Raw genomic sequence first — 72,089 nt, 5'->3', positions numbered from 1 at the left:
TGTTCTCAACTAAGGTGCTTGGTGCTTGGTTAGTTGATGAAGTTCACATTACACATGAAATCTCAATCTACATCTGAGATATTCTGGGAAAAAAAAGTCAAAATAAAATGACAAAAAAATGTAATATTGGAAAGAAAGAGGGAAAACTGAAGACAGATTTGAACTAAAACTGTGGTAAAATCCAGAAGTTCAGCACCTGATGATAGAACTTAACGGGTTGCCCAGGAAAGCACAGCAAGGTCTGCAGTGAATGTCTTTGCTTCAGAAACAGAAAGGAGGCTGCCCAGAGAAATTCAGTTAGGGTCCAATGACCAACTATTGCCGAAATACACATTGTAAAGGGGGAGGTTATCACTTAATTAAATGAAACAACAGTGCCATCGTTTTGCAATCTGACTATCTCCTGACAAGAGAAAATGGTCTAAAACATGGCAACGTAGTCCTGTGAGAGCTGACTGGAGTAAACTGATTGACTTCTGTCTGAAGCACAGGACACAATGTGACTGCAGCAAAGGGTAAAGCAGCAGAAAAATCACACATACTGACATTAGTTTAGGTTTTTAAAATGATGGTCAATGACCAAACAACACAAAGATTTTGGTTCAGTGGCCATTTTTCTGTGGGCAAATAAAGAGAAGGAAGCTATCCTGCTGAGAAGATTTTGAATGAATTACCTTAAAAATGATGGAGTGGAGTTGAGAAAGTGGAGCAGGGTTGTCCACAGCAATATGGTGGTGGAGGGAAGAAGAGAGATTATGGGTATAAACTGAAACAAGAAAAGTGCAGACTAGATAGAAAGAAAAACATTCAACAGCAAAAACAGGTTGCCTGGTTATGAGTCAGGTATGCTGTCTGCATCCTTTTTTTCAAGACCATGATAAAGCCAAGAGCAGCCTGGTCTGCCCTCATAGATGATGGGAGCAGGAAGTTGAACTAGATAATTCCAGAAGTTTATTTTAATCAGAATTTGGGGTGAGTCAAAGATTATATTATACTATGAAAGTAAATAACTAAAAAAATATTTAAAATCATAGAAATCCACATGAAAAGAAAATACTTTAAAAATCGATTAGCAGAAGAAGAATTATATGTTATGATGAAAAAAACTAAAAGAACACAGTAAAATTCAGTTATATAGAGATTATACAAGCATTCAAATACCTCTGTTGATGTATAAGGATCACATAAGAATTGAAATAGCTCAGCTGATGGGTAATGATTGTGAATAACAATGTTAGTTTAAATGTTAATGGTCAGGATGCATAGAACATTAAGTTAAAAAAATCCCCAAAACGGGAATATGCTAAATAATCTGCAATGCCAACCGAATTTGACAATCATTAAGCAAGTCACAAAATACATGTCAAATTGGTGGCCAGCAAGGAGGGCAAACAAATGACTACCGCATAGAATGAAAATGAGATTTCTTGGGAGAGTTTTGTATGAAAGGGCAGCTAGGCAGAGAAATTTTAATCCCAGTCTAGGGAACCCCTCTCACAGAATAGCTGTGTGGAATGAAAGAATGCATAATGGTCAAAAAGAGCCCCAGATTATAAAAGTTTAATGAAGTCACAGGAAAGAACAGAAAGAACTGAAAGAAATTGTGGTCAACTTGAAAGTAACGAATGAGATTTGCTGACTCCAAAACCAGGATAATAAGACTACTTAATTTCATATATTTGCATAGCACTTGAAAAAAGAAAATAGTATGCAATAAACACTCTCATTAAAAATAATAATCAGGGATATAAATCAAGCCAGTATTTCACCCCGGGTTTTCCTCCAAAATGTTGATAATTTTGAGATGCACTCTAGGGGGTCTATATTTTTGTGAGTAGTCCTGCTCTGGGTGTTGTACTAATAAATGCTATGGGAACATGCAGCTCTAGGCTGAATACAACAGATGATGATGCAAAAGGAAAAAGAAAAAGCACAGATGTGAAGATGCTCTTTTTACCTGAGGTTGTGAATATTTTAAAAGGTTTGCATTAACATACTAGTACTGACACATTTTATTGCATTTAATACCCAGCTCATCAGTTTTAATAATAATAATTTCCAGCTTGTCCATCTCCACTTAACTTTCCCATCTTTTGTCTTTGATATTGTTTCATATATTTGGGCTTCTTTTGGTTTGTGGGTTTTTCTCCATTTTTCCCCATCATTCCTCTCTCATCATTTTTAAGGCAACATTTATTACTTTTTAAGCATCACAAATAAAAATAAAATTTTGAAAGCTGATTTTTTATTTTTTTAATGAGAGTCTAGAAAATAAAATTTTTTAAAAACAAAACATTCCAAGGGCTAAGTCTATGTTTCTGAAGCTATCTATGTTGCCTGGGCTCTTTATTGGGTGGGTGATTGAACAATGAGCTCCCAGGGACTCTGAGCTTCCCAGTCCTTTCTCATGCTGCATTGCAGTGTCTCGGAAGGACTGAGCTCTTGGTACTCAGGAGCCAGCACGTACCTGAAGAGCCAGCTGATGAAAACTCTGGGATCCTGATATCTAGATCAGCTGCCAAGGTATAAAACCCACTTTTTGAAAAAGCCAAACAAGTGCCTAGAGATATCAACATTCCCCAGGATATTTCCATTTTCAGCAGATTAGTTTTATCCAACAGAAAAACTTCACACCAGAAAATATCCAGCTGTCATTCTCACCTTGTTTTCATTTCTGCACAATGGAGACAAATATACAAAATACAACATTTTATCATGGTTCCTGATTTCAGCTTCAGAGATCATACGTTGGTGTCTTCCGAACATCCAATCTGTTTTTGGGTTTTGTGCTAATATGAGTTTCTCCTTATCATAAGATTGTAAAGCAGATATTCAGTAATCTCACTGACATCTTGGTCTTCCCAAGAAATTCTTTGGGCAGAGCATCAACTGTTCATATTATATATCATAGCAAATAGTATCATGCCCAATGATGTTTGGTGGCAGCTTTGCATTAGATAACATGAAAGACAAATAAAAAGCCAACAACATCTATTCTCCTCCCCCCGCCAAGAAAAAAATATCAGCTTAAGAACTAGAGAAGAGCTGTTCAATTTTCTTGTATGACTACAGCATGTTTGTTCCTCAGCAGTAGAATAAAGAGTCTACTCCTGGGACAGAGAAGTTATGGTTTCATATTAAAAAACTGTGGTTTTCCTCTTGGTTTAGCAAAAAAGCTAAAGATCTTTACTGATGTCAAAGTTTCAGGATGGTATTGTGCCTGATTGATAAAGAAACTATAACATATCAAACCGTTAAACCCCAAAACAGACAAGATGAAGAGGTTATAATTGAAGTTGATAGGGAACGAAGAAGCTGAATGCGAAAATGGGACATGGGCAAGTTCTGGGAAGACTGGATGATTCTTTATGAGTGGTTATCTGCTGTTAGAAATATGCATAATGTGAAAAGATAATTGCTTCTGATTTTCATATTTTTACACTCCAATCTGACATTTGCATATAGGACGTCTGATTATGAAATAGCTGTTGATACATTTATTGTCTTCTGTTTGATTAGCAGTGTCTGGAAGAATGTTCTCAGTGGCTTCAATCCCATTCCCCTTTTACGACACAGGAATTTATACTGCTTGACTTGACTCAAATCTGTTCTAACACTGGAGTCCTGCCTTGAAATAATACTTCATTATACGGTTTCAGACATTTTACAGTGTGTTTTTGGTTGGTTGGTTGTTTTTTTTTTTAATTAATGCTCCCATGCAAGTGAAAGGGTAGCTGTAGGAAAATAACATCTCATAATTCTTTTTTATTTGATTAAATGATCCTGTATTGTTTTTATCACTCTAATAAAAGCTCAGTCTTAAAGAAAAGTGTTATCACTTAATTTGTTCAGAGTTTTCCTTATAGCCTCTATTCCTTGGGGCCCTGGAGAGAGAGAATAAAAACACACTCATTTCATTATTCTGTTGATAACATTAAAAATATGCCATAGTCAGTTCAGAGTTTCAGTATTTACATCTAGAAAATAGAGAGCATCTGTACTTGCCTTTATAAAATATTTGAACATCTAAGCTAATCAAATTTCAACAACCTGAAGTGTAGAACGGCCCCCCAGGGATTTTTTTTCATTATAAAATCATGCTCCAGTTACATTTTTCATGTTTTTTAGTTGTCTACATCTTGCTTTACTTAGTTTTATTCAATTCCATTATTCTAAGCTGAACTAAAATTTGCGCTTTTAACTTTAAGTGAATTGAAAACTGTTGGACCCCAAAATTATACTCATAATTTGGATTTTCCCATTAAAAATCTGGACATCTGCACAAACTATATTTTTCTTTAGAGTGTAATATGGATTCCCCCCAACCAATATTTGACATCATATTTTGATGGCAATATCTAGACAAGCATTAATAACACTAGATGTCACTAAACAATCATTTCCTCTTCAAAGATTCTACTTAATAGTTTTCCATTTGGTAAGACATTCATATTTTATTAGCTTACTTTTCATCTCCAGATATGACTTTGTCTCCTATGATTGCTTTCCTTATCACCTACATTGTGTACAAATGATTGTGCTGTATGCTTCAGTGTGGGGGAGCTTTTCTGGTCATTGTGTATAACTGTGTGTGGGGTCAGATAAAGCCGTCTTGTGTGCTTGTTTTTATAAAGCGCTCTGTTTTCACATACTCCAAGTAACACATGAACCCCAGTTTGTCGCACCTTAATGTGCTTTTTTGAACTAAAATACTAAAAAAAGTTTTCTCCCTGTTGTGAATATGTAAAAGGACTATTCACGCCTGGCTTTCTGGGAAACTTGCTTTGGGTTTTATATGTACCAAACTACATACTTTCCTGAAACTTTTTAGAGGAAGCAGAAAATGAATATGCAAGAGCAGAAAGGCAGCCATTCCTATGGTTATTATAGTCTAGTTTTCAACAAAAGCCACCTTGGCTCCTAAAGCGTACTTTGAAGGCGGCATAGGAGCTTACGGTTGTCTCTACCCATCAGCATAAGAGGGACAGAGGGCTATGTATTTCAGAAAGCCTCTGTGTTGAGAAACAACTCAGGGAAGGTAAAGAACTATTCTGCCCCTGTTGAAACAGTACAAGAATTCCAACTCTGCCACTGTGCAAACATCTGGCGGGCTGTTCAGGAGGAAGGCTCACACTGAACAATTCAAGAGGGGTTCCAGCATTGCCGCTTACTTGACCATTCCTGACTCCTGGACTTCCACTTATCTTGTTCTATGTTGTCAATACCCAAATATCTCACTTTCATGCCATGCTTGACCATCACCACATCACTACAGATTATTTAGAAACAATAATCTGGTTTTATGTCTTGATTTCTGACACTGAAAGCACATTTGTTCTGAACGTAGTATCTGAGCTTGCCCAGTGTAATCATTTTAATGCATTTCCTCTGCCTGAAGAACCTTGCCACCAGCCTCTGATTTGTTATCTATGTACTGTGGAGCATGCATTCTTTCCTTGATAGGATTTTAATATAGCTGTGACTCTTAAGAGTTCCCAGAGATTACATTTGCCGTGTTTCTTTTTGATCTGTGTTCTTCCTGTCTGTCGGTGGCATATATATACCTTTTTCAATGAAAGCAAAACTTTCAAACTAATTATCTTTTACCGAGCATTAGCATTTTCCCTTCCTGTTTAAGCTCTTAGTTACACCTTGGTTACGGAAACTTGGTAACTCTTTAAACTTCACCAAAACTTCAATCAATTCCTCTTCTGTTTTCAAGGTCCAAACCATTTCTGTCAGACACGTAAATTAGGCTGGTTCATACAGCACTGGGAACATCTGTAGATCTTGGAAATTAAGCTTTCCCTCATGAACCTCCATGGGCATAAATATATTTCTTTTAAACCTGACCTTACTAGTGAGAGAGTTACTAAGATTGAGACCCTAAAAGTCCAGCTAGTGTTTAGGTAAAGAATAGGACCAAACAATCTGAACTTCTGAGGGCATTATTTTAAGAACCTATATCCAGAACCGAATGAAGAGGTTGACAGTACTTCTTAATCAAACATTAGTGACTGTTTAAAAAAAAAAATCACTGTGCTCCAAAAAAGCATTTTTTAAAAATGAAAATGCAAGAGATCCAGAGAATTCACATTCAAGCATCAAGTTCTCAAGAAACTCGTTAAAGAAGAGGTATTCGTGCATATACAGAAGCACTCTGGAGGAGGGGTTTTGGTGCCAATTTCCCATTTGATCAAGCAGTTATTTGGAAGGGTTTCCAAGTATTTCAGTTCTCTAATGAGATTAATTCTGAGCACAGATACACATCTATATTAGGTAATACATATACTATAGAGAACTTATAAAAAACCCCAGTCAAGTTCACTTAGATACCTGGATGGTGGTCACAGCTGTAGAGAAATATTTAAAAATCTGTGCATTATTGTCTATAAAACATCCCTGAAGAGAAGTCCACTTTCTTTAATAGCTTCCAGATGTATTAATGAAGCTTCCAGGGTATCAATGAAGGTGGTCTATCTAACTTGCAGCTTGAATATTTTCTTCTTCATGTTCCTAGAATCAGAGAATGGGTCAGGTTGGAAGGGACCACAGTCAGTCATCTGGTCCAACCTCCCTGCGCAAACAGGGTCATTCCAGAGCAAACTGGACAGAATTGTGTCCAGATGTTCTTGAATATCTCCAGTGGGAGAGACTCCACAGCTTCTCTGGTCAACCAGTTCCTGTGCGTGGTCACCCACACAGTAGAGAAATTCTTCCTCATGTTCAGGTGGTACTTCCTGTGCATCGGTCTCTGCCCATTATCTCTTGTCTTATTGCTTGGCACCACTGAGAAGAGCCTGACTCTGTCCTCTTGACACGTTCTCTTCAGATACTTAGAGACATTTTATGGGGTCCCCTCTCAGTTTTATGTTGCTGGGGAACTACACAGTGAGGCAATGCTATAAAAGACTATGCATACTTAATTTCACAAGCTACTCGCAGAAAATGAGAGACCTATGAAAATAATGCTTTATAAGAAAAAAATACGGGAGCTGTTGCACTTCCAAAAATGCAGTGCTGACCTTGGCAGGAGTTTTTCCTTTGGTGAATTACTGCTTAGAGGTCCTCTTATCCAAAAACTTAATGAAGATTTTTTGCTTATGCCAAGTGGCAGATGCACGGTTTTCAGAGCAGAAGCACTCATCTTTTCTCCCTCAGAAGTTCCACATGGGCTCAGCATATTTTACAGCAGTGAAGGAAAAGGAATACATTTTTACACATTTGTTCTGAATAGTGAACTCACAGCAAGCAAGATCCCTTTACATCAGCAAAGTCTTCATCACTGCTTTTTCTGCAAAGTTTTATCCAATTTATTGCTGATTTCCCCTTTTCTTTTAAAAGCACTTAGGAAATATCAAAAAAGTTTCTTTATTGTCCTTTATAAAAAAAAATAAAATGTTAGAAGAATAGTTAATCTTTTAAAAGCTATTCCTAAAACAACAACAGATCATTCAGGATTAGGAATATTTTATTGTACTTTTGATGGAGAAAACAAAACATAAAAGGACAGTGTTTACACTAGTAAAGCAGTGTACTTATGCCTCAAATTACATTCCTCTGGGGAATCTATGTGTATCTGTATTTTGTCTTTGCTCTGGTCCATCTCCATAGCAACGTTTGTTCCGATGGAGAATCTGGGTGAATAATTTCAAATTGAGCCTGAAAGTTTTAAAGCAAGGTTTCTCTTCTCTATAAAATAATTATGGACAAAAGCAGTTTTAAAAAACTAATAAAATAAACATAATTTTGCTGTTGTTTCTTTTACCCTACTCTAGGCATGATTAGCTCTGAACAATCCTTTGATCTCTCTTTCCCATGATGTTCAGATTGGAAGCAGGCTTATCCACATGACTTCAGCAGCTGTTATAAAATCTGGGGGGGAATTTTTCATTTCAATTTCAATGGCTTACTGTATTCACTAATTATGTTGTTATTTACACATATTCTGAGTTTTTACTCAGAAACTGGGATCTGCACTTAAAAATCCCCAAATAAGCAAAAAATCTCATGAGGAAAGGGGGAAGAGAACAGGGCAAGACAACTTTAAAATTACTGTCAGAATATTAAAGTTAATTTTAGAGGATCTCTTTAACTATAGCCAGTACCACTTCCTGTTCATATTTGTAACTGTTCACTCCTTCATCTCAGGGAAAGATTCTATGGCTGAAAATAATTTATTGCTAAAAGATAACAGTGTTAAAAATAGGGATTTTAAAAAAAGATAATTGTTGTTTAGCATTAATGCTAATGAAACAATTGTTTCTTCATTTCTTTAAATGTATGCACTCAGAGAAATAAAAAAAAAAAAAAGGAGGGTATTTCCATGATTCTGGAAAATAACTAAATTAAAAAAAAAAAAAAAAAAAAAAGCTAAGAAAAAAAATATCCCTAATAACATACTCTGGTTTTTTTATCATAAATTTCCATAGATCAGTAAGTCTTTTAAGCCCAGTAGTAAAATGACCCAGGTAGTTTTTCAGTCAAATAATTTCATGAATTCTCTTGGAATTGCCTAATTTGTCTGACCAAGGTTAGCTTTCCTGCATTGCACAATACAGCAAGATTGAAAATCCTGTATGTAAACTGGCATAAAAGGAAGGACCCTTGTTTTGTTTTATTACTCAGATGGTGTCAGCCTACTGAACGCAGCTCAGATAACGCCATTCATTCAGCTTAGCAGAATTATTGCTGCAAAGCTTGTTCCATTTTGCAATATTTTAAGGCAGACCCAGCATCTGCATCATCTGGAGATAATGAGGCTTTCATTCTCTATGCGAGCTATTCAAGCCTTATATCTGATACTCAGAAAGTTTTTGCAGATGGTCCATTCCAACCTGCTCTTTTTCTGCTTCCCCTCGGTTTGTACTTTTTTAGGCATTTCCCATCTGTCTGTTTTAAAATCTTTAAATAGGTGGAATTTCTGGTGAAAGGAATGAATACTTTTAATCTGCTTCCCAGTCATGCCACATGCACATTAGAGTTGGCATGCCCATACTTTGAAAAGCATAAGGTTAAGAAGCAAAATATGGACCAGTTTTATTTAATAGTGATTCACTGCTGCATTTCAGTCACAGACTATAGACAGTGAAAGAGAAATGAAGTGTCAATTATTTAATTGGCAATAATAGACTGTACAGAGACAGCATTATCTCTTTTCAACTGCAAAACCATGTTTATTTACAGGATGGGTGCCCTACATCACCTAAGTAAATGGGACATACAATTATGGAAGAGGTTCCTGAATATCACGCAGAACAATATGCTTGAATCATACAAAAATAACTGAGAAATAGCTACTGAGTAAGGAAAGATGGTATAATTAATTTTTAATATAAATACTGAAAGAACTAAAGTCATATTCCACATGCTAAGAAAAAAAGAAATTAATAAATATCTGCAAAAATTCATTTTTAATAATTTAAGACAACCTTTCCTAGTTCAGCTATGTAAAAAAGGGTACACATGAAAGGATGGCAGTTTTGTTTGGAACTAAGATTGGCTTTCCATAAGGCATATGTGACTTTTATTATCTCAGTGTGTGTGCAACCATCTTCAGATTTCAGGTTGCAATCCACTGGATTTCAGTGGAAACTGGAAGGAAAATCAGCTCCTGCCTAAGTTGAATATCAAAAATTATGGTACTCAGTTCCAAGGTACTTTGAATCCTGGGCTATTTTTGAAAATCTGGGTTCAGTATATCGCAGTCCACTCACATTTGTAATTCAGTACTTTTGTTGGAAAACTGTAAGAACACCTGCAGAAAGAAAGAGGAGCACGTTCATCGGAATTGAAGGTACTGAAAACGAATTATTACTCAGGTTTGTGTAGTTTTAGGGTCTGTCCTAAAATTCAAACTGGTAAATATATCCTGTAGTGTAACAACCGTGTACCATGCCAGAGGGAAAACCATTCACCAGTTCTGTGGAATACAAATTTAAAAAGTAAGGCAGTGAAGTACTGAAAAATGTTTTTATGTCACATAAAGACAGAAGAATTAACAAGCATGTCAGGAATAAAACACTGAAACGTGAGAAGAAAAAACATCAGATTCATTTCAATAAATTATAGTGATTAGCAAGTATCACATTTAGCTTTTTAAAAGCTGGTGGATAGATATTTCAATGAGATGCTATTAAAAGGCTAAAAGCCTTTCCCTACTAAAGTAATACTTGGAGACTCCCCATCTAACAGCAAACAGTCATGGATAAATAAGTCCTTCTTTCCAAATCCATGAACTGTCTCTAAATGTGTGGAGACATCCTAGAAAGCCCCTGGGAATACTGTGTGTGCTTTGGATCACATAATAACTAAATGACTTTTAACTGTGGTTGTACTGGAATCTATCTCATACTGGAGGCTGTATGAGGATACATAAGTTAAAAGTTAAACACTTGAAAGTTAAAAGTTAAACAGTAAAAAGTTAAAAGTTAATGAACTGAACAAAATAAACCAGATTACTATTTATCAGTTTTGGGGACTGCATATATTTTGTATAGCCTCATCTCATTCTAAAATAAACACTACAGTGTCCTCATGAAGGACACAGTGGTATGTCATGTTGGAGCAGGTTCTTTTCAGAAAAGTCTGCCTATAAATCTGCTAAAGAAAGACAAGCCAAGGAAATGTGCTTTGCACTTTGAAGATAATATGGAAATATCTAAAGTGTTTGAAAACTTGTAGAAGTCACTTCCACTCATCTTTTGCATATATAAGTTTTACTTCAAAATAATAAGAATTTTGTAAAGCCAGAATAAGGGCACAATACACCATACTATTTGTGTAAGAGACAGATTGACATTCCCACTCACCAAAATAGTAAGCTAAAAGTTAGGGTGCTTTTCCAGAATTTGAAATTTATTAATCCAGGGAGTGCCTTAACTAGTACATTAGCTTTTCCACCTTGGGTTGGAGAACTTTTCTCCAGTATGATCTATCCAAGCCTATGCATTGCCAGAAAATATAATGGTTTCAGAAGAGGAAAAAAAATTATAGTTAACTTCTTGATGGCTCTATGGATAATGAATTAAGAGCGTGTTATTGCCTGCTAGAATATGACCTAGTTTACTGGGGATAATATTAAAAAGCAAGAAATACTGCTTTCTATGGAGCACCCATAAGGAATTGAAGACAACTGAGACACTACAGTATCAATCAGCCAAATGTAAATTGGCATCAATTAGCCAAAAAGATGAACCCTTTCGACGCCTTCTTTTTAACACTCTTTCAACTCTTCTTCGTCGGCTTTAGCACAGTCTTCTTCCAGGAAATATTCTTATCCAAGATTCAAAATCATCTTGTTGACAGCATGGTCTTAAGTGATGAACATTACTTACAACATTTACATTTCAGACTAAACATAGATATACTCATTCACATAAAATAAAATCCTTTATATGCATGGATTTTATGTGACAAATATATAACAAGACAGAACAAAATTTGCCATCATAATAACAAAATTATCTAATTAAAATTTATGCCCCCGTCAACATTCCCTAAAGCCTACCCATTGCACTGAGTAGGCCATGGATCATGCCTTTCTCCATAATGGTTCTTCCTAAGCAGTTGTTCCTGAAAAGGCTTACCTAGAAATATAGACATAATTTCTGTTTTTTCTATTTCATCACCTCCTCTGTAGCTCTGGCTCTCTGTGGTGTTTTGTTTAGAAAGTAAGAACACTTCTGCTTTAGTGTTTCCCTCTATTTAATACTGTTGTATAGCAGGCTGTGCGTGTTGCCTTATTTGAAAGCCTTGGCCACTTAAAACGTAGCTGTCAGCAGCAGTTGCTAAGAAACTACAACCTAACCGCTTTCAAATACGGTTTTGCTAAAGTGCAATTACCCACACCTGCTATTATTATTTATATGAGCTAATGTGTAATTCCTTCTTCACCATACTGGACACGTCCTCTCCTACCTTCCATTTCACTAAGCCCCTCTTTCTGGCAACTTGTGAGATCATTTCTCATCTCATCCAAACAAACATTTCAAACCACCCCCATATCCTGAGTATTCCCTGGGCAGGGAAATGTGCCACAAAATTTCTTAGTGTAGCTTAGAATAAGACAGGACATGAATGCCCAGCTGATCACTGTTCCTTAGAAAACCCTTATTATGAGACAGAGCCTCCAAACAAATTTTCCTCCAAGAGAGACTGCATGTCGGAAGAGGAGTGGATGGGCATTTTTTACTCAAAGGAAATGTTTATGCAGTAATAAATTATTTAGCTAAAAAGTGGACCACTTAGCAAATCTGCCTCTAGTAAGTCAACCTCCAATGTTTTGTTATACGAGCAAACAAAATGCCAGTAATAAGGAATATACACTCAAGATGAGTGGGTGCCTTATGGGTAGAAAACTTTTATCCTTATGTTTTTTATCATGTAAACATCTATTGGTGCCTCTTGAATAACAAGGGCATCTTTTAGAGTATTTTGGCTGTATTCCACATCAGCTCAGACCATTCTGTTTACTAATTAATTTTAACCATGTGAATTAGATGCTTTCTTCTTTCCTTTCTGAATGTGAATGCAAAAGTCTTACAGCCAGTCAAGCAGGGACCTGAAAGAGAGGAAGTTTGGGACAGATAATGGGAGTGAACAATTAAAATGCAAAGAATTTGTAAAGCTTGATGAGGTGAACTAGTGTGCAGCAATGCATGCGTATAAGGCGGTAATAGCCTTAATAAGAAAAGTATGGCACCTCTCCACAGGTGGGAAAAGACAGGCTTGCTTACCTCTTTCCTTCCACTCTGCTTCCACTGAGAGCTAACTAGACACAAACAAGAGAACAGGCTCAGCATGGAGGCAAATGTATTAGCCCCAGTCCAGCTGTGTTTTATAACAGCTGTACATCTTCTGAAGAGATGCTTGAGGATGAAGATTCAGAAATACGGGAAATGGGCCTTACATGTGTCTCCATTCATTCACCTGGGCTCACACAAGAGAGAGAATACGAAAAAAAAAAGGCAATATAAAGGGAAGACAAAAATAATCTTGTTAACTAATATCCACATACTCAGGCAGACCTTACTTGTTCACAAACTGCTTAAAAGAAAGTAACATATTCTAATGCAAATCTTGTTAGTCACTGAACCACTAGTCATTAGCATTAAACTACTTGATTTTTAACATCTGGTTTGTAATCAGAGTACAATTTCTTGTCTCAATGCTATATTTGGATATTTGTTCTGCATATATACAGGTTTTTGGCATTGCAATGTCAAACACTTGGGCCTATCTGTGAGGTGATGAGGCGATGCACACTGCATTAAACTGCAGAGGTAAACAACATCATTTGTAGCTGCATGTAATTGTTAATTATGCAAAGAAAAAAAACAACTTTGGTAACAGTACAATTAACAAATGAGGCTATTTGTAAATCTCTCATTTTCTAGTTTTAACTCCCAAACCACAAATGTAGTCATGTTTTCTTGCATGAAAATGACAGCAAATTGAAAAAAAGTAAGCTCTGTATTGAAAGACATTGTGCAATTATTTGTAACAACAAAGATTCATTTTTTCCCTAAGAGAGTCCCTCAAGACTACAGTTTCTTTCAAAGAGTTTTATTTTCATTAACAAACATTTTGATACCTCTAGATAACTTAATTGCACATTGTTAGAACATATTTCAACACATCTAACTGCAGTAAAGTAAACTCAGGATTTGAACAAGTCCATTTTGTGAAAAAAACAACAACCCACCATTTTCACAAAACTGTGCTTTAGAGTGGAATGGCAATAATAAGCCAGAACTATAATTCCAGCAGGTATCATTTGAATGAACACCTTTGGAAACACAGTCTCACATGGCATGCCCCAGATTGCTCAGGAAGGTTGCAGAGGCATTACTATGTGGGAGAGGCAAGGGGACCAGCAGCCTCCACTGTTCATCTATGACAGGCCATGGGGCACAGGAGATACGTCAAGAGACCACCAAGGGTTTCCAATCTCCAACCAGATCTAGACACACATTATCATTCATGTTCTGAGCGCAACACGAAGGCACTATATTGAATAGCGGTTTATAATAAATTTATCGACAGGAGTAAGACATTAGGCTTCAGGGTGTGCTTTTAGCAGTTCTTTGAAGGAGTTTGGTGGAAGGGCAACAGACCATAGAGGGAACTCCCAGGTGCATTCCTGTACATCTAGATACATCCAGCTTCATCTATATGAATTTTTATTGTTTTACTTTTGGATGGATTAGAAATTCATTCCTCATCATATCCTTCTTGCCACCTGAGGCAGAGACCATAAACCACACTACTAATAAATCTAGGGATTCAAACTGCAGCCCTTGGCTGCCACCTAAAGGTTTCATATACTCCTTTAGAGGATACTATCAGACTCCATTCTCATGTTTGGAATGGAAAATGCTTGCCTGGTATAATTACAGGCAACCTCTGTGGTTGCTATTGCTAAAAGAGATTAAGGGGAAAAAAAAAATTGCTCTAAAAAAACCCAAAACACCAAAACAAAACAAAGGAAGTTAAAAAAACCATGCTAGTTCAACAGTGCTAAAGAAAGAATGATTTCTTCTCTCTGCATATACTTTCAACTTGAAAGTCAATCTAAAAATAAAATAAGAAAAAAAGGGTCACATTGCTTGGTTTTAGTAAAAGAAGACAGCCAGAACAAAGAAACATATAAAAGAAAGCATAAACTGCTGAGCAATGGATCAAGAGCAAAAAGAGGTGGTGTGCCCAGCCACCATTTAGGTAAAGCTGATGGAAAAAAAAACCCTGGCCATGACTCCATTTGGCACCAATAGGCAGAATTCTTCCTCAACCCTCCATCTAGCTGCAACTATCTATAATTCTCATCAATTAACTCAAAATTGTTGTTTTATCCACCCTGTCTGTACTAGACGGGCAATATTAACTTCTTTCACACATTTTTTAAATCTATTATAAAATTTTTAATTTCAATGAACTATCAATTTTACATAACAAAATCACTTGTTGGGAAATCTTTTTCTAATATATCTAGAATTTCTAATATTATATGGTAAATGTTACCTTTTGCTCCTTGTATAACTGGATCTCCTCCAGTTTTTTTGGCTGTAGAATATAGAGTATGGATCTGAATCAGAATGAGGGCTCTGAAGTGATATGGCCACATAGTATTAGTGTCATATTACCAGAGAATCAAACTATAGTTTGAAATGGATTTGTAGTCAACTTTTTAGTGTTAAAGTATTACTAATGAACAATCTCCTTATCATTTCTGTGATATGTTCATCATATATGTATTACATCCTGGAGCACAAACAGCAAACAAAAGAGCATACTAAGTAGGAGGTATTTCAAGAGGGAAAACATCCTTACACCATCGCAGACTCAAAGAATTTCTGGACAACGAAAAACTGTATTTCTTATGGTTTGGGTTTTGAAATTTAATCCTGATTTACATATCCAACTTCATTTTGATTCTCCACAGGATCTGATCTGTTTTATTTTCAGTTCATCCTCTCCTCCTACAGGAATGACACCTCTCATGTTCTCATAGGGAAGTGGACTGAACAACTGACTGTTGGTCAGTTTGTGATGCACTAAAAAATAAAACAAGAATCTACAGAGTGGTTTCCACCCACACATGGGAAGAAGTTTAGTGACAACACCATTTTGGCCCCCACTGTAAAAATGAAAACCCACAAGCCATCAGTAAGTTCATAACTGTGCATTTTCAAGCTGTGATCACTGTTATTTGCAGTACTCCTGGGGAGACAGTTAATGCCTAAGGGCAAAAGATCTAGTCATTCTCTTCTGTCCTTTTGAGTGGTCCAGGTGCCTATGTCTTCTGTGGCACACATAGTTATATTCAAATTTATTACCTGGATTATATCTCTTGAGATCATAACATTCCATGGCAGTTATTATTAGGATAGTTTGTGCATAAGTAAGGTACATGTCACTGGTATCCATACTGCCTGTGCTGTTGGCTCTTCTCTCTTTTACTTCAATTTTGCACCTGTATTATTCTGTTGAGCATGGTGAAATTTTAGCTTAATTTGATGTAATGTAATCCTTACTTCTTTCAGAGTCAGCCAGGACACATTTCCTGCAAACTGACATCTTGTGTTCCATTTTCTCTTCCAAGTCCAAGTTATACAAGTTTGTTAATTGCCTGTAGAAGTGTGACATTAATAAAACTGATATAATTTAAATCAAGAAAGAATTATAATGGTCATCTTTTCTAACATCCTGTGTTGTATAGGCTATACAAATTCACCTAGCAATTTAACATGAACACATCTGTTTGATCTATAGTCTCTCACTTATATAACCATCGAGTCTTGAATTCGAGACCACCCATCATGGAAAATGGTGCCAAATAAGAAGTTTTATCAGAAATATTTTTCTTCAAACACAGTTAGGCTTACTAAATTACTTTGAAATCTCTATTTCCCCTCATTCTTCCAGTGTTCATTAATGTGTCATGTCACATGAGGATTATTTACCGGTACAGTATGACATTAACTAAATTCTAATGGAACAAATTACTAGCTTGTCTGTAACTTAATTAAGTAAAATATTTTCCATTTGAGATAAAAAGATAAGGTCTGGCAAATCCTAAGGTAGCTGTGTACTCTATTCAAGTACATGCTAAGAGTATGACCTTAATTTTGGTCCTTAGTTTATACTGACTCTTCATATATTGCTGAACAATTCAATTATTTCTAGACTGTCTCAACTCAGGCTGGAAGTATTTGTCCTCAAAAACGTGATGTCTGTTCCCTTGCAACACATGAATCCCACAGTCCCTCTCATGCCTTACCTTGACTCCCATCACAGTTGGGACCAGTTGCTACAGCAAAGGTGGAAATCATTTTAAAAGGAACACATCACTGTGGGGCCACAGGGGAAATTTCTCTGCAGCCACTGATAGTGGTTCTTGTTCTGAAGCACAAAAGGTTACCTTTGTCATGAACTTTTATCCCGGATAGTGTAAAAACACATAAAATTCATATAAATATCTCATCTATTTTTAAATCCTGCAAATTTCTTACCTGGAGCAAATGAATTCCACAACTTAATTATACTTTATTTTTAAAAGAATGTTAGCTTTATTATAGCATAAAGGAAGAACAGTAAAACTAATAACTACAGCTCTACTGGAGCCTGGAATTAGACAAGCAAAGATTTACTGATATGAATTAAAAATACAGAAGTAGGGATGTTTTTCAGAAGTAGGGATGAACTTGTGTGAGGTGCTGCCCAAACATACATGCTTCTACACCAAAATGAAAACAATCTAAGGATAAGCAGAATGTGGGAGGTGAGAAGATGTATATGTAGAAACGTATTTGAAACAATTAGAAAAATCAGTAAGTAATTTTTTTTTATTATTTCTAAATGTCCCCATCTGCCTTCATTCTTTCCTGATTTTCCCACTAAATGCTTCTTGATTCATTTTGGCTGCCATTTTAACGGTGAGTCTTGAGCAGCAATCTGGTGAGAGAGGGGAGGGGATATGCAGATAAATACCCCACAGAGAGCATCCAGGTTTTAATGTGCACACCCTGCCTGAAGATTGAGAACAAGTTCAGATGAAATCCTGTCAGGGAGGTTCAGAACCTTTGGTAATTCTGGAAAAACACACACTCCCTGTCCATGTCCACACACATACACACACTTGCCCCCTCTGTCACATGCACACAGAGTATGCCCATGGGATTTTTTCACTCATCAGCCACAGCTCAATGCACCAGTTTAGCTATGGGAAGGAGAAATGATTTGCACTCATCAATCACCCCATTACAAACTCCTGCATTGCAACTGTAGGATACTTTTGAGCTTGATTTATAGAGGTGATACTGAGCTATAAATGAACTTTAATTTCTGTAAACAATACCAGTGCTGTTTCTAAACCACAACTTACCTTTACCTTTCAACCTTTAACACCTAATTTCCTCAACAGGAACTGTAGTCTTTCAGAAGTCCCGAGAAATATTTCCTATTAATTATCTACTATAGTCTACATTCTTTCTACCAGTTCCTTGTAAAACATTACAGAGGAAACCTCTGGGAAATAACAAGTGAGCTCATGGTGACAGGGGCAAATATGGGAATTTTCTCTGAAAACTTTCCAAAATTTTGTCAGGCCTGCTGTATAATTATGGAATATTTCATCTCCACCCTTGGTAACACAAGATCTTGGGGACAGAGAAGGCGTGAAATCACCATGGAAAGAGGATGAGGAAGAAGATGCAATGCTGCAGCAGCAGCAGTCATGACCTTAGAACTCCATTAGGGAAGTGAGACATAGGGAGGGGGTAGATTGGGAAAGCAAGAGGCCTGTAAAGTATCTGAGGATTCATCCAAACTGACTGTGGGAGAGTGGAGATGAGAAAAAAAAAAAAAGGAGAGAAGTAAAAACTAAATTTTGAGGAAGAAGGAAATGAAAACACCCGAGGTGTAACACCGTCATTTGATTGGCACCTAAGCTGGTTCTCAGCAGTAAGTGGAGATAACATACCTTTTACAAGTACCAGAGAGAAAGGCAGGAGACAGGCAACAAGAACAGAAGGAAATGGGTGGAGGTAAAGAAAGAAAAACACATAGAGTGCCAGTGTTCTGTGGACAGTTTGAGCTTGTAATAATAACAAAATAATTCTGATAACAGTGTGTGACTGTTGCTAAACTGCACAGTGGCTGTTGCTCCTCTGTAGAAATAAAAGTGTTGTTTATGTCAGAAACCGTTCTTTGAAATGTGTATTTTCAGAGTTCAGCAGCTTCAGTGTCTGTGGATCTACACTTACATCTATCGAGATGAAACCTGGCCTTCACCATCTTCCATTGAGCTGGAAAACAATATAGCATCAAAATTGTTATGACTGTTTTTGGGTGGGCTGCAGTCCTTTGCGAATACAAAACTAAGTAAAACTAAATGCTCTTCTTTCTCTGTTAGTCACTGAAGGAAAACAGGAAAATGGCACACAGATCAGTAACACAGATCTGGTCTTTGGTCCTTCAGGCAAAAGTCCCACTGAAATAAGGTTAATGAAGTAACTCATTTGGCCTATTGTTCTTGTATCTATTCCTTTCAGAAATCAAGCCATGGTGCCTGTAAATATGTGATGTAATATCTGGAAAATATTAATGACAGTATATAGAAGAATCCCAGGTAAATTTTATTCTTTAAAATTTACTTAGGGCAGTTCAACTCTCTGAAGTCAGAAAGACTCTCAAAACAAACTACAGTAGTATTTGTCAAAAGGAAGAAAACACTTCTATCTAAAATACCAGTTCCATCACATAAAAATGCATAGTGGAAGTACCAAAATATCTTAGTGTAACAGTGTTCTTTAAAACTCCTCATGTGACAACAATTAAAATGTTCTTCTTCCAGAATACATCTGTTCAACTGAATATACTGCTGGGGTTTTTCAGTAATTACTTCCAGAAAGAGGTTTTTAGAGCATTTCAATAAACAATCTAAGTTTTGACCACTTGTTACATGCATATTTTTATGCTTTTAAGAATCCTAGTGGAATTTTATAGATAATTTTTTATGCTTTCTTGTCTCTAGAAAAATCATTCTACTTAAACAGAGGAGAGGGACACCTTCACTGAGACCCCTCAATGCTAATTTACAGATCAGCTGTTTGCACTACAGATGTCCTAGGAAATGAGTGTCTGTATAGAGCTTAAAGCATTGGGTTTGACCTGGTAAACCCTAAACAGAATGATAACTTCTCACCTGAGAAGCCACTGCTGTCTCTGTCTGAACTGCTTGCTGATCATTTCTGTTGAAAAACTATCTTCACTGCCTTTTTTTTTTTCTTGCAATGGTCTGAAATATCTTAGGTTTTTTGTCTTATAACACAGACTTCAGCGGGCTTGTCACAAGCACTAAAGTACAAAAGATCAAGATCTGGGACTTCTAGAGGATTACATACTCTATTTTTAATATAAAAATTTTAGAATTCAATTGTTTATATAAGCAAGGAAGAGAAGTGTACCACCAGGGTTTTGCAAGTAATTTTCTAAAGAAAAGCAGAAGGGAGGCATTGCTGCCATATAGATTGCCATAAGCAATTGTATCTGACAGACAAGCATATGATCCATTTAGCTAGTTATATAGCAAAGAAATACAATTTGCATGTCCGTGGGATCAAGTAAAGCCACCAAATCCAAAACAATTACTATACTCTAGCAGGATTTTATATTATTAAAATAGGGAAGTTGGGGGAAAGTACAAATAATTTAAGTACACCATAATGCATTTTACGGGGATTTTAATAGTGTCTAAGATGCCATTTCTAATGTAAGAAATCACAGGACCTCCTGATGAACACACAGTGCATTTTTTATTTTAAAAAAGTTGTGATATCAGAAGTTGTAAAACACCATCAATCTTCCCTTTGCAGCCTTGGTTTGGACTCTCCCCCATGAAATGGCACATTAAAGATGGTTGGAAATATTCAACCAAAAAAGGAACGTGGGTTTTGTAAGAAATGTTTTGGGGTTTTTGACCAGCTCTAGTTAGCATTCATTGCAGATGCAATATTTTCAAAACTGTTTCCTGAAAAGAGAGGCTGTTCACCAACACTGTGATAGACAATTGTATTTTGTTTTCAATAAAACAAATGTAAATACTGAAAAGAAGTCGCAGTTATAACACTTCAAGAAATTTGTTATACATGTAATAAAAGAGAACTACACACTTTCCACCATAGAAATTCATAGAACAGCACAGGTTGGAAAAAGCCTCTTGAGGCACAATGAGCCCTCTGCTCAAAACAGATCTAATTAGTTCAGGCTGCCTGGGGACCTGTTCAGCTGAGTTTCAAATATCTTGAAGGACAGAGATTCCACAACCACATTACTTCAAGGATTAATGGTCCTGTGGATAGGACAATGGATTGAGACTTAAATCCATTTCCAGTTGTCTTAAACTCCTTGATTTGTGTCTCTTATGTGACCTTGGATGACTCAGTTTCTCCACTTGCAAAACTAGAATTATTATTCAAAACTCCTGCATAATTATATTATTGCATTATAAACGCTGCCTGAACAACAATTTATTCAAAGATGCTATCACTGTAAAGTAAATGTTTTTAAGTCTTTGGATCCCACCATGGGAGGAATGAAGCTAAAGAAATAGGAAAAAGCTGCACTTTACATAAACCAGCAGAATACTTTACACAGTTACAGTGGCCTGCACACACAGAGGCCTAAACTATTGGCACCTTTAGCTCTTGGCTTGTTACTGCTGATCCTGGTAACTTTAACTATTCAGGGTGCATAGTTCACACCCAATACTGACATCCTTTTCATTATGTTCTCAGTGTTTAAATTAATGACTAGCCAGTTTTCATTCTGGTTACCGTATTCTCCGATTTTATATAAAAAATATCTGAATTTTTTTCTTCCCCCTTAAACCGTAGGTATTGTCTTTTTGCCTAGAACGCCAAATCCTTGGATGTCGTTCTCATCAGGAGTAGGGCATGTAATGACTCTGATTCCTATCTGTATGATGAACAGCCTTTGCTTAGAAACCTGCAAGATAATTCATGCTGTTGAGGGCAGAGCCATTTTGCTTATGACGCTTATGATAATTTACCTTCTGATCTGATAAAAAGATTCATACAGAATATATCCGTATGGAATATTAGCTGTATACTTCCGTCAGCACTATTTAGACTATGCAAGTGAAAAATCCCAAAGTAGAGAGATCTCAGTTTTGGTGACTTTTGCTTCTGTTGGCATTTTGTTTAAAGATATTTCCTTGAATTTGTTTTTGTGTCATCCTGAATCCCTTTTTTCCAGATACATTTGAATCACCATAAATTCCCAACACCATGACCCAGGAGTTAAACATTACAGTGTCCAACAGGAGTAAATTGAGTTTAGTTCATGTGTCGCAAGTATATCTTATTTCAAATAGCACCTAACTGAACTCTCATGGGACATGTAGCTCACTACTTACAGTATTTGAGACTGTGACCTCTGAAATCATAAAGCTTTTAGGTCAGGAATGCCACAATAATTGAAGTCCTGTAGACGCTACATTTTTTATGTGACCATCACTGCATGTGACTTTCTCACATCCCATATCCCCATCTGGGCTGTGGCCACTCGAGAAATGACAGTCAGATGTCTGAAACGGGATTTTTCCAAGGTGAAGCAAAGGAGATGATACAGTGTTTAAAAACTCCCAAGAGTGCAAGTATAGGACTATTCCATTGCCAACTCCTCCTTAGCACCCTTGAACAAACCCAGTGTAGGTTCAGTTTCTGATCTTTGACATGCAGATGATAAATAATCCATAAGTCCATGAGGCTTAGCACAGGGTCTAAAGAGGCTTTCACAGACTTTCATAAGGACAGTGAAACAGCACACTATTTACACTGCTTGCATTTGCAGGATTTATTAACGTTGTACCGTGCACAGTCAGACTTGGGTGGTGCATCGACATGCTATTTTGGGATCCTGCGTGCACTGACATCTGTTCTGTCATTAGGATCAGAAATGAAGGGATGACACCGGGCTGGCCATAGCTGGCTCTGTGCTCGGCCCAGGGCCCCGAGGCCGGCACAGCTCCCCGGTAACCCAGGGAGACGGCGGCCCGGCCACCGGCGTGTGACAGGGAGAGGTGCCCAGGTGCGTTTCACCTGCCGGGAAAACGCCTCCACGCACTGCGTGCCCGGGGAGCGGAGCCCTCGAGAGGAGCACAGTGACACGACCGTCAGGAGGGCCGGGGAGCGGAGCCGGGCCGGAGCTCGCACCTTGGCCCGGCGGGGCTTTCCTGGCCCGCACGTCGCGGTACTTTCCGGGCACGGTAACCTTTGCTTTACTCCTACTGCGCCCGGAGGGGTGGAAACTCCGGGCAGAAATCACTCGGGGAAGGCGGTAAAGAAGGGGAGGTGTGTTTAGGTGACATTAAGTGATCGGGGGCGGTTTGCCGGCCCGCACCCTGGTCCAGCGTGCTGCACCCAGCGCGGCGCTCCGGCGGCGCTCCGGCGGCGCTTGTGGGGCCGGGGGGCAGCGCCGCGGGGTGAGGAGGAGGCGGTGGGGGTGAGGGTCGCACGAGCGAGAGGCGGCGGCGTCACACGAAGCGAGGGCCGGCCCCGCCGAGGGGCGGAGGGGCTGCCACGGGGCCAGGGCGGAGGGCGAGGTGCGGCAGCGGGAGGCGCAGCGCTGCGTCCCCGGCCTTCACCCTCCTCCCCGAACAAAGCGGCGCGGGCGGACGCAGTGACTTCACCGCCGGGCCCGCCCCCGCCCGCGGAACCTGCCCCGCTGCCGTCTCCTGGCAACCGAGGAGAACCGGGGGGACCCGCGGGCCCGGCTCGCACCCGCCGCGGTGGGGCCGGGCCGCTCCGTGCAGCGCCGCCGGCCACCCTCCCGGGCCCCCCAACCCGCGCCAAACCCCGGCCCTGCGGCGCGGAGGAACAGCCCCGGCAGCAGCTCGGGACGGGGCCGGCAGCGCCCACCTGGCCCCGGCGGGGGCGGGCGGGGGGCGGCTGCCCGGCGGGGGCGGGGACGGCCGCCGGCCGCCTGTTTCCCCGAGGGAAGTGCGGAGCCGCCGCCGCCGCTATTCGCGCGGTGCCAAGAGCCTCTCCGCGCCCCCCGGGCAGGGCGGGCGGTGGGGCGCCCCTGGCGCGCCGGTCTGGAGGCGGATGGAGGGAGCTGCGCTCTGCGCTCGGCCGGGGCCTCACGGCCGCCGCTGCCGGGGGGGGGCCGGCCCTGGCGGGGCGCAGGGGCGCGGCGGGCGCTGCCCCCGAGATGCAGCGGCCCGCGCCCGCCCCGCCGAGCGCCCTACCTGTGCCGGGCCCGCCGCCGCCCCTCCCCTGGCCCCGCCGCCGCCGCCGCCCCCGCGGGGGCCGGGACTGAGCGCGCCGCGGCGCCGAGACACGGCCCCGAGGAGAGGGAGCGGGAGCGGTGCCGGCAGCGGCGCATGATGTGGGTGCCGCTGCTGGCTTGCCTCACCGCGGGGATCGTCTCCGTGCCCAGGTGCCAGCGCGGCCCCGGAGCCCTCCTGGGGGTGGTCCGGTTGCTGGCGGCCGTGCCGGGACTCTGCCAGCGCCGTAAGTGTCCGAGCGCCTGGGGCTGCTCGCCGTGCCCCCGCTGGCTGGGGTTGCCGCCGGGTTTGGTTCGGGCGCGGGGGCCGTGCGTGGGCAGGGGGCACGACCGGTCTCGGCGGCTGCTCCGGGGCACAGCCCTGACAGCCGGGGCCGCCCGCCGCCGTGGGCACACGCCGGCTGGGCCGGGCCGGGCCGGCGGGCGGCGCGTACCTGCAGGGAGAGCCGGGCTGGAGCCGCCGGCCCTTGCACAAACTTCACGCCGGCCCGTAGTTTAACTGTCCATCCTGGGGCGTCCACCCTTTAGGGAGCCGTGGCAGCTCCCGGGGAGCCTGCGGGAATATCGCACTCCAGGGTGCTGCGGGTCCTGAAAGTGCACCCTCCGCAAGTCTCCGTGAAGCGGCACACAGAACCGCCTGGGGATTCACAAGCTACAGATGGACAATGCTTAGGGATGGTAGCACTCCGTTTTACGTCGTTTATATGGCATGTAGTGGCAGGGTGAAATAGGGATACAGCTATGGGAAGATTGTCTTCTTTTTACCTTGGGGTAACCTGTATACTGACGGTTCCCCGGGAGCCACGGTACTGGTGATGAAAAAGGTAAATGTGGGTAACCTCTCACATTGTGGAATTGCTTCCCAAACCCCCGGGCATCAGTTTTGATGCATGCGGGCTGAGAGCAGTTTGTGCAAATGTACCTTAGGTAGCAACAGCTGATCAGACAGAGCAATCAGGTTAGTCAAGTATTTCATAAAGAATCTTATTTAACTAGCAGTTGTCAGAAAAGCAGTTCAAGTTGTCAGTCATCTTTCCGTGTTTTTTTGAGCTTGTGGAATAATTGCATTTCCAACTCTAAGCCTGGAGTTGATTTAAAATGTTAACATGTAACCTCTAAAAATAAGATTTACAATGGAAACGATGTATTAGCCTTAAGTTCTTTATTGCATATGTGACAAATTCGTGCCTAATTCAGTAGGACTTGCCCAGTGCTATTAAAAACAATGGAATAATTTGTTAACTTTCATAGGATAATTTATTTTGCTTTTTTGGCTTCGTATTTTGAATTCAAAACCAAACTAAATGTCAATAGGAAAAATAAAATATATTATCAAATTTCTTATGAAACATGACATCTTGTATGTAGTATCCCAGATTCTTTTTTATGCAGTGCAATTGAGTTGAAAGGCTAATTGAAACTTTATGGAGAGGATGGTTCTGTGCCTGAATGCAGTGTTGTGCTTGCTCATGAGTGTAGCTCCTAGGAACGCACTAGGGCAAATAATGCATCAGAACAGAATGCCACAGGGGGAGGTTGTGCATGGGGCTTTTGTGCCAAAGGATACTTGCTGTCTTTGTTGTGCTTGATAGTGAAAATATACATGGGTGACACGTCATGGGTTATGTGTTTATTGTGCCAACAGCTCTCAGATTGGGCAGACTGTAACTCAGATAGACCTTGTTTTTTCCTTTTCATTTGAAACCTCTGCTAATTCATGAAAGCTGAAAGTCACACTGAATTCCTTCCTTCATACATAATCACTTTGCAGGCTAGAGCCACAGTTAAAGTAAGAAGAGTGTTTTGTTTTTCTCTGAATGAACATGTGAAATTTTTTGTTATTATTGTTGCTGTTTGATTTTTACATTTGGTTGTGATAGCCAGTGCAGCACCACCTGGATTCTTTGAACGTCTGCAGGCTGCTCCAAGAGAGAGTCTGGGCAGCAAGTCCATGTACAGATATTTGGCAACACAGCTCTGTTGAAGCAGCCACTCCTCTTTGCTTCTGTACTGACAGTGCTGGGCATGAAGAACAGCATTGAGCTGTTCCCGTGCCATCAGCAAGTTCAGTTTATTTATGTGCAGAGTTGGCAGAACCTGCGTATCTGTGTTGAATCTCCAGTTTTAAAAGCGACTGGAATTAGTATGAAATGTACATGGAACTCATAGTCTGTTCATTCTTGTTGGAGCTTTTGTGGCTCTTCTAGTTGAAAAATGAAGAGCTTAATGCTACCTGAGGTATTAGTTCCACAAACTGCAGTTTGAGATGTGAGTTACTGCGTGGGGATAAGTAAAGGTAGAATTTGGCCCAAGGTTACAAGGAGCGCAAAAGGAAATCTCACAGTGCTGTAAATTTGGAAGTCCCAAATTAAAGGTTCTGTAAGCTCAGATAAAAAGGGTAGTGTTGCCGCCTTCTACAAAGGGTCTCTTGTTCAGTAAGTCTCACCAAAAGGAAATTTGCAGTTCAGTAAGCCAACTGTAACAAATACCTGACATAAGAATGGAGCAAGTTCCATAGGGGTTTCTACAGGTCCCACATTTCTCTTTGAACATTAAAACCTAAAGATGTAAACCAGTGAACTGAATAAAAGCTGGATTCCACAGCGAGAGCATGTGTATGCATTGTGCTAACCAGTTGAGTAAGTGCTCACTTCAGTGAAGGCAGTCAGTGCCCTTGCCTTCTTCAAAAACTAATCTGTTGAAACTCTTAGTTTTTACCTGTTGTATAAGCACATGGAATATGTGGAGCTTAAAAACTGAAGAATGACTGATTGGTCAAGGTTAACAGAGAACATTGGTTCCAATCTCAGCAGTGTCTCAAAACCAGTTATAATTAATATTAAAATCTGAAAACTAAGGTACTGGATGCTTTCTGAAATATCTAGGTAGTCATTCGTGTATGAAGCTCAAGTAAACAGAGTTTACTTGTGATGTGCAAACAGGGATTGGATAGCATGAAAATCTTTATCCCTGATTTTAGAGTTGGAGAGTAGTCACACAACAATTCTGTTACATAGTCGTGGTTGACAAGTCTCTAATTTAAATACCAACCATAAAAGTTGGCATTTTCAGTCTTCCTGAGAGTGTCATTGGGAAAGACCAATTAGGGGCTTGGGGAAAGTGGAGGATCTGTGATCATGGCAGGGTCACTTATTAATTGATCTGTCACATCAGATTCCCATGTGTGTTCCCTCTAGTTAGAAAGTTTCATAAATCATTACTGGGTTACTTCTCAAAGGAACAAGAAAAGCTATTCAAACCACTCATGGAAGAACAGTTTTTGAAGAGTGGTGCTCGGGAAATGTCCCTGAACACACAAAAAAAGTCCAAAATAAATGATACATCATGTTAGCTTTAACTGGTGTTTGTCTGTTAATTTCTTTCTGGCCCATTTTCTTTTGAGGCTCAATGGAAGAAGCTGAGTTGTATGGGGTACTCAATGCTGCGACAGTTCTGCTTTTCTTAAGGCTTAAAACAATCCAAGAAGAAAAGGAAAAAAAAAAACATTTTTAATTTCCTGAGTCTGCGTGGGTGATCTGCTCCCTAGGGGTACTGGACCATCTTTGGGAAAGCCAACCTTTTGGGAACCAGCCTTTGGGAAAAACAACCTGGGTGTTTGGGAAGGCTGTAGGTTGCAGCTCTGAGGAATAGTGAGGGGGAGGTTTGTTTATCTGCACATTGCCCAAGGAGATTATGCCAGTGGTATGCATAAATTTGCTTTGCAAATTGTACACTTCTCATAATCTGTTGCAATTTCATGTCTGTTCAGGGATTTTATGTGGTAAGTTTTTTTTTTTATTTTATGGTTTTTACAAGTTGAATGCAACTGGTGTGGTTGCCTGTGTGGTATTTACAATGCTTTCCTGCCACAGATGTTTGAGATGGGATAAGACTGGGAAAAAAGAGGAGATGGGCGGCTTACCAACTAGAAGAGTGATAACCATGTTCTTGATGTTCTGGGAGGGTTGTCTTTTGTCATTTCAGATATGCTTTTGCTAAGGGGAGTTGTCAAGGCAGCCTGAAGATTGCATGCAGAAGGAATACTCTGTGTAGTTGGAAGAGCCAGTTGCTTTTTTTCTGGCTGTTATGCTTTCAAGGAATGGAACTGCAACAACTGAGAAAGAAAGAATTACACCCCATTAGTCAAGAGGCCTGAATTAACAAATTTGATTTTCCATTAAAGTACAATCTAATTTACCTCCTCAGAGCATCAGAAAGATGTCAAAATATGATTTTCTGGAAGCTAAAGAAAATCTTCACCACGTGACCCACATCTGGTTGTATGTTCAACAAGAGGACATTACAACATCAGATTATATTCTCCCTTATACTTTACAGCGGGCATAAATGCTGATAAATTTTTCAGGTGCCTATGAAGAACTTGTGATGACTTGTATATGTTTTGTCTTGAATTTGGGACAATTTGTGTTACTTACTAATCTACAGTGGGAGATGTGAGAAAAGATACATAAGGTATTTTATTTCCAAATTGTGTAAGTTGACATAGGCTGCTGATATTTATCAAGACTTCTTCAGAAAGTCATCATCATCATTTCTTGGTTGGAAACTAGGAATATCAGTTCTTTCTGGGTCTCTTCTTCGAAGTAACAAGCAATAGAATGAGAGGAAATAGCCTCAAGTTGTACCAGGGAAGATTTAGATTGGATATCAGGAAAAATTTCTTCACTGAAAGGGTTGTCAAGCCTTGGAACAGGCTTCCCACAGAAGTGGTGGAATCACCATCCCCAGAGGGATTTAAAAGACGTGCTGCTTAGGGACACGGTTTCATAGTGGATTTGTGCTGTGTTAACAGTTGGACTCAAGGATCTTGAGGATCTTTTCCAGCCTAAATGATTCTATGATTCAAGGAAGTACTCCTGACACAGTCTGAGCCTCCGCATGTCTTTTTTAGCCTCACCTCTCTGAAAAGTTCCATGAAGGTTGCACATCATTCAAGATGAAAACTTGGAGAACAGAATCATCAAAAAGGTGCATAGCAACTCAAGTTTTTCGTGTATGTGTATCAATTTAGAGGATTAGTGGTAGACTTGACAGTACTGGATTAATGGCTGGACTACATGATCTTAGAGGTCCTTTCCAACCTAGATGATGTTATAATTCTGTTCTATGATTTTAGGAACAGGTCTGAGGTAAGAAGCATTAACCTTATTGTACAAATCAAATTTACGTGACTTACGTGATTTTTTTTTTCACCAATGTACTTTTTAAAAACTGCATATAGAAAAACAATAATTTTTTAGATCAAGAGAGGTGTGTCTCAGGCAGTGGTTGGGATTTAATGAGTTCTGTCTAGGTAAGAAGGACAAGTGGAATAGCTTGGTGTCCTGAGCTTTAAAGTTTGCTCAGTGTTCTTAAAATACATTAATGACACTAAAATAGTACGTTATATTTTCAAGACTTATGTATGTGAACTATCCTTTGCTTTTACTGTAACTGTAATCCAGATGTCTTGGTAGAAATTTGGCTTCTCATGATGAAGGTACTGAAAACAAAAAACTGGAGAAGAATATCAGTTCCTTTGTGTTAATAAACTTTTTGTAGTTTGTTGAGGGCTTTTTTTATATATCAAATTCTTAAAGCCTCAGAGTTTCTTGTTCTGTTTGCACCCTCCTTTCCAGCAAAATCTTGTCTTCAAAGCTCCTGTATGTCCTACTAGTTGCTGACTTCTGTCTAACCAGTGGAAAGATGTAATAATTCTTTCTCATCTGCTTAAATAGGCGTGATTTATGATGGACAAAGTAGGATATGGTCTCTTATTCCTTTCTAACCACTTGAACTTTATTAAAATGTTTTTTTTTTCTTTTGGCAGTTTACAGAAATGGACTTGAGCTATTTAGTTTAACTTTTGGGAAGGAAGTGGGGCTCTAATGAATTAGTTCACTATCCACTGTAATGGAACCTTTCTTCAAGAAGAAAAGTAAGCTGCTTGCCAGCCATTCAGGATTCCCCCTTGTTCTGGTGGCAGAACAAGAATAACCCCCTGAGCAAAATGTAAGTGTTTCAAGATTATTGGAATTTACAGCATTAGAAAGCTACCAAAAAACCAACTTCTAGTTGAGGCTAAATTGGCCTAAATTGAAAACTTTGCAAAGCTCATAATTGACTTTTTTCTTTATATGTTTCTCTGCTTCCCATGACTTCATTGTCATATGCCTGTGGTGACTTCTTCTGCTATTACCCGGGGTGACAATAATGAGTCTGAAGTATTTATGATCATCAAAAGATACTGAGACAAAGATTTTAACTATGATTATTGGAGGAGGAAACTTCTGTAGCATCAGGCAGGTGGAATGATCTTCCTGGATGCTCGATTTTTGTTTTTCTTCAGGCTTCTTCTCTGCTCACTGACTAGGAAATTAAGTTGTTAGCAGCAGTATTTCACTGGATTCAGATCTTGAAGACTTAAGTGTTTTTGGTATTTTGCTGTTGTTGTAGCTGTGTTGTGAATACAGCTGCATGATGTATGGTGGCATCACAAAAGTGGTTCAAGTCTGCCCTTTCCAAAATAAATTCTGTTCCTTCTCAATGTTCAGTGGAATTAGGCTAAGTGAATTCTGTTTGTTCTACTGTACTTGAGAATACAATTTATTTACCTGTTATCTCTGCAGGGTGACAAGGGTTAGTCCTGTGCTGAGGACAACTTGCTTCTCTCAGACGGGAGCTGCTTGCTGGAAACTGAATCAAGTTCCCATCTTTTTGCTGAAACAAGAGTACCAGGAAATTAGAAAACTTGTGACAACTTACCCTCTGGTACAAATGGCACAAAGTTACCTAGATAAAACTAATTACATAAGCAAGCATGCTCTTCCAATCTAACAAAAGCTGTTGGAGTGCATTTTGCTGTCAAAAATGTTTTGATATTACTTCAAAACATTAAATAAACCACTACCTGTTTAAAACCTTGAATTTCTGGGTTTGAAGTCTGTCCCTTAGAGAGCATTTAAGCTGCACCTGCAGACCATACACATATGTGAATACTTCCTTGAAGGAGCACAAGCAGATTATTGCATTCAAACAGACTGTATGCACCAGTAGTTATAGTTAGTATGTGAGTGTGCATATTTTATAGCCTCACTCATGTTTTGTGTAATCTTCACCCCCAAATTATAAAAATTTAACAGGCTAAACCTAAAAGGAAGATTGACCAGTGTCTTTTCCTAGACAGGTATGGTTGGGGTTTGAGTCTTTTAATTTAGAAGAAAATCCCAGAAAGTTTTTACCAAATTCCATTTTTCTCAGGGCAAATAACTATGTTTGGAGATTGAAAACCGTATTGAAAAGCAAATTACTGAAACAATAAATACCAAACACTTGGTATTCTAGAGGTCAGTAATATTTTTTTAGATGGCCCTCCTGAATAAATGCTCCTCCCAAACTTGTGCACTACATAGAAGTCCTTAAGGAGTGGTGGTTATCCTCTCTGGTACTAGTCTTAGCTTTTATTTAATATTGTCGATGTTTTCTCATAGTGAGTATAAACTGTGCTTTACGTATTTAGTGTTTTGTTTAAACCCTGACATGCCTCCCTAATATACACATGTGCACAACGTTTGGTTTGGGGCTTTTGGTTTGTTTCAGGAAAATCTTCAGTAGAAGCCCAGTTCAGTTTATCATTTTGTGTACAGAACTGAGGGACTTGTTCAGTTAGGTTTTCAGCTTTGAGAATTAGGGTCTGAAATGCAGAGTTAAGTTTGTTTCAAATCACAGTGTATGCAGATAAAAGAGAATGAAGTGAGCTGTTTGCATTGCTATGGAAAAAGAACCTGTGGATCAAGTGGTCTATGGTGACACTACATGGGAAGAAATAGCTCTAAACTATTCTTAGCTGTTGCCCATCCTGTGCACTGCTTCTAGCTTGTGAATGAAGACACAGTGTCAGAGTGAGTAGTGCTCTTATGGGGCAGAAAGCAACAATTTGGTGATATTAGATATACAATAAAAAGATAGATTAGGGAGGCAATTGGGGGTTGAGGGCCTGGTTTGAGGAGATGGAGCTGTAGAAGATGGTGGGGGAAACACCTTGAGCTTGTCTTTTATTCAAGGTTGAACTACTTAAGCTGGCAAAAGTTAGTCATTTGTGTCTAGCTTTTTATCCATCATGACCTCCTAATTAGGTAAAGGCTTTATAGAATACAGAGGACCATACTGACCATTCAGGGTTGTTGACATGCAACTTGCTACCAGTGCTTACTAATATACAAGAAATTAAATTAGTAATGCTACATGGCAGTAACCATTCCAGGCTTTTTTCAAGCAGAATGACTGTATCCAAGATGGCCAACTCCATGGGAGGTTCTAGCAGCTGGAAATGACTGGAATACAATGATTTCTGTGCCCGTGTTCCATCCTAGAAAACAAGAGTATTAACACAGCACCACATATCTTGAAGTTTCCTTGGAATCAAGGGATTTAATAAAAAAAGGTTTAGGGTCTCTGGTTCCATATGCTTTGCATTTTTATTGGTGCAAAGCTGTGCAATCGGGACCATCAAACCTGTACCATAAAAGCAAAGGACTGTGGGAAATGAGTCTCTTCTAATGATATAGTCGTAGTAAATTGTCCTGTATGTTTTTGTTTATAAGAGAACGGGATAGGTTGGTTTCAGAAGTCAAGTAGTCTTTGACTCATTGTTTGCAGGCATGTATCGCATCAACAAAATTTAACCATCTCCCGGAAAAGCAGGAAGTTTCATAGAAAGGAGAGGCTACAAGAAAAGTTGGCCAAGAAACAAAAATTGTATTGTGAAAAATTTCAAGGTTACATTGCTTGTTTTCATTTGGTGTTGTGGCTTGGGAACAAAGTCAATCTGAAGTAGTCAATAGCTCTGTCTCTCACAGTCAAGGCCATGTTCGAGGCTGTGGTTTGAATGTTGTGTTAGTGAGTCCAAACTGCTGTACCAGTAGCTTCTTTGGGTTGTAGGGCCTTTTCCAAAATGCTGTTAATATACATCTTTCTGACAAAATAATAATAATAATAAAAAAAATCCTGTGTATTGATATATATATATATATATATGAAAAACTTGAGTTGCTATGCATTTATCTGAGGCTTCTGTTCTCCAAGTCTTGCACATCTTGAATGATGTGCAACCTTCATATAAGTGATGGAAATTTTCAGAGAGGTGAGGCTAAAAAAGACATGTGGAGGCTCAGAGTGAGTCAGGAGTACTTCCTTGAATCATAGAATCATTTAGGCTGGAAAAGACCCTCAAGATCCTTTAGTCCAACTGTTAATACAGCACAAATCCACTATGAAACCGTGTCCCTAAGCAGCACATGTCTTTTAAATCCCTCCGGGGATGGTGATTCCACCACTTCTGTGGGAAGCCTGTTCCAAGGCTTGACAACCCTTTCAGTGAAGAAATTTTTCCTAATATCTGATCTAAACCGCCCCTGGTACAACTTGAGGCCATTTCCTTTTGTCTTATTGCTTGTTACCTGGGAGAAGAGGCCAACCTCCACCTGGGTGCAGCCTTCTATGAGGTTGTAGAGAGCAGCGAGTTTCCCCCTGAGCCTCCTTTTCTCTGGGCTAAGCAACCCCAGCTCCCTCATCCGCTCCTCATAAGACTTGTGTTCCAAAGCCTTCCCCAGCTTTGTTGTACTTCTCTGGACATGCTCCAGCACCTCAGTTTTTTTTTCTTGTAGTGAGGGGCCCAAAACTGAACACAGGATTCAGGGTGTGGCCTCACCAGTGCGGAGTACAAGGGGATGGTCACTGCCCTCATCCTGCTGGCCACACTATTTCTGATACAAGCCAAGATGCCATTGGCCTTCTTGGCCACCTGGACACACTGCTGGATCGTGTTCAGTCGACTGTCGACCAGCACCCCTTGGTTATTTTCCTCCGAGCAGCTTTCCAAACACTGCCCCAAGCCTGTAGTGCTGCATGGGGTTGCTGTGACAGAAGTGCTGGACCCAGCACTTCGGCTTGTTGAACCTCGTGTAATTGGCCTCAAAGCCTAGTGTCTGTATCATTCTCTAATTACAGAAGTGTCCATACACTTCTTGGGACCTCCATCTCCACGTGCCGTTACAGAGCAGACTTATGATACATTTTCTTTCTCCAGCATCAGCTACAACTGTAATTTTCTGCCAGGGCTGTCCTAATGCTGTATTGACAGAGGTCTCCCACTTTTCCTCCTCCCCATTTGTCTTTGTGTTATTCAGCTGAAATCCAGTGTCAGTTCTCTCCACTGGTGTCACTCAGAGCTTGCACAATGTGCAAAAAAAGGGAGACCTCGGGGTTTTTTGCTGCATATTTTGCAAAGATGTAAACTGTCATGTGGCGCAGATTCTTGCATTATTTTTCATTTTGATGGCTTTCTAAATCATTTTTGTAGCTCTCAGTGATGACCCTCATTTTCACAAGACACTGTGTTCATAAAGTAATGCAGGTTAATTGGGGAACCCCAAAACTATTGGGGCGGGTATTGGCAGAGTTAGGAATGAGAAGCCTCTTCAGTCATCAGGACTTGTTCACTAGTGATTCTTTTCTCTGCATTTATCTAGATGTGCACATATACTTCTTATTTATATGTCACTTCTATCTCTTACCTTCTCTGTAACCACATTATGGTTTATCTCTTCCAGTATATTCCATTTTTCTTTTTAGGAACACTGTAACTGTTTATTTTTTTGTTTGGCTTAATTGGGTTTTTTTGTGTTGGTTTTTTTTTTGCTTGTTTGTTTTAATGGAAAGGTACTTCTACTCACTTGCCAGGTTTACAGAAGTATTTTCTCAGTGCTCAGAATTTGACAGTGCCAGTCATGTTTTACACCTCTTTTTTAGGCATCTTCATTTGCTTAGCAAAACTGTGTCTCTTCCATGCAGAGTTTTAGTTACTGCTGCTTCTCTTGCTGGTAAAAGACATTTTCAAATCAGTGTTCAGCTTAGGTTCTATCTGAATAGTGAAACTTAAATGCACAACCATTAATAGAGAAGTGAAACTAATTAACAAAACCCATATGTAATAAAAAAAAAAGGGGGGAAGAAAAGTTGTTTGGTATTTTTGCTCAAGTAATCTTAGGATTTTATTATAAAGCACAATAACTGTACAGTGTTCAAGCTGAAATCTCCTTTCCTGGGCAAGGCTGAGTACCCCTTAAAGCTGATTTTGAGACGTACCTTGTAATCTTCTTGGCAAATCTGGTGGTGACATAGTGTGCTTTTAAAGGATGGCACAAAGGGTTAGAGAGAATTATTGCTTGTTTGGAAAAAAAAAAAAAGGGAGAAAAATCCCTAATTTCAGGATTAGGTTTTAGGATTGGCAGCTAAGCACAGGCACTCATTTTTTCCTTGTAATCTGAACAAGTAACTGTCAGACACAAAAATCATGGAAAAATAATCCCTCTTCTGTAGCACTTTTATAATGCTTTTCATTGCACCTGCACATCCAGCCGAAGTGAATTGGGAAGCTGTGTGTTAGCTGGGACAGTCACTATCTGTCCCCTCTGCAGGAGTCATGTTGCTTTGCTCCTTGAAGACAGAAAGGTAACTGCAGTATACTGCATAAAAGCTGCAGCTTTTCTCATGGATGATGCTACACATGAGCTACTGAAGGCCTCATTATCTGTGGTGAAGGACAGCCTGGCTTCTTGCTGCCCTAGAACAAGATTGGATGCAGAATTTAAGGAGAAACAGCTCTGTAGAGGCTAGATAATTTCATATTTTCTTGCTTTAACAAACGTTCAGCAGTCTGAGGACCAGGATCAAGGAGTATAAGCTGCTAGTTATATTTTGGCTCTTTTTTAAGAAAGCAAATGGTACACCCTCCAAAACCAGCACAAACGTGTACCAGCAGTGCAGTTGATATAAATCCAAATTCTTGACTGTACTTGAACAAAGTACTGACTGTTTGAAAACCTGTTTAACATCCCCTCTCAAATGGCAGTGTGCATTATTGTTATTCCATCTCTGAGATAAATACCCTGATTGTGATGAAGTTACTTTCATAATAAGGAGTCAGGATGTGATTATAACATAAATGATGTTTGTCTTGCCTTGATCCCTCTTGTTCCAGATAGTTTAGACTTGCCACACCTGTAATCACTGTAAATAGTTGCAGTCGTTGGAGCACGGTTGTATTTTTCTGGAGGAGGCTGGAAAAGTGTATTATAACCTGATGTACTCACTTCTTTTTATATGCATATGCCTGTGCAATTCCCAGCACAGAATTTGGCCCTTGTCGAAAATACCTTTTGGCATACATCAGTTATAACTAAGCCAGTAGAAACTTGCCCTTAGCTTTGACTGAACAGTAACTCAGTCTTGTCTGGACTCTGTTTTTGGTGAAGTGGCAGGAAAAATCTCAGTTCTTTTTTGAGCCAACTCATAAAAAAATGTTTCTTGCTTTAGCATGGTTTTTTAAAGGAAGCTGAGAAGTTTATACTAGATCAGTTATGGTTTTAGAGTAAGCTTACAAGTAAATAATAAATATTTGGTGAATGAAAGCATGTCCATAAATGTTACTATAAGGGTCTACGTACTTGGGAACCACAGTAGTGATGTAGCCAGAATAATAAAAAAGAAATTAATAAAACTTTTTCAAGTTTCTCTTTACTAAAAAAAAAAATCCAACTTTTTGAGTCAATGGTACCAAGCTTGTCAATTGCCAATCCATGACTTCATGATGTGAAAATGGAGCTCTTGAGACTGGATAGTTATCAGCAAAGACATTTGCATCCAGCAGTACTGTATATCTCATTTGTTAAAGCATTTCATCTGCCATGATCACACTGAAAACCCAAACTGGATTTTAAGATCTTTTCTTCCACTTAGCAGTTTACAAAGGCACACGGAACCCCTATATTTTGCCAGACAGGCTGTATTAGTAAACTAAATCAAGTTTCAATAGATTCAATAAACTAACCATACAGAAAAAAAAATAGGACCGTTATTTTTCAGTCAGTTTCCCAATGCATTTGTAAATATGGCACAAAGATACATAGTGCATGTTACGTGGTAATGTTTTGTTACATGGTCAATGGCATTTAAAGTGTGTGTTTTACAGATAGGATTACATATTTTAAGAAAGGAGTCTCAGATATTTTTGCAGGAAGCTAATTAGGCCATACTTATTATTTTGGCTTTGATTTACTGATTACAAAGATGACAAATTAATTTTACTTACTTCTTATCTGTATAGCAAGAAACACAGGTCTCTCATTTTTTCCTGCCAACTATTTATTCTTATCAGAACAGCTCCATCTATTGCAGTGAATGTTGACTGGGTAACTTCAACGTTCATGTCATATCCTCCCTGTTTTGCCCCACGATCACCTTTAGCCACTATTATGCTGCCAATCAGCAACTTATATTTTATCTTGTCCTTTGACACTTTCACTGAATCTATCACTTTGCTCGCTTTTTCTTGTAATGTTCTTCATCTCTGCTGAGTTTGATATCCAGTTGAAGATGGATGTTTGTGTGCCAAGAACAATTACATTCCTTTTATTTTTATTCCTTCAACAACTTTTCATTCTGTGTCTTTGCACTTTACTAATACTGTCTAGAAAGGGATCTGTGGCGAGCTCTACAACCCTGTGCATGTCAGTTCCTACCTGGAATCTTCATCCTTTTTCTCTCATGCAGTATGTGGTAACATTTTCTATGGCCTCCAGGTCTGCTCTTTCAGACTGCAGAACACAAAGTGCAGTGCCATCTTCTTATAAATGCAAAGAAGTTTTATTGTGTCAGTGGCAAATGAGGTTGCTCTCATTTCACAGCCAAGTAAAACTTACTGTGTTTGTTTTTATAACCAAAAAAACCAAACAAAAACCTTTGGGATTTTGTCTTGTTCTTTTCTCTCTCTCTAACGACTCCTCTTTTATTTATTTCTACCCACCTCTCCCACCCTTAAATCAGTTTTTCCTATGTTCCAGCACCCTCCTGGGTTGCTTTTCAACTTGCTGTTTATATCATGCCTGTATCTCTCCCTTTCATTTACATTTTTTTTCTCACATTGCCTGTATGGCAAAAATTGTCAGCAGCAGTTGATATGAAATAGAAATATAGGTCTGAACTTTGAAATTATTTAAATTGTCATTAGCCTATATGTTATCAGTATAATGCTGCAATTGTGCTGTATGAGGCTTGTTAGTACTGATAATGGTATATATGCTGTTGATAATAGTAACTTGCAAGCTGTGATTAGTTCCTTGGATCAGCAGTCATTCTAAGTGACATATTGAGGACTAGCTGTTTATGTGATACAAGATCTCATCTTTGAATCCATAGCTGAAATCAACTAAGTAAAGATAAAAAAAAAGATATATTTTAGTTCCTAATACTTTTCACTGTGAGAAGTTGCTCTCATTACTCTAAAAAGAGAGATGATTTGCATTATTATTATTATTATTGCAGTTTGGAAAGAAACAATCTGTGAGACAGTACATGTAGCCAAAACTTTGGATGAAAACCAAACCTTTCATCAAACTGTTTTGATATGATTATACACACATTATCACAGTGGACCGCTTAACAGTGTTTTGCATGCAGAAATTAATTTTATTTTGTTCCTGGTATATTTTCTAATATGGCATGCCACAAAGCACTGTTGTTAAACATTGTGCTGTGCACTGAAGGGTCCTATTTTGTGCCTTATATATAACTCTTAGCAGGTTACTTCCACCTTGTTTAGAGGTGCCCTCGTCTACAGGAGACTTGTGATCAGTGTGCTGAAAGGATATGCTACTGCTGACATTCAAGTTGAGCTGACCAAATCCCTTGAAAAGACTCTTTTCTTCTCAACACTGACTGCCAAAGTTTCATAGGAAAGAGTAGTAACTTGAGCAATGAACTATAAAACAAAGATGTGAAAAGGATATAAAGGACTTTCCTAGTAGACATGCAAGTAGGCACAATTTTTGCAGTTGTTAGTACAGAATGATGTGTCTTCAATCTGTGACACATGTAATGTTGGATGCATTTGTATTTGCTTCTGGAAAAAAAAAAAAATCTTCCTCTTCTGGGAAACTATTCATTCCAGAAAATGCAGAGGGTAATATTTATAGAAGGTGAGAAAATATTTTGGGTTCCATGAGGAGTGAATAATGCATGGTTCAGTCAAGTGTAAATGACTTAAAAGGAAAATATCTGTGAGAAGATAAGCTACCTGGTAAATTTTTTCCCATTAGGCAGTAAATCAGTAAGATACATGCCAAAGATAAACTTTCACTTCAGAATTATTCTAAATCAGTATTTTAAAAATTTGGCCTTGAGAATGTAGTTTATTTGATCTGTGCATATAGTTCTAGACCAGAGATAAAAAAAAATTGCTGTGAGTATTCCCTTAGCGGGCTGTCTTTGTTCTGTTTTACTTCTGTTTGAATACATTGTCATCACTCCAAATCTGGTGAAGTAATTTTTGAAATCTCGGTTTAGAATTACGTATTTTACAATTTCACGTATCATCATAAATCATTAACATTTGGGTTTGTATTTCATTGCAGCGGAAAACAGATGTGCCACTTCAAATGCAGTAACATGCACAAAGTGTCTTGCTTTGGGCCCTGAGTGTGGATGGTGTGCTCAAGAGGTATGTTATTTTGGTTACTTACATTTTACTTTATATTTTAGCTGCTTCTGATCTTTATAACAATAAAAACTTCTAAACTGAGAAAATTATAGTGAGAAATAGCAAGAAAATCTCTAAATGACCCCTAGAGACAGAACCTGAGAAATCATGTGAAATACATTTTGTTTCCAAAGGAGAAAATGCAATCTTTTATTTGGAAAATTGCAGTAATTTTAAATAAGTGAGAACTATTTAATGCATTCCATCTGCTTTGTATGCAACTCTTGCAGACTTAGAGTAGCTTTGAGAGTTCAACAGTTTTTGGCTTCAAAAGGAAAATTACTTATCAGTAATCTATAGTAAGTCCTCACTGTATATGAAAACAAGTCTATACATATATGTCTACTGCATTTAGCAAAAGGTCATACTAACAGTGGAGTTGACTTTGACTTCACCGTGTATTATGACCCTGTCACAAATGGAAAAAATGATGCTTTTCTTATTTTGACACTTGAAACTATCAGTTCTGAGACTTAGCACAGAAGATAGATCTTAGGTAGCAAGAATTATTCTGAAATTGTTGTTGCTTTGCAAACTGTAAGAATATGGAAATTTCTGGTATTGTTTGACAGAAAAAAATCCCCACTTGATAGCGTGATTCAGATAAGGCTGGACCATTTTAAGTACTTCAGAGGAGCAAGGTTTTGAAGAATATTACTGATAATTACAAGCTCCTATGCTCTTTAAGGTCACATGCAAAGTATTGGTAGTAGCTTTCAGGTTAGCAGAGAATGTAGATAAGTTCCTAGGGTGTGTCTGGAGGAGATAAGGAGTGTAAGGCATAAGGCACTGGGTAACTTTATCTGAGATATTGTGTCTTGGAACAATTAACTTAATCTGCAGCAGGTATAAGGATAAGTAATGCAAGGATAAGTGGAGGCACGAGGGCTTGTTTTCCAAGAGGAACCTTACGGCATGTGTAGATGGCACAATGGATCAATGTTGAGAGGTTCATTATTGTGGTCTCATGTTCTGTCTTACAAAGGGCTCAGTTTTATCCTCCTCACTCTGCATTTATCACAGAATAGCATTTGCTAATTTTCCAATGCTATGGAGCTGCAATAGGTCTCCTTCTAACTAGGTGCACAGATTTGACCAGGTTTCAATTCTGCTTCGCTTCTCTTGCATAACTTCTCAAGTCAATCCTGAGAGCTGTTCATGGAAGCCAGGGCTTTGTCGAAACCTCTTAGACAGCTGGTTCACCTACACAACATTCATGGTTGTGGAACGGCAAAACCCGTGTTAATGCAGATAGGAATATTCCAGAGTAACATTACAGAAGCAGTTTTCAGCTTAGCATGCTTGCTTCATCTGAACAATATTTTTAGTGAGAAAATAAGGCCCGAGTAACCCTTGAGAGGCGTTGAATTTATACCCACACACAGTGGACTTCAGAAAATGCTGCAAATCTATCGGCCATTACTGATAACCATGAGAGTAGCTAAATTCTTTACATATTTAAAAATCTAATTTTTTGAAATATATATGTCCAAAAGGGTATATAAATAGCAGTAACCTAAAAAAAATAGTCTGTTTTCTACAATAAAGAAGGTTATGGAAAAAATATGTCAGAGGTAGACTACAAAAATCAGCTGAAACTTGAAAAACAAGATACATGACTGTCAAATCTCATTCTTCAGGGGCTTCTTCTGATCTTTTCAGGGCCTGGATGACTATTTATTATCTACGTAGAATTGGCTGTAGGCATTTTCGTATTGTTTATTTTACCCATTTGCCTCTGAAATATCAGAGATTGTCCATTGTTTGGTCTCCAGCTGTGGCTCAGATGGACCAATACTTTGAAAGAATACAAAGGATCTTGTATATTTTTTTTTTCATGGTCAGAATCATATTAATCATCAGATTTGTGATCAGGAAGGAATTTTGTATTGGACCATTCTGGCACAATTTTGGCAACTGTTGTATTGCCCTGTCAATACAACAAAGGATGGGCTGCTTCTGAGATCATCCTACTACTAATCACTTTTCTGTTGCTACAAGGGCCTTTTGATATTGGTGGCATCTTAAACTGTCCAGTCCTGTAATACACGATTTCCTTTTTCTGGGAATTGAAATGATGTAGTCCAGCAGGTCTTTGGATTTTGTATAGTGTGATAGACAAACTCAGGTTAGCTAAATCTAAAGCTGGCTTCTGGTGCTACTAATAAATATTAGCCTGAGTAACATTACCAGTGGATTCCTCTGAAAACTAACCTGTTTTGATGTCACGGAAATGACACTTTCTAACTATAACAAATTCATAGGATGGCACAGAACATTTTTTAGAGACTTAGGGACAGTATGTAGTTTCCTTTTTCTCCGAAGTCGGCTTGTTCTGATTATGCAAGATCCTGTTTCTCTTAAAAAGTTTTGTCTTTTGTAGAAAAAAGTTATTGTGGCAATTAGGTTTAACTTCTAATTTAAATATGTCATCATTGCCCTTATTAAAAACATATGGCTTCATGAACTTGTTCTACACTTTTTGCAATTATAGTAGCATATTTTATTGTTTCAAAGACTATTATTTTGTTTTTCTCTTTCCTTTGAAGATATTACAGGGTTTTCTTCAGCTCGGACTGTTTAGTACTTTTTGTCTCTTATTAAACAGGATTTCATGGCTGGCACAACACAGAAGGGACGCTGTGACATTGTTTTCAACTTAATGAAAAGAGGCTGCCGATCAGATTTGGTTGAAAACCCCACAGTTCATGTCACAATACCCAGTGACCATGAAACAAATACACAAGTGACACCAGGAAAAGTTTCAGTCCAGCTGCATCCAGGTTGGGTCGTCTCTAACACATTGATATTATAGTAAATTTAGACTAAATAAAATATTTTTAAGTACAGGTATTTTGTGAAGAAGCATCACAAATAGTTATTTTGAAGAATGGTGCTATAACAATATATTGTAGGACTGTGATGGTGTTGTTCCTATATTAAGTATGGTCTTCAGCAAGAACTGTTTCTTTTAAACATAGCTGAAGGTCAGAATAATGCAGTAAGTGGAGAAAGGATTTTAGTAGTCTTTTCTGATGTAGTTTCTTGATTCTTTTTCTTTAGCCACTTACACAAACAGTTTTCCCTTACATGTGTATAAACTACTCCTTACGGAAAATAAATTGAGTTACAATTCCTAAATTCATAATTTGATCAACTTCTTGATTATTTGGTTATTTTTAAGTTCATTGACTAGACAACTACAGAGACACCACCGCCATTATATAAGAAAGGACTTCTTAAAGTCCTTCAAAGGAAGACTTTGGTATTCACAACATAACATTTAATTTATAGAATTTGAGACACTTGGCCCTAATAGAAGTTCCTTTGTGAATCTGAGATTTTCTAGTAAACCTCTATTTACTCTCAGCTGAACTCTAGTTAAGTCAGTGTATGTTCTCTCTCTAAAATAGCTGTAGCCAACAGCAGAAGTGGAAGATGATATAAAGGGATGCAGAGTTATCTTTCATATCAAATTTTTTTACAGACAATAATTGGGGAAAAATAGTTAAGAGGAATAAGTCTTTGGTAGGAAAACATTAAGTGATCAGAAGTATCTTGATGATCTTCACTGATAATTTTGTCAGTGATAAAAGAAGACAATTTTCTGTCAACTAAAAGGGAAAAAGGATCTGCATGAGTGTAAAGCACAAAGGAACTCTGGTTTTCAATCTTTATAATAATAAAACTGACAAAGTAACATCAGCACTTTCTCGCCTTTCCCCACTGTCCTTCCAAAGAAGTGATTGATACTCTGCTTCTTACTGACAAATGATCTCAGACACTGAGCTAGCTCTAGCTCTGTCTGTAATCACATTTATTTCCAAAGGCACAGTGGATTCATAGAAAAAAAAATTGCTTTCTAAAATTTGGTTTCATTAACCTTTTTGCAAGTAAATATTGAAACTAAGTTTGGGGTTCTATATGCTTTGCAGAAGTTCTTACATCAGGGAGGCAGAAGACTGAAATTCCAAGGGCTCCAGAAGAATAGCTTTTTATATATAGATATCTTGGCCATATTTTCTACCCCAGGGAAATACACAGATATACAGCTATAGTTTTACCTCAAAACAGACATTTGATACAGTATAATCATGCAGACAAAGATGTTTTTGTTTTGATACTGTTTGAGGTTGTTTTGTCACTGTTTGCATATGCCCAACATTCAGGATTTATGTGGGAAAAAATAAAAGCTGCATTCAGTATCTCACTATGTACAAACTGGAGACTTGCAAGAGTAATTTACAAAAAGTAATTCAATTTACTTTGGCAAAGAGGAAATACGTTAGTTACAGCACACTAAAATTGTTTTCCTCACTCAAGACCTGATACAGACAAAGCCTCACATTTTCAGGTGGATTGTGTTCAAAGACCATTGAAAGAAATTGCTTTGTATATTGGAAGAAATTACTTTGTAAAGATCTGGGTCAGATCTTTGTTACATGTACTCTTTGATAGTTTTTTATTCAACACCTGCATAGTTCTATAACATATTCCTTCCTCCTACCCTTTGCTATATTTCATAGCATAATACTGAAATTAGATTCTGCACTCATCACACGAAGATCCTAAACTATTTCTTTTGTGAGCTCACACTTTAGGTGACATAAAATAATGACCAATTTGAAGTCTGCATTACTGTACCTACTCTGCCTATATTCCAGTCACTTCACTCTTCTTGCTGACATTACAGAATATTAGACAAGCAAAAATGTGAGGACTAGTTTTAGCAGCTTCCAAAACATTAATGTTTTTATTACGTATGAGAATGTGATGTGGTTCTGCAGGAGAGACAGACATTTATAATCCTCAAATTAGAGTTCTGTTTTGTATATGCCAAGAGATGGAATTCTTTTCATATTAAAACCTATTTTTTTAAAAAAATCTTTTGATCATACTGAATTTTCTCCTCAGATCTTTGGAAGTACATTGTGATAAACTTGAAACATTATTTACATGAGTTTTTCAGGCTGCGCTGTCTTTATGGTTCACATATAGTTTTAGATTCTGTCATATGACAAACTATTTGCAGGATACACGTACATACTTTGAAGTGTCAACCTTGAAGTGACTGACCCCAATTTGTATGCAGATCTGTGTTCTTTGTGAGCCATAACTGCATTTTGGTATAATGCCAAAGGGATTGCATAACCATGAATTTAAAAGATAATGGGGAGAAGTCAGATTTTTACAATAAACCACACAGTGCTCCTGCAAGAAATAAAAACAAGATGTTCTACAAAACACCACTTTTTGGCTTATTTTTGAATGATTCTTCAAGGTTCCATTTACTCTTGGGAGAGATTCTTGTTTGTTTGTTCTTCTATTTGCTGACACAAACAACTTTGTGCTGAGTTTGCTACAAACATAAATTTATTTTTAATCATGTCCATTCAAAAATAGTAAATAAACTTTTTTTTTTTTAATCAGGAAGTGAAGCAAACTTTATGTTAAAAGTTCGTCCTCTAGAGAAATACCCTGTGGATCTTTATTATTTAGTTGATGTCTCAGCCTCCATGCACAACAATATAGAAAAGTTAAATTCTGTTGGATTTGCTTTATCTAAAAAGATGGCAAATATTTCTCTTGATTTTCGACTTGGATTTGGATCCTATGTGGATAAAACTGTGTCACCTTATATTAGCATTCATCCAGGTAGAATCCATAACCAATGCAGGTATGTAGTATTTTTATATTTACTGTAGCACTGAGATGTTATTTAATTGCATAAAATACATTATGCATATTTATTTTTAAAGTTCTGTCTTTGTTTCCTTATACATATGGTTCTTTGACAAAGTTCCTAAGGAAATGCTAAAAATTATTATACAATGATTACTTCTGAAATACCTGGCGAGTGATTTGAGAAAACTGTTTCTGTATCAGAAAAAATGTTCTGTGTTTTCTTTAGCAAAATAAGCCAAAAAACATGCTGCTTTGGAATATTTGAATATGTTTTGCATTTTATTTTAAAGTCAACTGTTGTGGTTTTGGTTATTTTGGATATATGTTGCCTAGATTCATCACAAAGGTTCCTGCTTTCTGACCTATGTACCTTCTGGTGTATGGTCATGTATTCATTAACTCTTTTCTTAAAACTACTTTTGTTAACATGGTGTGGTTACTTTCAGCTCATTTAATGAACAAAAGTGATCCTTTGATCTAATTCCACAGTTGGTACATCAATGCACTCCCATTTTAAATAGAAAGATGTTCTGGCCTGCATTTCTTTTTTCATGACATGCCTTATATACCTTTGTTCAACACTTATATAAAGTAAGGGATCGCTTCCAAAACACCCTGGAGTCCAAGATTATTCACAACAAATTCAAAGCTGTGTAAACCATAATACTTGGAAAAGTGAATATTAATTCTTCATACTTTCTTGCTTGTTACTATCCTTCCTGGGAAGACATGATCCAAAGTTCTCTGAAGTACCTTTTTTGAATTCAGTGGTTTTTGAATTGGGTACTAGTAGTAGAAGTCATTCAATAGATATGTATATTTATGTAAAAGCAGTCCTCTAGACCATCTATACATGGAGATGGATTAGCATTTCAAGGTCATGATTCATTTTGCCTAAAAGTAGACATCTCCAGAGGTATTAATCCTTACAATGCCAGTTTCTCTTCATTGACTGCAAATTGAGTTGGAGGAGGGCAGGTTACAGACTGGTTGCCTACACTGTAGGCAGCAGAAGTTAAGAGAGTTGAAACCTGCTCAGCACCTCTGAATCAGATGAGCACTTCAACTTGTGCCATAAATCACTGCCATAAATGGGTCCCAGATCAATGACATGTCTGAGTACTGTGACACTGGCTTACTTATGTGAGACATCATACTTTCTCCCTTATGCATAGTTTGAAAAAGTTTCATTTACAACTATGATGTTACTGAAAATGGAGTTTTGCTTCTCCTTAATGAGGTAACTGTTACTAATATCAACATTAATTTTATGTACATTTACTTACTATTAGTGGATGTAGGAACTTCAATTTTATTATAGTTTGATCCAGTAGCCTATGTACATTAATTTTATGTACATTTGCTTACTATTAGTGGATGTAGGAACTTCAATTTTGTTGTAGTTTGATCCAGTAGCCTATGTATGAAGCTATTAAAGGATCTTAATGTTGTGGTGTGATAGTCCTTTCTCAGGATAATGAAAAGCAAAGGTGTACCACTGCAGATATTCCAAAATATACTCCCTGAGATCATACTATCGCTCTTGTTGCGTTTCTTTTTGTTCTCTACAGAAACACTCTATGTATACTGTTACTATATTAACTGTTATATTACATAAAATTCCATAAAATAAAAAAAAAAAACATTTTTGTAGTAAATTAAAACTAATTTCCACTAAACTTAATCTTACATGCAGTTATTCTTTTTTTAAGTATTCCTTATCCAGTGCATATTTACATCTTCATTAATATCAGGATTTTATGAGTTAATGAAGATGCAATATTTTCATCTCTTTCAAATGGAAAATAAAGAATGTGTTAGACTTTTGATTTGTTTTGTTTCTATACAGTGATTACAATTTAGATTGTATGCCTCCTCACGGTTATATTCATGTGCTATCCCTGACTGACAATATAGCAGAATTCAGAAATGCAGTGAATAAACAAAAAATTTCTGGGAATATTGATACACCTGAAGGGGGTTTTGATGCAATGCTCCAAGCAGCTGTATGCCAGGTAAGGAGCTTATTTACAAAAACCTAAATAAATAGTAGTTCAGGCAATATACATGCATATATATATATATATACATATATATATATATATATACACACACATATAGGTACAATGGTGCTCAGTGTTCCTGAATTCAAAATGTCAGTTCTATGCCTAATGATACTAAGATTTCTTCCTCCTTTTCCTTATTTCCCCCTTAGTTATAAATTTCCCATTGAAACTGACAAAGAAGCGCATAAGGGAACATGTTTCAGTGTTAATGATCTTCAAATTCTGGCTTTAACCAGCCAACATGGGATGGAGGATGAAAGCAACTGCTTCTTGCTTGAACAGATACTTGTATTAATTTCACTCAATTACATAATTCATTTCAAAAATCATTGAAGTGCTCCTTGTGTTCCTAAATGAAGACATACCATTTGACATTTCTTCTGCTTAAGAATGTACTTGAGAACTGAAGGACAGCTACACATCTTCCTGTAAGAACAGAACTTCGATGTTATCTCAGCTTTTAAAGATTTTTTTTATTTTAAAACAATACAAATCAGCTAAAAATTAACTTCTATATATTGATAAAATTTCATCACAGTTTCTCCCATGCAGAAAAGGACAGAAAAGATCTGCATCAGTAGTTCCCAAGCTATAAGCATACTAGATAAAGGGAGTTTGGTTTGCTCTAGAGAGCCATTTTGGATGTTGGTTTTTTTCTATTTCATAGTAATGCAATAGCAATTTTGAAAGTTGGCTGGTAATGCTCTATATGATACTCTTTCGGTCCTCCTAAAGTAATCCAACTCCTGTTCAAATCACAGGCTTGCCATCTTTCTCATCTCTTGGAGTGTTGTCTGGACAATTCTTTTACCTTGTCCATCTTCACATCATTTTTTTTTTGGAGCAGGACAATGACTCAAGTACAAAAAGTAATCCAAGCTAAGCTAAAGATGAATAGTTGGTCCAATTTTTTTTTCAGATTTTGATGAACTGTAAAGCAGGTAAATAAAAGCCACTTCTCATAGACACTGTGATCCCAGCTGCTTCAAAAAATTACTGTGTAGCTTTAAAAAAATTCCTTAAAATCCAGTATTTCCCATTGGTCACATTCCACACTTATGACATGTGAATTCTAGAATAATGTATGCTTCTGAAAACAATAGAATGGAAACATTCATGAGAATAGGAAGGCTTTCCTGCTAACTGGATTGTGCAGCAAAATGGATGAGAACAATGTGCAATTCATAATGACCATCATGAACTATAAATTATGTTAATGTGCATTCATTTTGCCTACAATAGAGCTTTATAACTTGCTCCATCTTGCTTTAACCAATATATCCCCTGTTACAAGAAGTGGCAGGTTAGGGTATGAAGCTACTTTAAAATTTTGATTGCTGTGACATATGTAGATAGGAGTCACAGAATCGCAGAATGTCTCAAGTCAGAAGAGACCTCTAAGGATAGAGTCCAGTTCCCTCCTCCTCACAGGACTACTGAAAACTAAACAAGTCTCAAGGTAACAAAGTCAAATGGTAGAGTCTTAGGAGCAAGAAGTTTCTACAGTGCTGGGGGAGAATTTGGAATTATTTAAGATAAAACCTGTTTATAAATAAAATTTAAAATACCCTTTCTTTAGATGAATGCTCTCTAGGAGTGGCTGAGGGAGGCTGATGCCTACCCCATAAGGTGGAAAAGACACCACACTCCTCTGTACTTGTTATCCTTTCTTGTATGAAATATTTGATCCCCATTCAGAGCTAGGAGGGAATGAGCCTGAGAAGGGACCTAAATCACTCTCTGCAAAGCAAAGAAAGGAAGGTAGAGAATAAGTCATGAAACATGGCTGGCAGATAAACATTTCATGTGAGATGGAAGACAATTGGAAGTGCTAAAGGAAATGGTAGAGATGAGATAGTGTTATAGGAAGGAGGAAAAAGGAAGGAGGAAAGGCAGGAAAAATGTAAGTAGTGAAGAATGTAAGATGGAATAACTGAGAGAGGGAATAATGAAAAAGCATATTGAGTGTTTCATGTGTGCCTCAGAAGTTTGATTATAAGCAGGGAGATAAATATTTTGGAAATACCGATATGGCAGCTAAATCAGTTTACACTTACTCTGCTACATCCTTCACATCACTGAATTTCTGAAAGACATTAAATTCACACTTGAGGATGCAACTTTACTATTAATCCCTCAAGACAGTGGACAAATGTAGTATTTTGCTGCATAATAAGGAATTTCTCAATTTGCAGGTGCATGAAGACATTCAAACTTCAGTTTATTGATTTTTAATCATATGCTAATGTCCTGTCTGGAAATTTATGTAGGAAAAGGAAATTACAGAGTGGTAAGAATATAAAGTATATAAGTGCAAAGTAAAAATAGGAGAGGGCATCAAGTATCAATAAGTACGAATGCAGATTTGCTGGTTGTAATGCTTTCTTGGATCCCAGAGAATTTTACAAATGCTATACATTTGCATTTGTATGTAATAGTAACCCACACAATGTGGCAGCTCTTACCGACGCCCACTATATAATGCATAACTTGTATGTATTTTGGGAGCTCTTTCTTTAAAAAGCAAAGAAAGTCATAAGTGGGAAAAAACAAAGTGGTAAGTGGATCTCTGACTGGCAGTGGAAGTTTTCAGATGTAGAACATTATACCTATTTCCACAAAAAATGTTTTCCATAGCCTAGTTTAAACTCAGTGCCGCTAAGCAGTGTAATATCTGAAAGTAGACTTTCACATTAATTTTTCATTTTGTTATTGATTATTTTAGAAATAAATATGCTTTCTTATGCCTAATTTTTTTCTTTTTAGAGCCATATTGGATGGCGTAAAGAAGCAAAGCGACTGCTTCTTGTGATGACAGACCAAACTTCCCATCTGGCCCTTGATAGTAAATTAGCAGGAATTGTAATTCCTCATGATGGAAACTGTCATTTGAAAGATAATGTGTACGTCAAAGCTACGAGTATGGTAAGGTATATGCTATAGATTTTACCTTAAGGGAAGCAGTGTAAAACTGTGTAAAGGAGGTTTTTTAGACTGCTGTTAAAGCATTGCTTTTATTTCAGTCATTAGAATAATATTTTTCCAGGTAGACAAGTTTTGAATTGAAGAATCAATCACCTGGAAATATTGACATTCTTTTTGTCTGGGATAAAATATTTTGGAGTCTGAGACAACAGTACAGTGGAGGAGGATATGTGACTGATTTTGGTGTGTTTTTTTATTAACATCTCATAAAAATCACACATTTTATATACAATAAGGGTAAGAAGTGTCTGGTGTGATATTTTGCACAAATAGAAGCTGGTAATATGTAAGAATTGCACAGTTGTGCTAGTTACACAGAGGTAGTGCTTATGGTTTATGGTCAGAAGATGCAGAGTTGTATTGGTTGAAAAGGTTTGGTAAAGCAGGGGACATAGTACAGCAATGAGCTACTTCAACCATGATGGACTAGCATTAAATGCATTTATATTTCACAGTATAAAGCCAATGTGGAGTAATACATACCTGTGCAAAAAGTTATATCAAATCTGCTGTAACAAAATAATATGCCTTCAACAAATATTTTTAGCTTTCAAAATATTGTTTTCAATAATCTATAAAGTAGTTGCAAATGACTGAAGACAGGAATTTTTGCCTAAGAATTATAGGTTTCAATTGCTCTGGTTATTTTCTTAAATAAATATTAATTGTTTCTTTTAGAAACGTGAATCACTACTGAATTGCCATTTAATTCCCAGATAGCAGAAATATGAACTGTGGTATAATTAGAGCATCCTACAATCTTTTTTCTTGGTGCTAACTGCACTTAGTTGAAGTATAGAGCCTACATTCAGCTGCAGCCAGCAATGTGCTAGTGAGGTCAGTGAGGGCTATGTGTGAGTCTAGACCTGAATTTAATCCCAGCAACTGTTGTTTACAAGGGTGATGGGGCAGCAGGAAGAGGCTGCTGAATGTTGTGTGATCATGAAATATGGGAGGCTTCTGGGAATTGGTGGGTGTTTGGGACCTTACTGAGCGGAGGAGGGAGATGAGCGTGTGCTAACGGGAAGGTTGTTTGGATTTCCGATTATCTGACATTCTTGCGTCCATATTCTCTCACTGATGTCAGGATTTTTTATTTCACTCTAGTCAGTCTGTTCAGTGTCCTTGGGATAGAAACAAACCCTTCCCTTATTCTACTTAAAGCAAATAATCCCAAAACTTTCCTTTCCAAGAGCAGAGCATACTCTGTTTTTCTTTTTTTTTTTTTTCCTCCTAGTTGCTGGGCTATAAATGAGAGTAATTTTACTCTGCTTATTAAAAAATTGCTAAAGGTACAAATCTTTTTGTGATGTTCAGCATTCCTTTGGTAATAAAGACATTATCTGTTTGAGAAAAAAAAAAACACACTATTTTTATTTTCTGTCGAACTTCGGAAATGAATTTCCGTTACAACTGGAGAAACTCACTAGGGTAAAATACAGACAACATTAATGAACCTTTATCTAAGAAGCTGTGATAGATTGATGGCTGATTGAAAAAAAAGGTGTTTTACTGATATTCTAGATTCTGGTTTGAAAGATCATGATTTTATAATCCCACGTGGAATAAGAAATCTCCATGATTACTGGTATTGATACATTTTATGAAATATGATTTTTTATGTAGCCCCCCAAATTAAATGACCTTGGAAGATGTTTAGATCTGTAGTGGCACATTTAGACCCATGTATTTTCTGGCTGATAACCTTTTTTTTCTTCCAATATGGGCTAATTCTTGCATGCTCACATGTGGGCATGCACTGATTAATAGAAAAGGGTTATAATGGAAATCTTTCTCAGCACTGCATATTTTCTGGAGTAGATTTGATATGGTAACACAGTAGTGTCTGTAAGGGAAGGTGTACTGTTTTCCTACTTTTTTTTCTTCTCGTCTGTAGTATATGTGACTATTTTATTTATAGATATCCATACAGAAGCTTCAAATGAACAAATAAATTGGGGGGGAACGCTATTTGGTATTTAAATGAAATATCATGAAAGTCTGTCAGCCTTTTAGAAAATACATAATATGAAATATATTTTTGGGGTTTTTTCCTTATCAATACAATTTTGTTGGGCTATCGTAAATTAAAGAGGCTTCTCTAATCATTATTTTCATGCTTTGATTCTTAGCTTTTTGTAGTCATCAGAAGATAGCATTTTGGCACATTTTATTTCTTCCTTGTGCCAGTTTAGAAGACTGCTTTATTTATTTCCATAAGCTTAGCCTTTACATCAGAAATGTTTCCACTTAGTCACTTTTCTGCATGTTTCTTTCTAATCTTTTGCTAAGCAGTCACAGAGAGGTCAGCAAAAAAAGCATAAGACAGGAAAGAAAGCTATTCCATTTTAATTAGATCTGTGCTTGGTTAACTCCCTGTCTGAAATACTTCACATCTACATTAGCTATCTTCTCAGTTTAACACCGTAGGTTAAAATAATAAAATGAATGATGTAATTGAAACAAGAAAGATGATCTAAAATGAAAGTACGTGCATCTGAGCAGTAGTGGGAAGAATAAGATAAAAATATGTAAAGTATAGCAAGGTTTTCACAGCAAATAAAATGAGGATCCATGAGTGACCTCTGGTACCTTATGTCACCTCTTTACATGCTTAAAATCGAAAAGATAGTATGGGTCTGTTGATGCTTTGGGGTTTTTTTTAACTCCCCTCTAATAAAAGGAAACTATTGCTTTCTTATCCGAAGTGTGACTTTAACATACTACTTGCCAAGCTGGACAGTCTGGCGAGTTAGAACTCATGAGTAGATGAAAGTTCAGCTGTACATGGGAGCAGACTAGGTAATCTGAGGATCTGGTCCCTGCAGCTCTTGCACATCTATGGATGTCATCTCTTGACTTCAGTAAGGTCCATTTGAATAGGTTTTTGTTTCATGAAGGCTTACAAAACCACTTCTGATACCAGTGATTCCAGAATTCTGCTACTAGCTGCAGAGATGTTGAGGGGCCTCTGCTGGAGTTCATACAGGTCTAGTGTCATGTGTCAAGCAGGAAGACTGACTTATTTTGCCACCATCTATGATCCCTCAATACTGTTCCTGTCATTCACACATTTACAGCGGGAGGTAAATGTGCATACAAAGGACAGAGCTGTCAGTTGTAAGTGAGATAACTATGGAATACTGACAGTGCTAGAACCGGACCCCGTGGCTGCATTTAGCTGATGTGTATGATCTCTGGTGCCAAAATCCAGTTCTGAGAAAAAAACTTTTTTTAATTACTCTCCTTGCTGTTCCCAAAAGTACACCTCATCTCAGTCCTTCATGTTGTATTTTCTCCCTGACTTTTGCTTGAGAACCCATCTGTCATTCCTAGGAATCTTGTTAATCTTCTAGATGGACCATGGACAATCTGTATTTCTTAAGCATCAGACTCAAACTAACAAAATAATACTGTGTAAGTTAGTCCTCCCACTATGCAGCAGACCTGCATAGTTGGTGACAGATAAGCCTGGCTGATGCCCTGATGATTTTTTTTTATTGTTTATTCGGATGGGACCACCTTGTTTTGAATGTAGGTCTAGCATTTCTCTGTACATTTAGGAGTTAAGATTGGGGTGGTTTTGGAACCCTGTAATGTGTCATGTGAAATATAAGGTTTTCCCCTACTAATATGCAGTCTTCTCTTTTCTCTTGTATGTTGCAGGAGCATCCGTCTCTTGGGCAGCTCTCTGAAAAATTGATTGACAATAACATCAATGTTATTTTTGCAGTTCAAGGAAGCCAGTTTCATTGGTATAAAGTAGGTTAGAAACCTGATTTCTTTTTCTAATTTTGAAAGCACAATATTTATACTAAAAATTAAAACCATGCATAAATGATTGTATTTTTCATAGGATCTGTTACCTCTGCTGCCTGGTACTGTTGCAAGACAAATAGAATCACAAGCAGCAAATCTCAATGACTTGGTGGTAGAAGCCTATCAGGTATGACGACAGTGACAATGGTGTATGCCATATTTGTACAGACATTTTTCACCTTTCATAGCCTGAATCTTCAATTTCCAGGCTCTTGGTTTCCATCCAAAGTCCACGAGGATACATTCCCTACTTTTCTTAGTGTCCAAGTTGATAGGTGGCATTATCTCACCATAGCTCTCAAATTCCCCAGCTGTTGGAGTCTCAAAGCCAAGAGCTAGTGCTTTTTTCTTTCTAAGGGTGCTTCTAAATATTCTGTTTGATTCTCTGCACCTGTTGCTATGTAACTTCAAAAGAAATGTCTGATTTATTTGAATTTTGGCACCCTAGATCTTCAGTTACAGACCAGACACCACTGTCTAGGCACCATATAAATTCAGAGCAAAACCACAGTGCAGTATCTGGAGGGTTTTGCAGAATAATCTTTAAAAAGCAGACAACAGATGGGAATTTACGAGAAGGTAGTTTGGCAACAGTGGATATTGTGAAAAGCAATATTTACACTGCACAAAGCAGTGTAATGACTTGGCATTTTGAGGCATGGCATTGAAGAAGAGTTTTGATAGGGATTTGAGAGAGAACAATGGGCATTGCTTTGTGAACTTGCTTGGAGTACTCAATTGAAAATAACTGTTTGGGAAAGAGAAAGTAATAGTATGGGAAAGAGCATAAAGTCATTTTCCACAAATGGTTGACAGAGAATGGCAGTTTGAAAGAAGAAATAGGCATCTTGATAGTGAAGGAAAGAGGAGGCATAAACAGCTTTGAAAATGACGCCAAGTGCTATACATTTGATGTACTGGAGCACAGGGAGCCCACAGAGCAATATCAAAATGATCATCATGATGGTTTAGATGGTTGAATGCTGTTAAGTAGTGCAGTTGCACAAACATGCAGGTTCAAAAAGTTAAAACTCAGCTGCAAAACTATATGCAGTGTATCCTCATGTCACTTTTTTTTTTTAATTAGTCGAATTTGGAAGGCTGAAATTATCCATTTTACTCAGTTAATCATCAAAATCAGGCAGTTTGCTTTCAGCAAATGGGTTATAATGAAGAGCCAGCCCCCATGTCTGTTCCTAGTCAACAGAGTGCTTTTGCACACGTTTTTCTCACTGTCATGCTGGAAAGGCAGAAGGCAAAGACATTCAAAAGCAGAGGAGATTAGGTGTAGTCAAATTGCCGAGATGTTCTCACTGATATTGTGCTTCCTCTTATAAGGTCAAGAAATCTCATGTTAAATATGGAGGTTTGCAGGAAGTTGCTGGCAAAAAAATCTGAAGATTTTAGTCCTTTTGTATGGCACTTTTACACTGTCCATCCTAAATTGCAACACAGTTCTTACTCGGTGCAAGGCAAACATTCAAGGAGAGGAAATAAAAATTTACAAAATAGCAATTTAGTTCAATAGGACTTCAGTGGGACTTTCCTGGTTCAACCTCTCCCAGTTTGCTCTTGCCTTACTTTCATTTTTTAGACAGTGTCTTCCTTCTCATCCTAAACTTCATTGTATTTGACAGTTTGAGAATTTTATCATAGTTTTAGGGGCTTGTAATATACAAATGCATTGTGAACAGGACTTGAATGTATTGCTTTTTTGAAAGAAAAAGGACTTAGATAAGAAAATAAATTTAGTGTTGATATTCGATGGCAGTGGGCCTCCTGTACTCTTTTTCTAGGCAGGGAAACCTTAGGCTTAGTTATGGAAAACCCTTGCTGAAAATCCCTGACTATAAGGCCAAAGATGAGTCACTAATTTTCAAAAAGTTACTAAGATAAACATGTTCAGATTAATGTAATTACATTTCCATTTATAGCAGTAAAAATATCACATAAACTAATTTTTTAAGAGTAATATGGCACAAATTTAAAAAATCTCTTTGTGCAATTTTCAGCTCATAAGTTTGTAAGAGCTGTAATAAATTTTTAAAAGGTCAAGAAACAATACTCCTTCTTGGAAGGAAGCAGGATTTTAGAGCATGTAGTAAATGCAAGATACAAAGTAGGTGGCTTTTTCATTATCTTTTATTGCAAAATGCCCTAATGGGAATCACCCAGTTGTTGACTTATGTGGTCTTAGCTGACCCAAATAAATCAGTAAGAATAATCCCAGTAGCCTTTAGATCACTGTAAGGTTTGTTCAGAGAAAGCTTTTCCAAGACAGATGCAAAATATCAGAAGTTTATAAAGTCGTGTCACATCAATTAGGAACCTCTTCGTTTGGGTAACAATAGTTGTATGTATGTTTACAGTTGTATTTTAGATGTATGGCTAAAAGTCAGTGTAGACTCACACAACAAGCAGTTTTTGTTGCACACAGTTGTTAGAATAGATTTTCAAATTGAGAAAAATACAGTCGCAAAACCATTTTAGAAAAGCTGAAAACATTTTTATCTGCAAAACCTAATCCTCTTTATCAGAATTGCCAGTTCACTGGTTGTGTATATTTGGAATGTAATCGGGTCTTTATACAGGAAACAATGCTTTAATTCATTCCTTTATTCACACAGACAAGCTTTCTTCATTTTTAGTCAGACATAGTAGCCATACTTGGTGGTAGTCACTAATGTACATTATATTTTGAGATGCAATGTGACTAAAACTTGTTTTCTGGTTACAGAAACTAATTTCTGAAGTGAAACTTCAAGTGGATAACCAAATCCAAGGTCTTAATTTCAATATCACTGCAATCTGTCCTGATGGAAGTGAAAAAACAGGCATGGAAGGATGTAAAAATGTGGGATATAATAAAGAAGTATGTTGATAGTTTTCATTCTTCAAGGAACTGGAATACTTATTTTTCTGTTTGGTTGGGTTTCAATGGTGTGAAATCTTCTAGGGATTTACTTAAACTGAAAATGGATTTATGTGATTAATGATCACAGACTCTCTATTATTCTCTGGGTTTATTTGTCCTGAATCTTATTTTAATTCTCACTAATCCCATGGAACTAAGGCTCAAAGCTTTTCTTGAAAGCTAACGTCCGTTAAAACTCTCCTTCTTTGTCCTCCACTGGGCACAACCAACCATGGTCATTGTGGTGAAATCTGTACGTAAAGAGGTTGAAAGATAATCACCCGGTGAAAAAGAATCACTGGAATTTGTGTTCCTTGGGTCTGTACTAGACACAAGCTTTCTCTCTTCTTGCTTTAGTAGTCTTCAGGCACGATCAAGGTTGTGGATAATTAGTTTATTTTATAAATTAAATTAATAAAATTTTTATTCCCATTTGGATTGGTGCCACCTACTGAGTGAAACGGAGCATCATGCACCATGAAAATGCAGGGGAAGATGTCTGGCTAATGTAAAGAACATGGTTTTCTTCCCAGGAAAACTTCTCTGTGCCTCGACGTATTTATTTAATTGCTTGGACCACTGGAGTAATTCCTTTAGCTTGCCAGGAAAAGGTCTCTGTTTTCTGGAGGGCAGGGTCAAGGAGTTCTTTCCTGCTTGACGTGTACATATGTCTCAGCTGGTGTGATTGTACTTACATCTGTGTGTAGAAATAGAAAAACAATTCAGTAGCTGAAATGTGTGAATTGTAATGTATATTTTAATGTATTTTATGCTCTTCTGAATTTTGTCTGCATGCTGCTGATTAGCTTCTACAGCTTATGGGAGATTTGCTATGTTTTTCTGCTTAAGTCATCTTTTCTCCAGTGTTGTTCCCTGTGCATGTCATAAGAAATAGGACTGGAATTTGTTCTGTTTAATGAAAAGAAAAATATTTATATCTGTTTCTTTTTAATAAAAAGCCAAGCCAGTTGATTGTAAAAGATTGCATGTGGTCCTAAACCTCTACTGCTGTTGAAAATGAACCATCCTTAAGAGATTAATTTATTTTTACCATAAATCCTTCTTTCAGTATTTGTTTACAGGCAAAATGCTTTTCCTTAATTCTCACATTCCTCTCATTGTCTAATCCTTCTTCCTTCCCTTTCTTACCAAAACACAAAGTGTATTATATTCTGGAATAATCACGTGGCCTCTTCGGGATGCAAAACTAACCTTGGCTATTAGTGAGTGTCAGTGTTCATGATGTTGTAATTATTTAGTCTCAACAGGTATAATCTTTCTAGTGCTCTGTTCAGACTCGTCATATTTCACTACTAATATGCAAGACAGGATTTGCCCTTCCCTCCCATCTCCCTGCCATTCCTCCAGTACTGTGTTGAACGTGAAGCTGATGTTTTCTAGCAGGGCGCTGTGTTGAATAAAAAACATTCCCTAGCTGCATCCTGTCCTCCCTGTGTGATACGCACCTGCTGTATGAATTATCTTCTCCATAGCCACACTTTTGTCCTGTAACCGAAGGGAAGAAATCCCATGCATGGAGAGCGTAGGCAACTGAGGGGGGTTATGTGTGTAGTGGTGCATTTGAGAAACAAGAAGAAAAGCAAAGGGTGAGATAAAGCCTGTGTGCCCCCTCGATATGACATTAAGTGCATGCTTCTGCACAGCATTCTTCTCCTGTTGTCCGTGTAGGCAGCCGCAGCCCCACTCGCCACAAAGCCACCATTGTCCTCAGGGACTCGGCTGTTCTCGTGTGGGGGCGCAGTGGGAGGGAGAGACAGTGACGAGAGATGAATGGCCTTAGTCTTTGCGGGTAGTTTCAACCTCGTATTTAATCAGTTTCTCAGGGTTTCTCTTTTTTTTATTTGGAAATTTTTGGTGGCAAAGAGTAGAGATATTTGCTTCTCTTGGGTTACTTTTTTACCTCTTCTTCTTGGTTATATTTTCTCTGTGACGAGGCAAGAAAGAGTTGTTTTCCATCAGTAGGCTGAACAAATTTATAACCTTAGAGAGAATACCATGTCATAGGCCTACTGGTCAAAAACCAAAAAACAATTGTGAAATAGAAGATTGGTATACAGTGGAAGTATCACATATGTCAGAGCTGTCAAAGAGTTTTGGTGGTGTTTGGTGCAAACTCTGTGGCAGTCATCTAACCACTAAAATGATCCGGGGTCCTATGCCAGGATTCTGGAAAGCCATGGGAGCTGCTGCTGCAGTGGGCACTGCTGGGATGAGAACCTGGAGCATGGTGGTGATGGCCATGACATGGCCAGGAGCTAGGCACTGGGTCCACTCTGAAGCAGAACTTGATCTGCCCAGGACCACAGCAAGAGCAGGAAGACTCTCTTTCTCCATTGTAGAAAGCGCAAAAAATAATTTGGTGCTAGGGTGTGAGCCAGTTTCTGTGTTTTAGTAGGAGTAGATAGGGCCATCCAAAAAAACCTGTGTGGTTTCTCTGAGCATGACCATTTCAGCAGAAGAACTTTCATTATAGATTTTTTTTTATGAAGGGTATCTCTTGTTTTGTTTGTTTATTGTCTTGCTCAATCTAGTTCCAATTCTCATTAGAGTATGATATAACAGAATTTACACATTAAATAATAGCAGGAGGATAATGATGGTGATTCTATGTCCATTGAACTTGTATTAAACTTGTCTTTTGCAATTATGCTATCTTAATTTGAAAAGTAAACTGCTATCAATCTTCTGTTGTTAGGATTTTGACTGTATTTGTGATGCCTCCCATTACTAAAATATCATTTTTGACAAATGACCAGTGTGTACTTTGCTATTATTAACTAGTGCACATTCATATACAATCTGAGATTCTGCTTTATTTATGTGTTAAAATTTTAAAGCAAACAAACAAGGAAATAATAAAACTATAAAATCTGTCTTTATTTCTTCTTAGGTACTTTTCAACGTATCAGTTACAATGCAAGGATGTCATACAACTGGAGGGAGAAAATATGCCATACTTAAGCCTATTGGTTTCAATGAAACCGCTGTTGTTAATGTGCAGCGAAGCTGTGCCTGCCAATATGGGGACAGTACAAACCACAAAAGAGTATGGGCTGATGAAACTTCTGATAGCAAACAGTCCCACTGCAGTGACAATAACTGTAGCTCTAACAGAGAAGACACGCTTCCTTCAGAGAGGTGCAGGCAACACCAGGACCAACCTATCTGCAGTGGTCAAGGAAATTGCATAGATGGAAAATGTTTCTGCTACAAAAACAAGCTAGGCAAGGTATATGGCAAGTACTGTGAAATGGATGACTTTTCCTGCCCGTATCACCAGGGAAACTTATGTTCTGGTAAGCTGCAGAGTTTATGGCTATATTTTCTTTTTTGTTTTGTTTTCTGAGGCTAATGTACATGAAAACAATGCTATAAGGCTGTCAAGTATGAGAATTGTTTGTGCAGAATTAGTGTGGGAAATGTCCTGAACATCGTGGTTGGAATTTACACTCCTGGGCTTTCTTCACCACAGAGATATGCACTGTCTCCTAAATTTCATCCCTGCTTTTTAGGGGATACATTGATTTCTTTCTACATTTAGCTATTTTGATACTTAAATCACAAACTTTTTTATAAGTAATGATACTGATATCTCAAACAAAACAGTAACATTATTCCAGAAAGCAAGTTGATACATTTCAGTCTAATGGGAATATGAGATACTAAGAGATTAGGAAAGCATCATAGCTTCCAGATGAGATTCTGATTTTCCAACACCCTAAATCAGTCCTGGGAGAGATACAGTGACACTTGATTTCAAATACTGATATAAATGCCAGCAGTGTTCCCAACCCACTTTGCAAATTTGCTATTTCTTAACCATAAGCAGACCTGTCTTACTCATAAGTTTCTATAGCCTGAGATGTGGTGCCATGTTTGGCAGAGGAGACAGGGAGATACTTGTCCAAGACGTGTTGGAGACTGTCACCTGTGATGGAGTCCTGTCCCAGGGTACCACAAGGGGAACTTGCTGCCCAGGGCCATGGCTGAGCAGTGGGATGTTTTATAGTGCAGAGCCTTGCTCTGCTATCTTCTGTGAGCCCCTTTCCCCCTCCATTTTGCCCAGCCCAGGCAAAAAAGAGACCAGCCTATACCTTGGCCGCACTTCCATTCAGAGGATCCTATCTGTTGGATGGAGCTGTCTCCCTGAAGGAACTTTGTGGATCCCTGGATAAAAAGAGCCATTGCAGTTTGTGTGAAACTGCCATTGCATAGATGAGGAGCCCTCATTAGATTTGCTATATCTGCCTGTGCTTTATGTGTTCTCTATTTCTATATTTCCTAAAGGTGCTTTCACAGGCTCTGAAAAACATGGCTAAACATTATTAGCATGTCAGCTAAATGTGCTACAACATGGAAAACATAAGGATTTTTCTCTACAACTCCTACTTCTTTACCTAGAAAATTGTGAAGGCCAACAGAGGTTCTTCACAGCCTTTGAATTCTTGAGGCTGTGCATTTTAAATTCTTATTAAACATCATAGAGTTCATAAACACAGCATACCCACCTGTCCAGCTCAGTCATCTATCCTTTAGAAAGGAAAAAAAAGAGAAGAGAAGAGAAGAGAAGAGAAGAGAAGAGAAGAGAAGAGAAGAGAAGAGAAGAGAAGAGAAGAGAAGAGAAGAGAAAGAGAAAAGAAAAGAAAAGAAAAGAAAAGAAAAGAAAAGAAAAGAAAAGAAAAGAAAAGAAAAGAAAAGAAAAGAAAAGAAAAGAAAAGAAAAGAAAAGAAGAGAAAAGAAAAAGAAAAGAAGGAACAACTTGGCATGTGTGCATGAACTTGATACTCATTCCTCCACTGAATCTTGCCGTTTATTTGAATTGATTATTTTCTTATAAAAGAGAAGTTTGTTTAGTTTGCGTGAAGACTATGTTCCAGTCATTGTGTAATTTCTAATCCCCACTCCTTTCATCCAAGACAAGAGGGAAAATTTTTAGTAAGAGGTTTTAGGATGACACCATGGTAGTAACTTTTGCTTACTTAACAACAACCAGCATCCATAAATATATATCGTGCTGGTAATTTCAGCCCAAGTTATTAACTTAAAAACTAACTAGAAAGTCAAGGTCTAAATTAGCTTTGTTTAATGTAAAGCACCAGTGAAACAAATGTATGCATCTAAAAATTGATTTTCTATGTTTTCATAAAAGCATATGACTCAAGACTCTCTGATGTTGTAGGTAATGGTGAATGTGAAGGTGGTAAATGCAAATGCTTTTCTGGCTGGGAAGGTGATCGTTGTGAGTGCTCATCACAATCAGCAAAGCACTGCCTGAATTCAAAGGGCCAGATTTGCAGTGGAAGAGGAAAATGCGTATGTGGAAAGTGTGAGTGCACAGATCCAAGAAGCTTTGGCCGTTTGTGTGAATATTGCCCTACTTGTAACAAAGCCTGTGAAGAAAACTGGTATGTTTCTTGTGCTAGACTTGACTTTTTAACTCTCTGATGGTGAAACGTGGAGAAATATTTTTGCTTGGCTAGATGCGACATTTCTTAGATATTTAGGCTGTAGGAAATTGAAACAATTTATACTTTTCTCTCTGTAGCTGAGGGATTCGTACTGGAAATTAAGGGAATTGCATGTCCACATCTATGTTCACCAGTCTGTGTCCAACTTCCAGCTTTCAGGAGCCAAAAAACTATATTTTTTCATAGTTTTATTAAAATATCGATCTTCATAAGAAATCTTCTGGGTAGGAAATAAAACCCATGAATTTGGAGTTCTAGAAATGGACACTAGATCCTACATCTGAATTCCACAAAGTCCAGTAATATTTTCCAAATATGTTTTTGCACACTCCTTGTGCTTCTCAGTTGAAGGAGCTGTGTATTGTCATTGCCATTGGTCAGCAGAGCAGAGCTCGTCTTACCCAGAGAACAACATTCTTCGTTACTGAGTTTTAAAACACTTAGTCTTTGCCGTGCTAGTCTTAAAGCATGTCATTTTTCCTTACCTGTATAAAGGAGGGGACAGTGTGGAGGTTGAAATGAGCAACCCCAGGAGGAGAGAAGCTAGATCAAGCTCTCAGTGGCACACTGCATGGTCCTGGCGTAGAGAGTGAACGAAGGCCTTGGGCACAGCTTTTCTACACCCACTTGTCAGCACATAATGTTCTGCATCTCACTGTGGTGCAGAAGGTGAAAGATCAGCCTTTCATTGGAAAGGGCATTGTGCTCAAAACAGAATCATTGTTTATTTGTATTAATTTGAATTATAGCTCTTTGAAGGAAATGCTCTAGAGCCAAGCTTGATCATGTCCGAAAAGGTGAATGCTAAGATTTCACTAAATAAAATGCAGTTAGCCTTTCTGGCTTCCACTTGTTCAAAATCACTGTGAAATGTATGACTTTAATAAATTCAGAAGATGGCATACCTTTGTTAAAAATTCAGCCAGGGCTTTTTCAGGGTCTCATGTGATATCCATCTTCTGCAAGGCTATACAATGAAGATGGCAAGACTGAAAGCACTGCCTCCCACTGTGCTGCTGTCTCTCTGAACTGCCCAGCATTGCAAACTTACTTGGCTTTGTCTTAACATAGCATCCAAAAATTATGAACAAAGCTGTCTCTACTCTTCAATTCCAGCGTGCATCCCAATGAGTCTGATTTATAAGGAAAGACTAGGACTGAACTGGAAGCTGAAAGCTGAAGAAAGGGTGGTAGACCCTTAGCTACACCCTGTGACAAACTTGCATCACAAAGGGTAGAGCAGGGACCAGATGAAGGTGGCTCAAAGCCAAAGACGTGTTACTTTACAGCTTCTGACTAGTTGGTTCTGAGAAGCATCAGAGAGATAAAAACATTGAGAGAGGTATCACATTTCAGAAAAAAAAAAAATGTTGCAATGTTTTTACTAAGAGGAAAGCATTATGTGCAAGCAATAATATGTCAGCCTGTTGATACAGTCTCTTTAAAGGGAGTGCAGAGAAAGACATAAGTTTTTAATTATATTTTTATTTTACAGGAACTGTGTTCACTGCCATCATTCTAACAATACATCTCAAGCAATACTTGACCAGTGCACAACCTCATGCGCTTACCTACTGCATTATGTTGACCATACTTCAGGTATGTGACATTTTCTAGGTAATTTTAATAAGAGATTAAACTATATTGGGATTACTAATTGAATTCACCACTGTTAGAATGTCTTTCAAGTGTGTCATATTATTACAATAACAAAGAAGGCAGGAAAAAGAGAAAACTCATTCATAGCTTCAGGGAAAGTAAAAGATAAATAATAACAGGAAATATGATTTCAAACATTGCTAAATCAGATTTCCCAGCTCCTTGAGAAGTCACATCTAATAAAGATGAATCCTGCCTGAGCAATGCTTAAAGAAATATTTATAAAAATCTGTTATGGCATCTGTATGTTTTATTACTTTGGATATGCTTATATTATTTGACATTACCAGAAACAAGGGAAAAAGAAGTAGAATGCTTACCTCAAGTTCAGTAATGTTTGAATATTCCTTTCAAGTATAAAAAACTGCAGTTATGAGGGCTGTGGAAGAATAATTTTTTTTTGTAAATAAAATCTCGTAAAGCTTAATCACTCCACACAGCAACAAAAATGTAGGTAAATGTCACTTCACATTTATGTACATCTTTATATCCTACAGTTCATAAATGAGAAAACTAACTGTGAATATTCTTCTCATAACTTTAGTATTAATTAAGGAAAGCTTACCATGTGAGAAAAGTTTACCTGTGAGGACAATACTGGACAAGGATTCAATAATATCTTTCATATTTCACCAGTGATCTTCACTGTCATTTTCTGAAGATTAAATTCTCTTCACCCCAAACATCTTTAACATTTCATCCTCTCTATTTCAGCTATAAACTCACTCGTCTACAGAGAATTTATGGAGGAAGCCTGAGTCTTAATTCTGTAGATTAAAGGAATAATAGTTTCACCAGTTTTTTACAATGGATCTTAATCTGAATTGCCTTTCTTGATATGCCCCACTTTAAAAAGCCTACATATGGCAACTTTTCCTCTTAATTTCCCCTAAGTGATTTTCCCTCAATTTTTATCAGGCTTGTGTTACATTTATGCAACGTTGCTATGCAGTGGTAGATATACCTGTGTTAGAGGGATGTGTCTGCTCCGTACATTAGGCTTTACCCTTGTGTTTTCCTTTTGTTGCAGAATGTTTCTCTGGACGAAGCTACTTTAGAGTCTTTTCCATAATCTTTATAGTTACCTTTCTGATCGGGTTGCTTGTTGTCCTTATCATCAGGCAGATCATTCTGCAGGGGAGTAGCAATAAAGTTAAGTCTTCATCTGATTACAGAGTATCTGCAACAAAGAAGGTAATTTATTTCAGAGCTATCATGTTCAGTAATCTTTTTCTTGCATATAAAATTTAGCTAATTGCTGATAAAAATTATATCTTCTCCTTCAAGGATAAGATGTTTTTGCCTACAGTTTGCACAAGAACAGTAACATACAGACGTGACAAACCAGAGGAAATAAATATCGACATCAGCAAGTTGCGATTAAACGAAACTTTCAAGTGTGAATTCTGAAGACTGTGTGTTTTCTGCAAATTCTATTTCCATCATGATCGACTTTTAAAAAGTTACCTTTTGTACTCTGTGGGAATCTTGACTGTTGCCATACGGTTTTGTTTTGTGCATTTTGTTGAATACTGTAACTAAGTGATCTGTAAACGGACTCACGTTATGTGATTATGTTTGAAACTATAGCTGCTGTATTTTTTTAGGTTTTTTTGAAAGAGAAATGTGCGTTACTACTGTTCAGAAACATTAGTGTTGATGTAGCACTTTAGCATATTCTAATTTATTTAGTTATGGCCTAGAATGTAGATATGAACTGGTCTGACAAAGCACTGATCTCACTCTACATGTAGCTAGTACTGATGTGCTCTGTGGGAATGGACAAAAGCTGTGACTGAAATATTAATATTGCTGTATATTATAGCAATAGATGAAACTATTAAAATGCTCTTAAATAGAGTAAATGGTACTTTTATAGTTCTCTCAGTTGATAAATTCCACTGATTTGTCTGCTTTAGCGTCTTAGCTTTTCCTCATAAAAATGACTGGATTAAATAAGTATTTAGTTACTGGTGTGGGTCTATAGTTGTGTGTGTATACACACAGCATGCACACACAGGTAAATTATATATATAGTTTTTTATATGGATGATGTCACTTAAAGATAATTTATATCTGATAAAGAGTAATTTTTAGCTTTTTTACTTGTTTAAACATAAAAAACCCTTTTGTACAAAATTTAAGGTATTTGAAAACTGAGTGGCTACAGAAAATGAGAGTTTCTCTGTCCAACAGCATAGTCTACATGATGATCACTGTTGACTGACTTCACCTTTGGAGTCAGCAGCATGAACCCTGTTGCAAGTAGATGAATTACACCAGAGCTGTGTTTGGTTTGCTAGCTACATGTCAGTGTTTTGCCAAATAAAGGCTTTGATCTTTTTGTATGATGTCAGGAATGTCTGATTTTACACTTGCTCTTTTTCTTTATGTAAATTAGTTGATGGGGTCGAGTTTTGTGACTGATTTTTGTGACTGTGCCTGGAGAAATGTGTCCAGTGTGATGTGGAAAAGAACCTGCAATTTAGAAGGTGAGGAAAATATGAGTCTTTTTCTCAAGGGAACACATTAATTGACTTCATACATATGGGATCAAATTCTGCCTTCAGAAATGGACAAAGCTCTTCTAAATATGGTGGGACCAATATAAGCTTATCTGAGAGAAGAATGTGAGCTACAAGGTCACACAGAAGCATTTTTTTTTACCCCTGAAACTGACTGTAATGGTAGAAGACCATTGTGTTATATGCTAGTTGGAAGTGTCAGTCTGATTACTAACCCTATGCTGCCGAAACCCCACAGAAGTCTGATCAACCTCTAATGCTCTAAAATCTTGCTGGCAAAAAAAAAAAATCATCTCAGAAGACAGCGTATCATTTTAGCAACGTTTATTGCTAATATGAAATATTGGTCTGTATTTGTCATAGAGAAGAGTTACAGAAAAAAAGCAGGACCTCCTTATGTGCAGTTTTTTAGACATTAGTATATATTTCCTGTTCCGTATTTCTTCTGTAAATTCCCACTAAAATCTGAGGAGTATGTGTGTGAAAAGAAGGCAGGATGCAGAACAAGTGATAAGTGTTATGTGAGTGTTCAGTTTCTCGAGTAACTGATCAAGTGGGATTGAGAAAAACAATATAAAGACGTTGGCCTTTTCATTAGTCATAAAAGCTCTAGACCTTAGGGATTGGGTGTTTTTTTGAAACCTGTAAACTGGACTATTAAATGTTTCTAAAGCAATCTCCAAAGTAGGCCCTGAGCTTTCTACCATAAAGGTAAAAGTTTAAAGAAAAGAGTATTTCCTTACACTGACCCTGACTTTTAGTAATAGCTTAATTGTAGAATTTTAGTTATAGATTAATTCTGTAATCTATCAAGTATACCTTAAACTTTTGTTTTCTTTTAAAACATGTAGGACCATTTTCCTTCTGTGTAAATTAGCAGATTCCAAAAAATTGGTTTCAGTGGGATGAAGATAAAAGATTCATAAAGGTTTACCTGCTATTACCCTTATCACAATTCATGACTATTTGTGAGTAGCAAACAGTCTCTGGTTGTCTCTTTCACTTAACAAAACAAAAAAAATTCAATGCTCAGTGATATTTTCCCACCATAATGCTTTAAAGCATTTATTAAAGCATTTACTGAAGTGATAACAATTTTTTTTTTAGGAATTACTTTTCACTGCTAGAGGGACTTAAATTGTGTGGGTAGGGGACAACAGAGCTGAGTTCTCGATGGAAGAAAATTTGAGCTGTAACACCCATCTTCCAGACACATCACACTGCTACTGCTTTTCTTCTGTAGCACTTGGTTGGCATTGTGGTGCTGCCTGTGAAGGGGCACGGCCAGTATTTCCTTATCAGACACCTGCCTGAATGTTTAAAATGCTCTGGTCAAATAGAGCAGGCTCACGGGACCAATTGCACTGTAAGCAGCTTGCTGTCTTGAGATTAAAAAATGTACATTAAAAAAAAAAAGAAGTTTTTAAGAAAAAAAAAAAAAAGAAGAAGAATAAAAAGCTGTTTTGCATCTCCCTCATGGTTTTACTGTATTGTGGAGGAGGCTGGTGAAAGAGAATAAGCTGCTGCTAATGTGACAGGTCAAGGCTTTTAGAAGGCCCGTGGGGAGCTTATACAGAGCAGGATTCTTGGGAGGAGGCTTTGTTTCTAGGGATGGAATCTATCCATGAGAAACTCTGGCTTTGCTTGGTACTTGTTTCCCTCTGCCTTTGACCATGTTTTTCAGAAGAGCTGCTGCAGGAGATGAATAGCTCAACAAAAGCCTCACTATTTAGGGAGCTGTGTTCCCTCAGCACATGACCTTAAATGAGAAAGCAGCCTGTAATTCACAAGGAATTTCTTCAGTGATTGCAGAAGGACTCTGCTTCCTATAGTGCTTAATATGGGAGATATTAAAGACAAATTAGTTCACATTAGTTTTCAATGTATTGTGTGTCAAAGATGCTCATAAAAATAGGGGGAAAATATCTAACCTCAGAATAGAACATTCCAAACTACTCAAATAAAATTTCTTATACTAGGCTCCTTCAAAAAAATTAAAAGGAAGTCAAATAATTCTACTGCATGCCTATATCCAAATATGTACCAGCAGATACTGTTGTATCTCATCATTTGTTTTGGGAATTGTTTTTAGATTTGCTCCCAGAGCATGTGCATGACTTTTTACACCATAAATGTTAATGTTAAAATACATATGTATAATTTTCAAATGCTAATCTCCCTTTTTTTACCTTTGACTGGTTATTTGCCTAACATTTCAGAAATTCCATGTTTATGCAATTAAAAAGCATGCATTTTACTTCAGATGTTTTTAAGTACTGTAAAATGAGGAAAGCTATGAAATGGTTATTTCCAAGCATCATGAGTACACTAATAAGATTGCTGAAGAAATGTGTGGGAAAATAGCTGTTTCATCCAGAAAACGTGCACATGGTATGCAAGGAATTTTCATTGTGCCCAACTGAAATTCCCTTACATTTGCAAGGAATGTTAAAAGTGAACCTTTAAAAGGAAGGATGTTCGTATGGGCATAGTTTACATTTTATCCGTTATTCTCAACTGGATTTATTTTTTCCTCTCTATGATGTCATGAAAACCTGCTATGTAAAGCATTCTTCATACTGCCACGGAAAAATATTATTTTCCCAGTGTGATCATATATAATATTTGTTTCCTGCTTAGTGTGCATACCTAAATGTACATGTTTTGCAAACCATGGGAGTGAATGTATGAAACAGCTTCAAGCAACCCTCAGTCCTAAAACTAAACATAAGGTCTGGAAATGCCCAGGACAGAGAGATGCAAGGGCATGGCTGCCTGTGCAGGGACTTGAAGAGGGACGGCAGTCTCAGTAGGTGCAATGCTGGGGTTTCCTACAGCGTCCCTACAGAGATGATGCTCCAAGACCTCCCTTCTCCTTTTGTCAGGGCAGGAAATCTCTTCAAAGTAGGTTGATTTAGCAGAGATGTTGTCCTAGGTTTGCATCCTAGGCACTTGTCCACACACTGGAACTACATAATATGCAGTCTGAACCATAACACTGCAGACATTTCACATCTTTATTCATCCAAAATGCTTACACGTCACATAGCAAGGGATCGCCTGTAAACTTGAATGCTGCAGATCTCCATCAAAGCTTCTGGAGAGTCTTTGGGCACCTGCTCATTGTCTTTCCACCAGCCCTTGGATCTCCACCAGTCAACCTTGAGGAGTGTAAGCTGTAGCTGTAAAGGGCACTTCTCATAGAGGTGTTTGTGCTGAGTCAGTGCTGGGTGACACCTAACTCTGCTCTGACTGTGAGTGATGAGTGGTGCCAGTGTTCCAGCTGTCCATTTGCAAGAGAGGGGAAAGTAGAAATGAAGCTGTAGTTAAGAAGAACACTACTTTTTAATTATATCTTGAGGCTGCTCTGATGCACAGACATCTCTGGGCTCTCATTGAGAGCCATCTCAATTCTCAGAGAGCCATCTCTGAGAATTGAAATGCATGGAGAGCGGGGAAAAAAGGTTAAAATTAACCAGTAGGAATGCATCTCTGTAGTGAGACAAATCAGTGGGGTTTCACTGAGAGCTCAGAATGGTTGGCCTGTCTGCGGTAAAAAAACATAACGCTTCCCCCCCTCAAAATTACTAGATCCTTAGGCTTTAGAAGTGCTGCTCTGGATTGCATGTTCTCTTTCTTTCCTTTTCTGTACACACTTTTAAAGAAAAAGGTACCTACTTATTAAAAAAGAATTGTCTGGCATTTCTTAAATTAATGACTTCTGTCTAAATCTAACATTTCATTCTGATACCTATATTGTGTTTGGGCTGTTTCAGTTGTATTTTGAAGGAAGTTGTTGAAAGAGTCTTTTGGAGAGGCATTAGTGTTGGATGAATTCACCATGCTAACATCTCCGCTCTTGCCTACTGCTGCTTCAAGAATAATGCTACTTTAAAGTGTCTTATTTAGCAATTGTGTCACAGCTAATAATAATACTACAGTTTTTAACTTTCTATTTAACATATGCTACCTTTTGTAAAAAAAAGTATATAAAGATAAATAATGTTCCTCTAGATTTTATGCATAGAGAATATTAGTAAGGGAAGAGGGTTTAAATTTTATAACTTCTTACTGTTCGTTTTACATTTTAAATGATACTTTTAAATCACTACTTTTGTTTGTCTGGAAATATACTGAATATTTTATTATTTAAAATAGTATACTTTTATAGTTGTTTTATTAATTTCAGTTGACTACTAACTTCTATTTTGGTATTTATTACTGAGTTGACACTGTAGTATATTGAGATGTTTATTTTTCTATCAGAGCTGTAACAACTATGACATAGCATTATTTTAATGCAACATCATTGTACTTGCTCTCTAAAAAATAAAATCAATATTTAATCCATGTGGATATTTTCATGTGTTTAATGTGTCTGTGATAAGTAAAGGAAGAGGTGTTCACCTCCTTGTAATACTGTGCCCAGAATAATAAAATATAAAGAATACTGTGTTTATCAGATATAGGCAAACAGGGGATGCATGCTCAGAATGAACTTCGAGAAGGTAGGAAGGATCACAACAGCACTTATCAGTTTGGAGGTGGAGCTGCCCAACCCAACTGGAACATGAATGCACCAGGAGATGTTAGTACGTTGTAGGGGACAAGAAGATACTTCTTGTATAAACATAATCTCTAGATTAATAGGTGGTTGTGATAGCCTTTCTTCAGCTTTGCTTTGCTGGGTGGTAGAGGAACAGGCTTTCTGGAAATGGGTAAATCTCTCTGTAACGCTTCACATATGCCACTCTCTGCAGGTTTAGGTCACTTTATGAGTACTGGTGAAAATGCATCACTAGGTGGGGAAGGTGACACACATTCTGTTCTTGAGCAGAATCAGCCATGGTATTTACTATGCACAGTGCCATGAAATCTTTCCTGAAAAGGACTTTAGACATGCTCTGTGAAAGGACATTCAAAATTTGCCATGATGCCTGAGTAAGAGATATCTGTGGCACTAAGACACCTGTCAGACATCACAGGTAAAGCTATCTGTCCATGCTTCTAACATGATCCAGCTTTTGCTCTAGGAATGAGAGACAGAGCTAGAATCAAGTGACAACTGATGTGTACTCAGTCATTATGTAACTTAGTGTCCATGACTTAGCAATAAAATAGAAAAACCAACGAAAAGGTGTACATCGAAATTAGAAAAAAATACGTAAATATCACAAGGATGTTAATCTTTTTTGCTTCTTTCATCAAAGCAAATAACATCATTCCAATAAATAACATCATTCCAATATACGCCTGATGAGGGTCAGTCTGAGAAATTTCCTTTCACAATGCAGTACTCGTCAGCCTTCAGTGACACACAGAGCAAGCACATGCAACCACTCCTACGAAAAGAAATACCCATTTTCCTTGAAAGCTCCTCAGTAAACATAAACCTAGATATGAATTTCAGGCATATAATTCAAGCGTACAACTTGAGCCAGAGCCATAGACCATCATTTTGCCATTTGATAGTAATCTTGAAACTGAGGTTTTGTTAACACTTAAGTCTTCTATAGACAGTGATTGTGGCCCCCAGCTGTGTTG

General features: G+C 37.9%; 1 protein-coding gene across 8 annotated transcripts; it reads left to right on the top strand.

Moving 5' to 3' along the window:
* Positions 1 to 22,687: 22,687 nt before the first annotated feature.
* ITGB8 (integrin subunit beta 8) lies at positions 22,688 to 68,713 on the top strand. Of its 8 annotated transcripts, none has more exons than XM_027738928.2 (15): positions 23,857 to 24,035; positions 24,337 to 24,486; positions 39,279 to 39,364; positions 42,012 to 42,186; positions 44,834 to 45,080; positions 46,938 to 47,103; positions 49,921 to 50,079; positions 53,806 to 53,901; positions 53,996 to 54,085; positions 56,696 to 56,830; positions 59,784 to 60,189; positions 62,073 to 62,298; positions 63,857 to 63,960; positions 65,051 to 65,214; positions 65,308 to 68,713. In XM_027738928.2, the coding sequence occupies exons 1-15, from the start codon at positions 23,906 to 23,908 to the stop codon at positions 65,428 to 65,430; spliced, it is 2,457 nt and encodes an 818-aa protein (XP_027594729.2). In that variant the 5' UTR covers positions 23,857 to 23,905; the 3' UTR covers positions 65,431 to 68,713. The 8 variants fall into 8 exon arrangements, with proteins under 8 accessions (XP_027594728.2, XP_027594723.2, XP_027594729.2 ...); XM_039388656.1 differs by lacking the exon at positions 24,337 to 24,486 and adding an exon at positions 27,793 to 28,174 and having other exon boundaries at positions 23,961 to 24,035; XM_027738926.2 differs by lacking the exons at positions 23,857 to 24,035; positions 24,337 to 24,486 and adding exons at positions 28,498 to 28,797; positions 29,639 to 29,820.
* Positions 68,714 to 72,089: the final 3,376 nt, after the last annotated feature.

The sequence above is a fragment of the Pipra filicauda genome, unplaced genomic scaffold (genome assembly GCF_003945595.2).
Source record: "Pipra filicauda isolate LSUMZ 115617 unplaced genomic scaffold, ASM394559v2 scaffold66_size7647185_pilon, whole genome shotgun sequence".
NCBI classification, from domain to species: domain Eukaryota; kingdom Metazoa; phylum Chordata; class Aves; order Passeriformes; family Pipridae; genus Pipra; species Pipra filicauda.
This window is presented reverse-complemented; position numbering and strand designations above follow the sequence as displayed.

Excerpts from the sequence above, each read along its gene's own strand:
- ITGB8 (XM_027738928.2), top strand. The coding sequence starts at position 23,906 with ATGATGTGGGTGCCGCTGCTGGCTTGCCTCACCGCGGGGATCGTCTCC. Across the intron at positions 56,831-59,783 it reads ATGTGGGATATAATAAAGAA|GTACTTTTCAACGTATCAGT; the intron begins GTATGTTGATAG and ends ATTTCTTCTTAG. Across the intron at positions 63,961-65,050 it reads TTATGTTGACCATACTTCAG|AATGTTTCTCTGGACGAAGC; the intron begins GTATGTGACATT and ends CTTTTGTTGCAG.